Source organism: Onychomys torridus, chromosome 4, assembly GCF_903995425.1.
Source record: "Onychomys torridus chromosome 4, mOncTor1.1, whole genome shotgun sequence".
NCBI lineage: Eukaryota > Metazoa > Chordata > Mammalia > Rodentia > Cricetidae > Onychomys > Onychomys torridus.
Window position 1 is genome coordinate 142226786 of NC_050446.1, and position 70514 is coordinate 142297299.

Here is a 70514-nt window from a genome sequence, read left to right on the forward strand (position 1 = left end):
TCACTCCCTTTCTCTCAGGCCTGATTTGTATATTTTCTATCAGCCTGGCACTAATTCTTCCGTTGCACATCCAGTGCGCTCGTAAGCACTGCAGTCCTTTAGACTGTGATCTGGTTTAGAACACCTAGTTTGTGCTGTGGATATCGCTCTGTGTAAATAAAGTTCTGATTGGCCAGTGGCCAGGCAGGAAGTATAGGCGGGACAAGAGAGAAGAGAATTCTGGGAAGTAGAAGGCTGGGGGGAGACACCACCAGCCGCCGCCATGAGAAGCAACATGTAAAGACACTGGTAAGCCACAAGCCATGTGGCAAAGTATAGATAAGCAGAAATGGGTTAATTTAAGATAGAAAAGGTAGATAACAAGCAGCCTGCCATGGCCATACAGTTTGTAAGCAATATAAGTTTTTGTGTGCTTTCTTGGTTGGGTCTGAGCAACTGTGGGACTGGAGGGTAAGAGAGATTTGTCCTGACTGGGCCAGGCAGGAAACTCTAGCTACAAATGGCGTCCAACGTGTTGGCAAGAGTTTCCACCTAAAACCTGAGAAAAAAGATTCTAAGACGGAGCTAAAAACAGCTTCCTAATTGTCTCAAGTTAGTGGCAGCCTGCTGGTTTGAGCTACTATGGCGGGTTCCTGGCCTGTGTGTCTGACCTGCAGTGTGGCGGGAATGAGGAATCTATAAGCGACACTTTACTCTGCTGCGTGGTGGATTTAGCCTTTGCTAGTTAAAAAAAAAAAAAAAAAAAAAAAAGATTTCTGGGCTATACACTGCTTTGATAGAACTGCTTCTGATAGTTGATGGTACACATGGCTCCAGACACAGAGCTGGCAGTAAACTGTCCCACCGCCATGTTGGGAAGCTGAGGTGGGTGGAGCCAGCAGCCACAGCGGCGTTTCAGTCTTACAAAGATGGATATTACACAGAGAATCTGGTTTGTCTTGTCTTTGGGATTTTTAACTGCAAAAAAAAAGATTTGATCGTAAAAGCTGTTGAGTTAAATAAATATGTAAATTTTAAAGGTACCTTGACTTCAAAATTTGGATATAAGGATATGTTGCTTTGGAAAGGAGTCTCTGCTTTTGTTTTCACAGAAAGCCAGAGGCTGTGGATTTGTTCCAGATTAAGATATACCAGGTTTGATCAGCCAAGACCACCTGAAAGGTCTCCGATGACACCATGGCCCAGATGATCTGACATCCAGAATGGTTTCAAGGCAACTGGCTCAGAGGTTCACCCTAATGGACTACTCTATAATCCTAAAATTTTCTTTGTATCCCCATAAGATACAGCGCCCCCCTCCAGCAGGAAGTAGTAAGAGAAACTACGCCCACATTCCCAAAATTATCAAGCTGGCTTTGGAGATGGAATTGGCTCACTCCTTCTCTAAACCCAGACATAATGCTAAAAGAAAAGGTTAAGAGATTCTTATGTCCCAAATCAAAAGAGCCCTCTGGTGTGGGACAGAGAAAAACCAATATTTTTCTTTAAAGCAAGTTGATTATAAATGTGATCTCTTTCTAAAGAAAAGAAAGGGGATATGATATAGATATAATAGGATGAAAGGGTAGATTAATGAACTTACTTCTAAAGAGCAACAACTTGTTTAAAATGTTTTACATTGGTATAGATTTTAGTCTATTGATACAAACTTAAAGTTAATTTTGTTATACTATGTATATATTTCTACTCGTGTTTAAGGTATTATGTTTGTATAGCTCATTTAAATTGTAATGGATAATTAAAAATAGATTAATAATTAGTCATCTATGATAATCATACTCTTATCCATGTTAGTTAAGTCTTCTAGGTATACATAGAGATATTTCAGACATAGGTAATCTCCAAATACTTCAAAGACCTACAGAATATGGCATTTAAAATACTTTAAAAATTTAGACTTTCTGGACAGTGAGACATATCTGCTCCTGGCAGCACCGTTTTACTTCAGAGAGGAGGATGGGCATTGAAGACACTTCATATCTTATCTTCACCTTGGCAAAAATAGCCATTTGGGCAAGAAACTGTTCTTGCCTGGACTGCTTGATCGACTGGACATGCAGGACCCATAGAAAGGTGACCACTAAACTTTGCTTGACAAAATGGTCCTTCAGGTTCCTGCTTCACAGAGGAAACTGCCAGACATTCTACAGGACACTGAGAGAAGTGACCGAGAGACTCTAGCCCTGTGGGCTAAAGACAAATGCCCCAACATTACAAAGGAACATTAGGTGACTGTTCAGGCTGCCAGCTGTCTCTGTCTACCCTGCAAGACTCCCGAAAGTTGCTTGCATCCTTCTCCCGGTTCTCAGGTACTATTATATCCTTCTGAGGTCTTTGATGTGGTTGAAGGCTAGATAGTTATAATTTCCTCAGTTATGATAAAAGATAAGTTAGATATAAAACCTTAGACTCACAAATATAAGATAGATAGGATATCTTCTTTAATGTTGTAACTGTAATTCTTGCTTGATAATTGTTTTGTTATATGTAATTGTACTATGTAAAAGTTAAAACCTTCCTTTAAAAAAAAGAAAAGGGGAAGTGCTGTGGATATCGCTCTGTGTAAATAAAGTTCTGATTGGCCAGTGGCCAGGCAGGAAGTATAGGCGGGACAAGAGAGAAGAGAATTCTGGGAAGTAGAAGGCTGGAGAGAGACACCACCAGCCGCCGCCATGAGAAGCAACATGTAAAGACACTGGTAAGCCACAAGGCATGTGGCAAAGTATAGATAGGCAGAAATGGGTTAATTTAAGATAGAAAAGGTAGATAACAAGCAGCCTGCCATGGCCATACAGTTTGTAAGCAATATAAGTTTTTGTGTGCTTTCTTGGTTGGGTCTGAGCAACTGTGGGACTGGCGGGTAAGAGAGATTTGTCCTGACTGGGCCAGGCAGGAAACTCTAGCTACAAGTTTGTCTTTGGGGTTCCTTTTGAGGATGATGTATCAATATGTGGCAACCCCTAGTGAATCACAGCTCCCCCATTCATGTCCTGTGGCCCTTTCCCACAATGATCTTGGGTCCATCGTCGGTGGTGCTATCCCCGGACTTCCACTGTTTTCCTTGGGCCCTATAAGAAAGCAGGCTGAGCAAGCCAGTAAGCAGCACCCCTCCATGGCCTCTGCATCACTTCCTCCCTCCAGGTCTCTTCCCTGCTGAGTTCCTGTCCTGACTTCTTTGATGAGGAACTGTGATATGGAAGTATAAACAGAATACACCCTTTCCTCTCCGGCTTGCTCTTTGGTCATGGTGTTTCATCACAGCAACAGGAAGTCTAACTAAGAGAGCATTTAAAGTACTGTATAGACATATCTTCCCCTTGGGACTGGCATAGTTTCTTCTATTAGGCAGTTGAATATGCTTAGTAATATACTTCTGCAAATCAAGGCAATAGAGTATACTTATGTCTTATCCAAGGAAGGGCTCAGGATTTAAAAATAATGTTTTTTGAGGTCACAGAGGCTATTAATATCAAGATAATTAAAATAAGATCATTTGTATGAAGGCAGTGGGATTATTGAGAACTGATTAAATCAACCTTTGAAAATGATTATGCCTTAAGCCTTCTACCTAAACAATTTTAGAAACACAAATGTATGTAGGCACATTCCTGTTAGCTGCCCAACTGCTATTTCATCCTATGCCTCCTGGGTTTGAGAAAATACCACTAATTCACCCATGAGAGACAGAGATGTCACATTGTTACTATGATGGTGATTATTATAGTTTTGACTTCCCACACCTGAAAATTGCTAGTGTAGATGAGCAGGCCACACAGGGGTCAGCCAGGTGCGTTTATTGACTGAGCTCAAGAATCCAGGAGCTCAACCCAAGACAACTTTGCCAGCTGCATCCTGCAGGCTTCAGGCTTCCGGGCACTTAAAATATCCAGGGCTTTGGCTTCGGTTGGTATTTGGGCTTCACGCAGCACATCTTCCCGTTGGTGCAGTAGACGTAGACACTCTCCTTCCTGGAGCATCGGTGACGGCACTTGCCATGGAGGTTCCAGCATTTCTGAGCCTCACCTGGTACCAGGAAGAGAGAAAGGAGGTCGTGTCACCCTAAGAGGAAGGTAGCTCCAGCCGGAGGAGCCGGCACAGGTGGGAGAAGCTCTCTGCTTCCCCTTTGACCTTCCCACTTCGGTTACTTCCCCCGACCCCCTTTTTTTTCTACCTTTCTTTGACTGTGAATCTAGACTAAATGACAAATGATGGATCTTTGAAAATCTGCTTTTAAAGGACTGCTGCAGTCAGCCTGGGTTAATTGAAACTCTGTCTAAAAAACTCCAAACCAAGAAAGAAACACCACACCAAGAGAGGAGCAACAGTCCTGATGCTCCCAAGAGGATGCGGCGGCACTGAACCACTGCTCTGGAAGGAAGGGAACAGAGAGGAATTCCAACCAGAGGCTGTGCAGGGTGTCAGCGCTTCTCTATGGAGTGGCACCTCTGCTTGGTTTATGGATGCCTGTGTCCCTTAGATGAATGAAGTCTTTAAGCTCTATTTGAACCACAGGTTTCCTCTCGACAAGTCTGAATGAGTTCCAGACATGGAGAAGGGAAAGGGAAGCCTTTGGAGAGGAGACATAGCATCCCAGCTTCTACACCCTCAGCATTCGCCTTGTCCTCTCTGGGTGTTCCCACATGCCCATCTCTCACCAAGGAAAAGGAATAACAGCAAACACTTGCAAGGATGTGAGGCAGAAGGAACCCTGTGCACTGCTGGTGGGAATGCAAACCTGTGCAGCTGTCATGGAAATCACTAAGAGGCTCCTCAGCAGGCTGAAACAGGAACGACCACAGTACCCAGATGTACTGTCCCTGAATGTACTCGGGGCCTTTACAGCAGACTGTGCTATCAGAGATGCTTGCATATCTGTGTATATTGCTGCACATTCACTATAACCAAGACAGGGAGCAAGTCTAGGTGTCCACCAACAGATGAGTAAAGCCAATGAGGTCCATATGCACAGCGGATTATATTCAGTGGTAAGAAGAATGATGTCATGACGTTCAGGAAAATGGATGGAGCTGGAGATTATTATGATATATGGACTCATTGCCTCTTTCATGTATGGAATCTAGACTTAAATGTATACATACAGATATACATGCCATGAAAGTACTAAGTGTATACAAGCTATGAAGGTAAAAGGGGACTGTGAAAGGAGAAGATGTCTAGAGATGGGAACGGGGACAGGAGAGAGTCATGGAATACACAGACACAAAAGTGAAGGAAGGACTCTGGGGGGAGGAAGAGGAGCAGCTGGAGGGCAGAGGAGAAAACAGGGCATAAAGCGGGAGGAGAGACACAAATATGATACATATGCGTGAAGGTGCCACAGTGAGACCTGTTACTTTGTAGGCCAGCTAAAAAATTAATAAAAAACAATTAAAAACTAACAGCAGCTATTTTAATCAGCATTAAAAACTTCAGATGGGGCTGAGAGGATCGAGAAAAGAAGAGCGAAAACAACATGTGCCTACACTGGGCAGGTCTCCAGAGGTCTCCCCTCTTGTCTTTGAATGCTCATCTGAACACATGTACGAGGAAACTGCCAAAGTCTTGGAAAGAATCACTGAAGAGAGCTGGGCAGACCTGTCCTCACAACTGGGAATGTCTGTGTGCTCACCTGCCAGAACAGAAAGGCTTTGTAAAGCCTGTAGCGTTTTGGGGGCCAGAAGGATGGCTCAGAGGTTAAGAGCACGTCTTGCTCTGTCAGAGGACCCAGGTTCAGTTCCCAGCACCCACATGGCAGCTCACAACAAACTGTAACTTCAATTCCAGGGGATCCAACAGCCTCCTCAGGTCTTTGCAAACACCAAATATACATATGGTGCACAGACATACACGCAGGTAAAATACACATGTGGTAAAAATAAATACAGAAACTCAGCCAGTCGGTGCAGAACACAGGTATCATTCCAGCACCCAGGAGGTGGAGACTGGAAGATGAGGAGGCAAGTCTCAGCTATATAGTAAGTTCCAAGGCAGCCCTGGGCTATACAAGACTAAATAAATAAATACGTAAAATTGAAAAAGCCTTTTTAAAAAGGTAAGTGAACTTGGAGACACAAAACAGAAACTACTCAAAATGAAGTACAGAGAAAGAATAAAGCCTCGCCCACCATGGAATGATAATAGCAGACCAACATATCAGCAGTGGAAACCAAAGGGATAAGAGGGAGAGACAGAGACAAGAAGAGTGTGGGAAGAAATGGCATCCGGAGAATCTCAAGTTGACAAAATCACAAGTAGCCAGAAACCTTAGTTTCCTGATATGACTCCCAAAAGTTATCCTCTGATGCCCACACCTGCCGTGGTCCATACATCTAGCACGGAAGTGGAAGGGGGTTGTGGGGAGTAGGAAGAAGACCAGCAGAAGCAGGTGGGGACCAGAGAGGGCAGGAGGGGGGTGTGGGAGTATGAGGCTGTGTGTGTGCTGTGGCATGCTGTTCTCGGAGAATAGCAGCCATTACTATATTTTCTCCCTTAAGAAAAATAGATTTATTTCTAGTTTGACTGAACTGGGTCAACAAAGACACCTTCTTTCTCCCTTTCCTGTGTTGATGTTACAATTTCATAGAAAAGATTCAATGACCGCCTAGGTATCTCCATGCTTTCTGAGATAAGCAGTCAGAATGGCGTGGGATCTCTTCCAGGGAGGCAATCAATAAGGATGAAGAAAAGAATGGAAGGGTTTGGGTGTGGTGTCACGGAATCTCTTCTGGGGAGGCAAGCTCCAGTGGTGGCCCTAGGGCTTCTGCCCAGAGGTGACTGAGGAAGTTAGAGTCTTTGGGGTTCACTGTTCTAGTGGTGTCGTAGCTGAAGAGAGCTATGCCCTGAACCTCTCCACTCTCCTCTTACGTATTTTCCAGGAAATGTTTCTGGATCTCTTTTTCAGGTCATGGACCCATGGTCTTCAGCAAGGACCAGCATGTGACAGGCCTGGCATCATAGTATTCTATTTATCAGGCAGCATAAACAGACTGAGGTTCAGGCCTTCCCAGGAACTGACCACTGGAAAATCAGGTGTGTGTAAGTGGTTGTCACTGGAAATCTATGCCATTACCGTATATATATATAATTTATTTATTTTTATTCCTTGTGTATGAAAGTTTTGCCTGCATGTATGTATGTGAACCACATGTGTGCAGTACCCAAGGAGGCCAGAAGAGGGCACAGGATTCCCTGGAACTGGAGTAATAAAGGATTGAGAGCCACCGTGTGGGTGCTGGGACTCCAACCCAGGTCCTTTGGAAGAGCAGGAAGCGCTCTTAACCGCTGAGGTATCTCTCCAGCCCACCATGCAGTGCACCTGTTTTGGGGTCACCTATATTCCTGTATGTAACCCCTCGCTCATGCTCCTATAATGTAAGCCCAGTAAACAGCTTGGTCCCCTAAGCTAGGCTTTGGTGGAATAACTTTGGTGTCTTGCTACTGCTCTATTTGGAATGAGTAGACATTTGTTTACATCATCTCAGGAAGTGTCCACACAGTGGGTGGGTACAAGCAAAGTACAATGATACACACCTGCAAAGATGTCAGAACAAACCCATTATTTTGTAGTAATTAAAGGTAATTGGTAAGGGCTGGAGATGCCGTTCAGAGGGACAGTAGTGTTGAGTACATATGAGGCCCGGGATACAATTCCCAGTGCAGCAAAGGCAACTACCATAAGATAGTTAAAGGCACATGAAAGCAATGCATCATGGGTTGACAGCCTGTGTAAATGTAAAGTCTGGTTGAGGGAATCGGGATGCTCACTGTTTTAAGGTTCCTGTACTCTCTGTGAATTGGCCTGTGAGCATCGAAGGCAGACCAAGAAGATACAGATGTCTGTTGTCAACCTCGGAGCCTTCTCAAGATGCAGGGACTGGGCAAGAGCAGTCTACAACCTCCTGTTACACGAGTGTGAACCCACCAGACCCCTTTGTTCATGAACAAAGGGTCAAAATGCTGAGAAACCTGGTGACTGACATTTTGTATCTAAAATTCTGGCCCCAAGGATGGAACATCCTAACCCAAGGAATTAGGTTTCCCAGTACAGAAAAGCAGCTTTGATCTCCACCGGGTGAGGAGCAGACGAGAAGTTTTATACAAAGTTCCCACTCTTGATCTGCCGCTCTTCTTCCCCCACTCTCTGGTTTTTTGTGTTTTTGCCGGGGTTGCGGGTTTGCAGGGGGCCTGGGGGGGAGGGTGGTGCGGCTGCTGACCTTGAACTGCTTCTCCTCCCAAGTGCTGGGACCACAAGGTGTCACCATACCTGGCTTCCTCCCTAATACTGCAACCCTTTAATACAGTTCCTCATGTTGTGCTCATGCCCCAACCATAACATTATTTCATTACTACTTCATAGCTGTAATTTTGCTACTGCTGTGAATTGTAATGTAAATATCTGATATCCGATCTGAAAAAGTCATGGCCCACAGATTGAGAACGTTCTTCATTGGGTGAGCTGTTGCCGACCTCACAGACCCTTGGGTATGAGTGTCCTTTGCAGCAGAGTGACATGTCTAACGTGTGAGATTGTAGGGCTGTGTGGGGAGTCTTCATAAAGACAGATTGACATCACACAGGGAGACTACCACAGTTACTAGGATATTTAAACTAAAGCTCATGAATCAAGAAGCCTCCCCTCACCAAGGATGGGGCAATTTGAGTTCAATAAGAGTAGCTAGGTGTGGTGGCAGCGCTCAGGAGGCAGAGGCAGGTAGATCTCTCTGAGTTTGAGGGCTACACGTCAGAGGAATACTGTGAATTCTCCCCTGAGTGTGTAATTAGTAAATCCTCATCATCAGAGGAAACAGGTCGGTGACCAGTTATTTCAAAAGGACTTGAGAAGACAGGATGAAGGTCAGAGAGGTATTAAAAGGTGTATTTTAAAAATAGGATGTCTGTCAGCCAGGGCTACACAGTGAGATCCTGTCTCAAAAGTAAGAACAAACAAAAGGGTGTCTAGGGATGTAACCTTGGCAATGAGTGTTTCATGAAGAAATGAACTGAGGACACTTAGGGAAGGAAGTGGGAGTGTGGGGGAAGTGTTTGGGTCTCAGCTGACTGAGCTGTGTGGTACAACAAGGGCCTGTACTTGGCAACATTTGCTAAGCAGCATATTTGTTTTCTGTATGCATGAGTCTGCCTCATTTTACAACAAAGAAAAGGAAAAATCTCATTAAAAATGAGATCTCATTTTTAAAGATTTATTTTTATTTTATGTGTGTGAGTGTTATTGTCTGCATGTATGTCTGAGTACCGCATGTGCACAGTGACTACAGAGACCAGAAGAGATGTTGATTCTTGGGAACTGGAGTTGCAGAAGGCTGTGAGCTGCCATGAGATCTCAATCTTTAGTTCAAGCATGTCAAGATGAACCTGTGTGTGTGTGTGTGTGTGTGTGTGTGTGTGTGTGTGTGTGTGTGTGATGAACACAGAGCCTAGAGAAGGACATGGGGTGTTCTCCTCTATCACTCTCCACCTTGTTACATTGAGATGGGGGTCTCACTGAGTTGGAAATTCACCATTTGGCTAGTCTGGCTGGCTAGTGAGTTCCTGGATCTGTCTCCACCTCCTAACACTGGGGTTATGTGCAGCCCTGTCTGACTCTTTAGTGAGAGCTGGGGATTCAAACTCAGTCCTCTTGCTTGCACAGGAAGTGTTCCTACCCACAGAAGCATCCCTTTTAGCCCATAAGCATTTTAAAATTACATTTGTTTGTGTATTTATTGCTCACACATGCCAAGGACAACTTGCCGGAGCCAGTCTTCTCCTGTCATGAGGGTCTTGGCACTTAAACTCAGGTTGGCAGCAAGTGCCTTGACCCAAAGAGTCATCTCCTTGACTCTGTTTTAAACATTTTTAAGTGATGTACGTTTCAGCCTCCTTTCATCATGAGACCCTTTGACTGTTAAAAAACAGAACGGAGTAGAGTTTTCTGTCCTGTGGGGCCCTGATAAACAACAGTTAGGATGACAGCGTCAGCTTGAATGAGTAAGAGTTGTTTCAGGTCGTAGCCAGACCATAATTTCAAGAACAAGAATTTACCAAGGAAAGTCCAGGACTGGGTAAAGCCTGGGTTGTTTACTCAAAGCCACCTCCCTGTGAGCTACAGGAGATGAAGGCTGAGGGTGACCGAGGTATTGATGACTTCCGCTCAAGGCCTCTTACCAGCACAACTCACAACAGGAAGTGGAAGAGAAACTCTTCTAAGAACTTCCTGGTGACCTAGGAGTTTAAATTCACTTGCAGCAGCGGCGGCGGCGGTGGCGGCATCAGGCTGCCTGAGAAACCCCACTAGCCCCGTGGGCCTGATGAGGCTCATTGGCATCCCAGGGACACTGTCTACTGTTCTGCCGCCAGAGGCCTGCTGGCTAAGAGACATTTGGGAAGTGGGAGATGAGCAGAGGTATCGCGGCAGGGAGAGAGATCCGCTAGAAACACCCAAGATGATTCTGAAGCAGCCCTCATCACCTCTGGCAGTTGCTAGGTCTTTTGGGAAAAGCTTTGCTTTTGCACCTCATCAAACTCCCAGGGAGGGGGTGAGGAACAGCAGAGAGAAGTAGTTTAACATCTCCCTCTCTCTCCTGTAGCAGAACATCCTTCCAGGAAGCCCCCACACTCTCCTGTGTGGTGGGGACAGGGAAAGGTGAGGAGTAGAGAGAGCTGTAAAGAGCAAGCACGGTGCAGAAGGCAGCAGGGGCGGGGGCGAGCACCTTAGAGGTGGATAGGAGAGCCGTCAAGGGTGCCTATCCACACCACCAGGTCCCCTGAGCCATAGCAACCCACTTTCTGGGTGTCACTGCCCTAAACATTCTACACGCCACGCTTCAGATATTGTTTTAACATCTTTGGGTCCTCCAGGAGAAAGCAAGGTCCCCACCACTTCCAGAATGGAGGTTCCTGGGAAAGTTCAGATGAATTACGGACAATGAGAAGCTAACTGCCCACCCCTCCTCCTTCAGACAGGGCCTCATTTATCCCCGGCTAGCCTCAAATTTACTAAGAAGCCCTTGAATCTCTGATCCTTCGGCTTCTCTCAGGTCCTAGGATTACAGTTCTGCACCACCATATCCAGTTTATGTGGTGCTGGGAATCAAAGGCTTTCTGTGTGCTAAGCAAGCACTCCATCAACTGAGTGGCAGCCCCAAATGTTAGTGTTTTCACACCTGCTATGACTCCACACAGGACGTCGTCACAGCATTAGAGAAATGAGCGAAGGAACCTCTGAACAGTGGTGAGGGCTGAGGGCTGATCAGAGTCAGACTGTGGTGAGCCATTTGCCAACTTGGGCCTTGGCTTTTCTTTCTCCCTTAGATGAGGCTGTTTCAGGGCCACAGGAGGGAACTGAAGCCAGATTGTTTAGAAAAATAGTATGTTCTGATTCGGGAAAGTTCGGCAGTCTGGGGTGGACAGAAGTTCTGCCAGGTGAGTGGAGGGGGCTGGTAGCTGGTGTGTGGGGTAGGAAGGACGGGGTGACCTCCAGCTAAGCTCTCCCATGGCCTTCACCTGGCATCCCAGGCAACTTCAGGCTGCTTCCTCACCCGTGGCTCCCATCACTCACCCCTGTGCTTTGGACTAGGTCCCCGTAGGTGGCAAGTTCTCTCTCACCTGGGTATGCTCACTTATGCTTATCCTGCACACTCTTCTGTCTCCATCTCTTCCTTCCCCCGCCTAATTTCAAGTCACGTCTCAGGACTCCAGTCACCCCAGGCTAGCTGGGCCCTGCGCATATGTACCCAGTTTCCTGACTTCCCTTTGTCACGGCTTTGGGTATAATGCAGTTTAACTGTGTCCGAGAGCCACACCATCTGCATCCATAATCCTAGCTCCAGCACAAGTATGGTACAGAGAGAGGCGCTACAAACTTGAGATTCTCATTCCCATTAAGGTGGCCATGGCTTTTCCTAAGCTTAGAACATCTCGGGGACTATTTTGCAAGACATCTGCTGTTGCCTTCTCCTCTCTGGCTACTTGTGCCCCCACACTGGCCCCTGGCCCAGCTTGGTAGAGCTGAGCATGGAGTGGGTGATGAATAAGATACTCAGGATGTTGTTGTTGGTACCTAAGTTCCGGCACCTGGCAAGGGCGCTGGGAATGGTGACATCTCCGCAGCCCTGGGCAGCGGGTCCTCCTTGCCCCTGGGTGTTCACTGACAAGGCCAGGGTCTCCCTCTCTGGCCCCTTCTCTGAGGAGATCTACATTACCTGGAGTGAGCTGGGACAAGAGCAGCAGTGCGGCCAAGGTCAACAGCAGGAGCTTCATGGTGCTACAAGGCCCAAGGCGAAGCTTCGAGTCCGAAGCGGTACCAAAGTTAGTAGCGAGCTGGGGAGGCTGAGTCTCTAGCGGAAGTGCCTCGGATCTTCAGGAGCAGCCCACAGGAACAGCCCTGTACCCCGGGTCTACAGTGTGGAGCCACACCCACCGAGTCCACAGCATCCCTTTGTCTTTTGGATCAGGAGGGGGAGGACAGCCAAGGTTCAAGGCCACACAGGACAGCCCTTCCCCGCCAGCTTTACTCGGCCTTATCCAAGGCACCACAAGGGGGCGCCACGCACACAAATGCCACATTAGTGGCTACCAAGGACGCTAGCAGAGAAGAGGAAATGGGGTTCCAGGCAGGGCAAGGTCTGTTCAAGAGTAGACAGACACAAGAGGAACACAGCCCGCCCCCCGGGAAGGGGGCACACAATGCCACTCCGAGCACCAGCCAAGCACAGGGTTGTTCTGGACTCAGAGCTGAGTCCCTTTCTCAGGGATTCAAGAACAGAAGTTCCCAGCGCCCTGGTCTGAACACTCATTGCACTTTCTTTAGCTCCCTAAGGTGGCTGCTCCTGCAGTTAGACTCCTTTCTTCAGGGTCCTTATTTTTCAACCTCCCAGCAAAAGTAAGCAATTCCCTCCATTAACTATCTGTCTCTATTATTTACGTGAATTCCAGTTCCTGACCGGACCCTCCTGATACAGAGGTCAGGAGAATCAGGGAATGCATAATGAACTGAACCATCAGTGGTGATGGGAAATATTGAGTGGGCTGCCAAAGATTTACACAAAGGTAAATGAAAGCATGTGGTCCTAGACGCTAAGTAATTCCTTCACGAACTTTTTACAAGGAAGAGAGTAAGAGATGGCCTGGGAGGGGACCCAGTGACCAGCCCTACAACTCAACCACGGTGCCCTGCCGCCTCTTACTTCCTGTGAAGTTTCAATCAGAGGAGAGCCACTGTCTGCATCACGGAATAAGGAATCTGTGGTAAAATTAGTCTCAGTGTAGGTGTTCGAGGATCTGGAAAAGCAAAGGTTTGATGAGGTATAGAGGGTATTAGCTAACTTCCAGGGGTGATGGGCCAAGACTTGAAGCCCCCCAGGACTGCCAGGGGAAGGTGCGGGACTCTGGAGAGATTCTTGGCTCCTGGGATGCTGATGCCTGTTTGTGGCAGTCACAGAGAAGTGGTTAGAAGTGAACCTGGCTTCTGGGGTTACTTTGGTCAGCAGGGCCGGAAGTGGGCAAGGAGAACTGTTACCAAATAGGGAACAGCGAGGACCTGCTGAAACCTGGCCCTTGTCCTTCCCACCTCTCACTGATGACAATTTTCAGAGTGCTTCTAATAGCTGTTGTCACCAGAGAGCGTTAAAAATGGAAAAGTTGGCTATAAGCTCCCACTCAAGCCCACAGTGGGAAGGAAGCTGAACAGAATTTCATCCTAGACAGGGCTGGTACCTGCCAGCATGTGCTACAAAATCCCACAAAGTGGAATGTCTGAATGTGTGGGACAGGTGGTCCACGGGTTCCTTCTTAGGGGGAATGTATTTATTGGGTTCTTTTCTTTCTGAGAGTTCTTAACTGCTTACAGTACCTGTGTATGTGAAGGAGTTTTGCATTGAGGGTGAGAGTCAGAAGTATTCAGCTACTAGTACTAGCCTTCCCCTCTATAAACGTTTTCTTAATTTTGGAAAGTATTTTAAACATATCCTTCAAAAATTTCATGAACATAATGTCTCATCGTATCTACTCTCATCACCCACACGTTATTTTGCAGACATGGTCTCATGTAGCCACGGCTGGCCTTGATCTCTCTAGTGTAGCTGAAGGTGACCTTGAGCTTCTGATCCTCCTGATCCTACCTCCTGGTGCCGGGAGGAGAGGCATGCATTATCATGGCTGGCTTTAGAAAGGGCTGACTGAGGACTGAACCTGGGGCCTTGTGTGTGCTAGGGAACCACTCAAGAAACTGAGGCCATGCCCTTAGCCCTCCTACTAACAATTTTTATTTCAAAAAAGATTTTTGTTTATTTAATTTTATGAGCATTGACTTGTGTTTTGTCTGCATGTATGCTTGTGTGAGGGTGTCGGATCCCCTGGAACTGGAGTTACAGACAGTTGTGAGCGGTCATGTGGGTGCTGGGGATTGAGTCTGGGTCCTCTGGAAGAGCAGTCGATGTTTTTAACCCCTGAGCCATCTCTCCATCTCCCTATTTTGATTTTTAATTATGTGTGAGTGTATGTGTATGTGAGTGCAAGTGTACTTGGAGGCCTGAAGAGGGCATCAATTCCCCTGGAGTTGGAGTTGGGGATGGTCGTACCACCTCCATCCTCCACATGGGTACTGGGAACTGAACTCAGTTCCCTAGCAACAGCAGTATGCATTTTTAACTGCTGAGCCATCTCTCCAGTTCTTATGTGATTTTGGAATATCTGTATCTATATCTATGTATGTATGTATGTATCTATCTCTCTATCTATCTCTCTATCTATGTATGTATTTATCGGGTTATATATTGCATTGTTAAACCCAGGGCTTCATGCATTTCAGGCAAGTTATTTGCCCCCTGACACACCCCCATAAAATTTACTTTTCCTGGGTTTCAATGTATTTCATCAAGGATTTGGAGCAGATGAGTCATGGGAGTCCATCTACCCATCAATTTATATGGTTCTGTAGGTGCGGAAAAGTAATTTATAGAAAGTAAATGAGGCCGGGTGGTGGTGGTGCGCACCTGTAATCCCAGCACTCAGGAGGCAGAGGCAGGTGGATCTCTGTGAGTTCGAGGCCAGCCTGGTCTACAGAGTGAGTTCCAGGACAGCCTCCAAAGCTACAGAGAAACCCTGTCTCGAAAAACAAAAAAACAAAAAACAAAAAACAAACAAACAAAAAAAAGTAAATGAATGGGTAACACAAGGATTTCGGCATCTAGGGTAGGTGCATTTTCATCCATAGATTCTTGGGGTCAGTCACCCAGTCTCTGTAACCATTAGACCTCAACTCCCAAATACACACTCCCAAAGTTGGGTGGTGGTGGCACACACCTTTAATCCCAGCACTTGGGAGGCAGAGACAAACAGATCTCCATGAGTTCAAGGCCAGCCTGGTCTACAGAGTGACTTCCAGGACAGCCAAGGCTATGAAGAGAAACACTGTCTTGAAAAACAAAACCCCAAACAACCAAACAAACAAAAGAACCACTGGTCCCACTCCTCATAGGCCCATGTACTAATGTGACTGGTTGTGATGCCATTAAAAAGGCATCCCAGGTGGGTATAAGTACTTGGCTTCTCTCAGTTATAAGGAACAGGGGGCCCAGTGAGGGGGCTGAGGAAGATGCTGTGTGAACACCACCAGGAACACCTCAGATACCGTGGCCTGTTCATGGACAGTGAGAAAGGCCACTTTCAACCTGATCAGGAATCCAAACAAATTTAAACAAGGGGGTATCATTTTCTGCTATGAATTAGCAGGCACATTATTTTATTAGTAATCCTATAAATTTTAAGAAAGATTTTATTTTTCCAATTAAGCATACACATATGTGTGTGAGTGTGGCTTTGTGCACATGAGTGCAGTGCCAGAGGAGGCCAGAAGAGAGCTTTGGATCCCCTAGAGCTGGAGCTCCTGAAGGTTGTGATTTGCCTGACATGGATGCTGGGATCTGAACCTGGGTCGTCTGCATAATCAGTATATGCTCTTAACCCCTGAGCCACCTCCCCAGTCCCAAACCCAGAGACATTTTTTAAAAAAGAATATATAGAGAGAGCAATACTTTTTATTATAAACATCAGATTGCTGCATCCTTTTTGCAGGTGCTTGCCAATACTCAGATCATGAAATTGTGCTGGGCTAGTGTCCTTACAAGGAGAAGGCAATTTAGACAGAAATACATGAAAATGTTATGTGATAATGGAGGTGGAGATTGAAGCTGTGCTTTTGTAAACTGAGGAATGCTAAGGGTCAGCAGCAGCAAGGAGCCAGGAGAGAGGCATAGAGAGATGCATTCTCTGTCTCTGGAGGACCCAACCTTGCTGCCATTTTGATTTTGAACTTGTAGCCTCCAGAATAGTGGAGAAAAAAATTTTTTTTACAAACCATTCCATTGTAGTGTGTTGAATGGCAGTCCTAAATAACAAGTAGGGGAGAGGGTGGCAGAGAAGAGAGACATCAGCCCCGTGCCTGCCAGGACCCTCTGGCTCTTTTTCTGGAGTGTGTTGTGGCTTTCTTGATTGGGCTCCTGACTGCCCACTAGACTGCTGTGACCCATCTGAGCCCTTCTTGTTCTAGATCACAGGGATTGACAGTGCTGCTGAGGACCAGAAGGAATGCAAGAGCCAGAGACACCAATGGCGCCGTGACTCTGATCAGTCTTCTTTAGAGATAAAGGCAAAAGGAGGTGAACTCTGTAGCTTGAATTCTAATTGGCCTTAATAATAAAAACCCAGAATCAGATATCAGGGTAAATGCCATGTGGTGATATTGTGTTCCCCAATATATTGTGCACCCTAATAAACTTATCTGGGGTCAGAGAACAGAACAGCCACTAGATAGACATAGAGGCCAGAAAATGGTGACATATACACCTTTAATCCTGGCATTCTGGAGGCAGAGATCCACCCGGATCTCTCCGTGAGTTCAAAGCCGCACTGGAAACAGCCAGGTATGGTGACACTTGCCTTTAGTCCCAGGAAGTGATGGCAGGAAGCAGAAAGGTATATAAGGTGTGAAAACCAGGAACTAGAGCTGTTTAAGCTTTTAGGCTTTTGAGCAGCAGTTCAGCTGAGACCCATTTGAATGAGGACTCAGAGGCTTCCAGTTTGAGGAAATAAGATCAGCTGAGGAATTGGTGTGGTGAGGTTATCTGTGGCTGGTTCTGTCTCTCTGATCTTCCAGTATTCACCCTAATACCTGGCCCTGGGTTTGTTTTAGTTAATAAGACCATTTAAGATTCCTGTTTCAATGCCGGAAGATCAGAGAAGTAAAGGAGCATCCAAAGTCACCTCTTACCTCCCTGACTCCTCAGATCAAAAAGGAAGAGAGCTCCTGTTTCTGCCTGCCTTATATCCCTCTCTCCACCCAGCCACATCACTTCCTGTCTGTCTGTACAGACCTCCAGACCTCTACGGTTAACTAATGGCTAGCTCCACCTTCTGATCTTCAGGCAGGCTTTATCTGTTAGAGCACAAACAAAATGTCACCACAGAACTCCACTTATTAGGTGCTCCACCCCCTCCCCCAGCACCCCACAGGGTCTCTACTCTCCCCTCTTCCAGCACAAGCATTCTCCTCTCTCTCCATGGTCTCTGGCTACCTGTAAGCCTTGGTGTCATCTCTCCTGCTCCCCAGGATGCCTGCTGTCCTTTTCCCTCTGACCTGAGAACCCAAGGACTGTGGACACCTCTCTCAGGTGTCTTTCTTCTTCCTGCCAGGAGCCCTGCAGTACTGGACGTGGTTGAGCTTGATCAGGAGTGCAAACTAGATTCAGGGGAAGTCATGTGACACCCACTCTTCTATCTGTTCCCATTGCAGGTACTGTCAAGGGTGACATTTCTGATAGGGCTTTCATTTTCTTCCTCTCCCAGTGGGAGCTGGAATCATGCATCCTTTGAATGTGTCTCTTGTCAAGGCACACTTGAACCCCTCCCCCTTGATTTTGTTATGTGCCTGTTATGCTTCTGGGTGATTCCAGATGGAGGAGGTGTTCCATGCCTGATTTTGCCTTCCTGGATCTAATATCTGGGCCTTAGGACCTTTGAAGGACAGAGGACAACTTTGTGGAGTCAGTTCTCTCCTTCCACCTTTATGTAGGTTCTCAGATCTCTGGACTTGAACTTACCCACTGAGCCACCTTTCTGGCCGCAGATCTTCCTCTCCTCATGGACAATCCTGATCTCTTTTAAAGCTGTAAATTGGGTCCCAATTCCTGTGGGCAAGTCTGCTCTAATACTTACGTACTTAAGTGGGGGGTGGGGGGACTGGAGAGGTGTCTCAGTAGTCAGAACACTGGATCTTCTTCCGAAAGACACAGGTTCAAGCCTTAGCATTTACATGGTGACTCACCACTATCTATAATCCATCCCCGGGGGATCCAACACCCTCTTCAGCTCTCCCAGAGCACTGCATGCATGTGGTACACAGACATACATTCCAGGAAAACATCCATTCACATAAAAACAAACAGATTTTGAGAAGTTAAAAAAAAAACAAAAAAACAAAAAACCTAAACAACAAACCACATGCTTAACTGATTCAAAATCCAGAGGAAGTGAAATTAAGTACAACCTGGTTTTATTGTGAAATAAAGACCATTAGACAACTTAAAATTGGAAAGTGTCAGAAGGTGGCCCATTAAAGCCTAGTGTTCTCTCTCTATAAAGTTCCCTTGTTTCTTGCTGAAAGGGAAGGACTCTCTGAGGGGAGAAAGCTTATCCGTCCCTGATCCTGCTGCACAGTGCAGCAGGCAGTGGCAGCTCACTCATCTGAACATATCCACGAAGAGTGTAAGGAGGCTAAGAGCTGTGGGCTCAGCCGGCCATCCTGGAACTCAACAACAGTCTCTGATGCAGCCGCTCCACTGGACTCTTTCTCCTTCTTCCCTTGATCCTGCAGGAGAATGTAACCACTTGCTACCTCCCCCGGGGGAGTTCTTTGTTTCCCAAGCTGTAATCTCAGGATTAGTGTATAAAGATGTTTAGCTCTGTGCTTTCCTCCTGCCTTTTCTCAGGAGATAGTTGACTGTCCAAGGACATTGGAAGTTATTGTGTTGCTCAGAGCTTGCTGGAATGGAACAGCCTGTTCTCAGGCTTTTGTAGGACAAAAAGTTCTTTTGTAAAGCATTTGTCAAGTCTACCCAACAGAAGTGAGTAGGACATAGCGGAAATGAGAGCCTTATAATGTATTCCCTGAAGGAGCTCAGGGACCCAGGTCCTAGAAGGGAGAATGTTGGTTAGGCAGGGGTTAGTGTCAGAAGAGACTAAGAGTCCCCCATTCCCACTCCAGTTACTTCAGTTGGGCCAGAAAGATAGGTAGTGGTGGTCAACAAGACAGAATGTAGAGACAGGCAGTGGTGGTCTCCGGCTGGGCCAGTTCAAGGCCCCAGACAAGATGGGAAGAACAATTGATGATGGTGGACTCTGGTTCAGCTCCAGGGACTGCTTCACAGGGGGAGCATGCCCAGACTGCAGTTACCACTGCCCCCGCCCCAGTGAACTTTGCAATTTTAGAGACCGCTTAAATTCTTACACAGATTCTTTTTTTTTTGCTGTATCTTTTTTAATTTTTATTTTATAATTAACAATTTAATTTTACATAACAGCCACGGATTTCCCTGTCCTCCCTCCTCCCACCCCCAGCCTCTCCCCCCAATCCACCCCCCCCATTCCCACCTCCTCCAAGGCAAGGTCTCCCCTGGGGACTCAGCCCAGCCTGGTAGATTCAGTTGAGGCAGGTCCAGTCCTCTCCTCCCCACACCAAGAGTGAGCAAAGTGTCTCAGTATAGGCCCTAGGTTCCAAAAAGCCAGCTCATGCACCAAGGACAGGTCCCACTGCATGGGGGCCTCCCAAACAGTCAAGCTAATCAACTGTCTCACTTATCCAGAGGGTCTGGTCCAGTTCCATGGGGGATCCTCAGTTATTGGTTCATAGTTCATGTATTTCTGCTAGTTTGGCTGTTTGTCCCTGTGCTTTTTCCAATCATGGTCTTGATATCTCTTGCTCATATAATCCCTTCTCTCTCTCTCTCTCTCTCTCTCTCTCTCTCTCTCTCTCCAATTGGACTCCTGGACCTCCACCTGAGGCTTGGCTGTGGATCTCTGCAGCGGCTTCCATCAGTCACTGCATGAGAGTTCATCATGACAGTTAGGGTGTTTGGCCATCCAATCACCAGAGTCCCTCAAGACCCAGCTATACCACTCTTGGGCATATACCCAAGGAATGCGCAATCATACCACAAGGACACATGCTCAACTATGTTCATAGCAGCATTATTTGTAATATCCAGAACCTGGAAATAACCTAGACGCCCTTCAACTGAAGAATGGATAAATAAAATGTGGTACATATACACAATGGAGTACTACTCAGCAGTGAAAAACAACGACATCATGAGGTTTTTAGGCAAATGGATGGAACTAGAAAATATCCTGAGTGAGGTAACCCAGACTCAGAAAGATAAACATGGTATGTACTCACTCATAAGTGGATACTAGATGTAAAGCAAAGGATAATCGGACTGCAACTCGCAGCTCCAGGGAGGCTACCTAGTAAAGAGGACCCTAAGAAAGACACAGGTGCTGTGGGATGTTCTGTATGTCAAATGTGTTGCTCTGATTGGTTAAAATAAATAAAGTGCTGATTGGCCAGTAGCCAGGCAGGAAGGATAGGGTAGGTGGGACAAGGAAGAGGAGAAGGCTGGGAACAGGAAGGCTGGGAGGGGACACTGCCAGCCGCTGCCATGAGAAGCAACATGTAAAGACACCGGTAAGCCACAAGCCATGTGGCAAAGTATAGACTAACAGAAATGGGTTAATTTAAGATAGAAAAAGTAGATAACAAGCAGCCTGCCACGGCCATACAGTTTGTAAGCAATATAAGTTTCTGTGTGCTTTCTTGGTTGGGTCTGAGCGACTATGGGACTGGCGGGTAAGAGAGATTTGTCCTGACTGTGGGCCAGGCAGGAAATCACTAACTACACACAGGGATTACCCAACGTCAGAGAAATGGATGAGATCTACATGAGCAAATTGGGGACGGGGAGGGTAATGAGGGCAAGGGTCGGGGGAAAGAGAGCTTAGGGGAGCGGGAGGTCCCAGCTGGATCAGGAACAGAGTGGGAGAACAAGGAAAGAGATACCATGATAAATGAAGATCCCATGGGAATAGGAAGAAGCAGAGTGCTAGAGAGGCCCCCAGAAATCCACAAAGATACCTCCACTGTAGACTGCTGGCAATGGTTAAGAGAGTGTCTGAGCTGACCTACTCTTGCACAGATTCTTAAATCATTTGTTTACTTACAACAGACTGATTTTTGGGTAGAATGGGCTGCCAAAAAGACCATACTGGTTTCCTGGAAGTTTCCATCCTGGAGGAGGTACAGGGGAGAGGGTGACAGAAGAGTGACATAGCCCCATGCCTGCTGGGATCAGTGCCATTTCTGTTTGGCTCAGCTGGCTCCTTTTCTGAAGAGTGCACTGTGGCCCCCTCAGCTGAGTTAAAGAAACCCCTAGCCACCTCCCTGCTGCTGTGTCCTGTCTGAGTTCTCTTTTGGGAACATGAGAGTGAAGACAACTTCTGGGGTCTAGAGCAGAGAGAACTCCAGACCACCTGTCCTAGTTAGCTTTTATAATAGCTCGGCTCCGATAGAAAACCATGACCAAAAGCAACTTGGGAGGTTTCATTTGGCTGTCAGGTTACAGTCCATTGTTGCCAGGTATTTGTTTACACTGTGTAAAGATATGCCACTGTAATTGGTTTAATGAAAAGCTGAAAGGCCAATACTAGGCAGGATATCCAGGCATAGAGGATGCTGGGAAGAAGGGCGGAGTCACCAGGAGATGCAAGGATGCAGGTCATGTAGGAGATGAGGTGACAGTGTGTAGATTAATGGAAGTGGGTTCATTTAAGTGATAGGAGCTAACTAATGTAAAGCCTAGCTATAGGCCGAGCTTTCATAATTGATAAGAAGTCTCCATGTGGTTATTTGGGAGCTGGTGAGTGGGCCAGAGAAAGGCTCCATATTCTATCATTGAGGGAAGTTGAGGAAGGAATTCAAGGCAGGGACTTGGAGGCAGGAACTGAATCAGAGACCATGGAGAATACTACTTAATGGCTTCCTCTCTTTCTCTTTTTTTTTTCTCTCTCTCCTTAGCTAGCTTACTTACACAGCCTAGGGATGGTATTGCCCATAGTGGGCTGGGTCTTCCTATGTCAATTAGCATTCAAGAAAATCACCTGCAGACAGTCTGATGGAGGCAATTCCTTAACTAAGGTTTTCTCTTCCCAAGTGTGTCAAGATGACAACCAAGGTTAGCCACACACAGAGGAATTCTTGTAAGAGGAAGTTCGAAGGCTGAGTGGGGACAGCACTAAGATTCTGTGAAGCCAACTCCAAATGAAGGACAGCCTGTAATTTGTCCAGAAAGATACCCAGGCTGGGGTGCCTTTCTTGGAACCTTTACCTGGGTCTCCATGGCAACCCCACTGAGGCAGCTGAGATAAGAAGATTGTAAAGAGATAGAAGATTGATAATCACGGCCCTGGGACTCTGTAGGTGTAAGCTCAGTTAGTTCGGCTATATTGGTGGCAAAGCCTTAGATTTCTATAGCCTTATGTTTTCTATGTGTATTTTGAGTGTCCAGGGAGTTGGGTTGAGTTTTACAGCCCCTGACTCTAATCTGCTCACTGATGAGACTGAATCCCAGAGAGAGAATGTAATTTGTCCTAAGGTCACACAACTACGTGGTACAGCTGGGACAGTGAACTGGATAATTTCAACTCTGTCTTTCTTGGCTTCAATGCCAAAGTTCTTCTGAAAACTGGCTGTTTTACGCAGTGGGAGCTCTTCTCTTTGATAGAGAATATCTTGCCACATGGTGGTGGAGCACACCTTTAATCCCAGCACTCAGGAAGCAGAGGCAGGTGGATCTCTGTGAGTTTGAAGCCAGCCTTGTCTACAGACTGTGTTCTAGGACAGCCAAAACTGTTGCACAAAGAAACCCTGTCTCAAGAAAAAAAAAAAAAAGAATATCTTGATAGACACATTGCTGAAAGTATGAAAGCTTTTCCTTAGCTCTTGAAGTGAGAAAGTACATTTGAAGAAAGTAATTTCCCTGGGGCTGGAGACAGCTCAGTGGTTAAGAGTGTGCACTGCTCTTCCAGAGGACTTGAGTTCAGTGCCCAGCACCTGTGTGGTACCTCACAACTGCCTGTAGCTCAGGCTCCAGGGGATATAATGCTTGCTAGGGCAACTGCATTCATGTGCACATATCCACACACAGGAACACATATGCATATATTTAAAAATAAACAATTTTTTTGTTTGTTATTTTGAGACAAGGCCTCTCTGTGTAACCATGGCTGTCCTGGAACTTGTTCTGTAGACCAGGCTGGCCTCCAACTCAGAGACTGACCTGCCTCTGCCTCTCAAGTCTGGGAATTAAAGGCGTGTGCCACCATGACCAGCGAACATGTCTTTTAAAAAGTAGCTCATCTAAGCTGTGTTAGACTCATGATAGCTACATTAGGAGTTAAAAGTGTGTGTGTGTGTGTGTGTGTGTGTGTGTGTGTGTGTGTGTGTGTGTTTGGATTGGTGTGAGTGTGTGTGGAGGCCAGTGGTCAAGGCTGGTTGTCATTTCTCAAGAGCCGTCCACCTTGTGTTTTGAGACAGAGTCTCTCTCTGACTGACCAGTGAGCATCAGGGCTCCAGAGTGCCTCCATTTTCCCAGAACAGAGGTTATATGTTTGTATCACCATGCCTTCCTTTAATCTTTTTTTTTTTTTTTTTTGAAACAGCTGTATCACTATGATACCTTTGCTATCCTAGAACTCCTTATGTATGATACAGGCCGCAGGAAAATATTGTAAGAACTCAGCTAGTTATGGCAAAGCCGTTACCTGAGGGGATCAAGGAATTCCTCCAGAGGAAGCCAAATTCCAAGGAGCTTTTGGTGTTATTTGGCTTGTTATATATCAGCTGTCTTCTGTTATGAAAATCATGTGTGCCTTCATAGTTTTCCCAATTTATTTTTCCCTAACAGTGTGGATTGATCACTCTTGGACATACACATTCCAGGTATTTGGAGGACAGCACCAGGAAAGGCTTCCTTCCCCCCAGCCCCTCCATTTCTCCCCTTTCAGCACTGGAATCATCTATCTCCCTTAGCCACATTCAAGGACTAACCACCACATGCTAGTCTCCCGATTTAAGGTAAATTCCACAAGGAGACACCGCCTAGGTCAAGTGGACCTTACATAATAGCTTTACACAATTTAGCTTGGACCCTCCTTTCTTACAGCCTTACTAACTTTATAGACCCCTAACTTCTTACCTAACCACGTCTCAGAATGTAGACTGAGCACATAGACCCCCTTTTGATATACTAGCCGGTCATTAGCTCTCAGTTGACCTTCTCTTTTACCACTCCCATTTTGGATTGTAGAAGAAAACCTGGTGGACACTGTCTGAGGAAAATTCTTACCTGCCTTTATGACCCTGTAGAATTCAAGCCTGGTGACCTTGCTTGAACAGGGGATTGCTATTGCTTGGGTTTATAACTGGACTCCTGAGAGACTTGGGGAGGACAGAGAGATGGAGAAAGGAGAGGGATAAGGAGGATTTTGAGGAGAGAGTACATGTGGACGAGAGGACGTTGAGGAAGAGTCAGATGGGGAAGTACTAGTTGGGTAAGAACAAGATGAAAAGGACCTAGATGAGGCAGAATTAAGACAGAACTTAGAGGGAGCAATAGATAAATGTAGAGAGAAATCAGGCAAGAAAGGAGGTAGGCACGAGAGCAGAATAGAAGCTTGTAGAGAGAGAACTGACTCAGAATAATAAAGTGTGTGGACTAAGGAGTTTCCTGCACATAGATTCACTTCTTTTCATCAAAGATTAATTATCAGCTGGTTGTAGATTCTTCCCGGACCCTGGGAGGGGATTATTGAGGGGCTGGACCCCCATAGTCCCTAATATATGTAGACCAGGTTGGCCTCAAACTCTCAGAGATCCACCTGCTTCTGCCTCCCAAGTGTCGAGATTAAAATCGTACACCACCACACTCCAATTCTGCCTATTTTATATAGATTCTGGTGATCATACCTGGGACCTCATGCTTGTGTGGCAAGCTTTACTGGAGAGCTATCAATGGAGAATGTTGTAGAGCGTGGGAAGAATTGTGGAGTGCCAAGGAGTTTTAAATGCATTAACATTTTAACTATAATATTTTAATTATTTGAACATTTTATACATGCATATGATGTATTTGATCACATCCATCCCTCTCCTTCCCCCAATTTTTCTCAGATCCAACTCCCATCTCCCTACCTTCCTCTCGACTTCATGTCCTTTTTTATTTAAAAAATACATTTTATTATTCTGTGTCTGTATACCATGTGCATGCAGTGCCCACAGAAGCCAAAAGAAGGTGTGGGATGCTCTGGAACTGGAGTTGCTGATGGTTGTGAGCTGTCATGTGGATTCTGGGAACCCATGTGGGTTCCTTTGGAAGAGCGGGCTCTTAACCACTGAGCCATCTCTCCAGCCCCACCCTTTAAAAATTAATCCAACTAGTCCAATTTGTGCTGCCGATAGACTCCTGGATGTGTGACCATTCACCGCAGCATAGTCAATCTACCAGGGGCCAGACTCTGAAAGACAACGGACCTGCTCCCTCAGCAGCCGTCATGTGTGAACAGCTTCTCAGCAAGGAGTCGGGGTTCTCAAGTTCCTTTTCCTCCAGAGTGGAGGATTCTGGGCAGAACTGACAGAGACTGACATATACTTACAGTGATATACTCTGACCATTGTAGGATTGATTTAGTCTTGCTGGTCTTTGAGAGGATAAAAGGAGTGTTAGCGTGGGAGTGTGTGGTCAGTACTGTGAGTGTGGAGGCCTAGGGATGAGGAAGGCAGCTGGCTCAGGGCAGGCTGTATGCGTGGGCCTCTGAGGATGTGTGTCCCAGCTGATTACAAGGAGCAGGGATCCAGAACCTTCTCCCACTGGCCTGTACTTTGACAGACACAGCCAACACCTCAGGATTCCTGAAGCCATGAAGACTGTGGTGTTCGCTATGGCTCTGCTGCTGCTGCTGCTGCTATCACAGGTCATTCCAGGTAACCTAGACCCCTTCAGAGGGTCAGAGTTGGACAGTGGGTCTGGCCAGGGCACTTAGGGCCTGGGTGGAATGCCGGATGGGTATGAGACATTGTCTGGGGCAGTGGGAAGAGCCTCAGATTAGAGGGTTAGAACTTGCTAGCCAACTTACTCCTCTGCATTTCAACTTCCTAATTTCTGATTTTGATTGACAGGTCAATACTGGGCACATGAAATTCTGGTGTGCCATGAAGGCAGCTTCTTCGTTTTCCGTAGTTCATCCGAGAGTTCCCAGGAACTAGCAGAAGTTGGGAGTTAGAGGTGCAGGGATTACAGATGAACTGGAAGCCAATTGCACAAGTCTCTTAGGATTTGTGATACAGTTCTGCCTTGAGAAATGGTTAGGTCTCCAGGCCTCTCCAATTCCCCTTTCTTCTCCCACAATAACAGCTGGCTTCAGGAGACAGGGGATACATCATTGCTCAGTTAAATATGATTTATTTTAGACTAATGGTTTTTTTTTTTTTTTTTTTTTTTTTTACTTTGTTTGTTTTTGATTTTTAAGACAAGGTTTCCTGTGTAACAGCCTTGGATATCCCAAGATTCACTTTGTAGATCAGGCTGACCTTGAACTCACAGAGATTAGACTAATGGTTCTAAGCCACGCGTTCAATCTGTTGCTGCCAACCTTTCTATTGCTGTACAAGCTCCTCTCCTCGGGCAGTGGGAGAGTCTTTGATCTGAGGTGTCCATCTTTCTGATAGAGCCCTACTTGTCTCCAGGAGCTTCCACAGTCTTGTGTGATAGGATGCTTCAGGCTTGCCTTCTAATTTCTGGACCAAAAAATTAGTTTCCAGGCAGGTTCCAAGAGTTGGATACTAATTTCTTTTTTCTTTCTTTCTTTCTTTCTTTCTTTCTTTCTTTCTTTCTTTCTTTCTTTCTTTCTTTCTTTCTTTTGTTTTCTCTTTCTTTCTTTTTGGTTTTTCGAGACAGGGTTTCTCTGTGTAGCTTTGCGACTTTCCGGGATCTCACTGTGTAGTCCAGGCTGGCCTCGAACTCACAAAGATCCGCCTGCCTCTGCCTCCCCAGTGCTGGGATTAAAGGCGTTCACCACCACTGCCCGGCTTGGATACTAATTTCTACTGGCTGCTCAATGTCTCTAAGTTTTTCAATGACCAGAAATGGGGAAAAAAATCTATTAAAAACAAACGCCCAGGAATTCTTACTGGTACTTCTGATTCAAATTCACAACCTACCTTTATTTCTCTTTCTTTTTGCAGTGGTGTTGATGGAACCCAGGATCTTGTGGATGAGAGGGGGGCACACTGCCACCGAGTCACAAACCTGGCCTGCTAGCAATGATAGGCTATACCTCACTTCCTTATTTCAGTGTCTCTTACCACAAACACCTCTATAGTAACATGTTCTCAGGCCACCGACAGTTTCTGCACGTGTTCTTAGTATACTCCCATCTTTGTATTGTGTTCATTCATCAGGACACATCAGTAGCCACTGAGTCTTTTTTGTTGTTGTTGTTGTTGTTGTTTTTTGCTTTTGTTTTCCGAGACAGGGTTTCTCTGTGTATCTTTGCACCTGTCCTGGAACTCGCTTTGTAGACCAGGCTGGCCTCGAACTCACAGAGATCCGCCTGCATCTGCCTCCCGAGTGCTGGGATTAAAGGTGTGCGCCACCACCGCCCAGCTGCCACTGAGTCTTTTATGTACTCATTTTATTTTTGTGTTTTTGTGGTTCATGCTAGGCAGGCACTCTGTCACTGAGCTCTGCTGGCCTGATTTTAACTTGTCATTTAGTTTGAGTTTCTGTAAGGCACCGGTCTGAAACTCTTTTCCCATTAGAGCCCATAGGAAAGCATATGGCAGCAGTGTTTGTCCAGCTTCAGATGTGAACAGTTCCTTGCTGTCCTTTGTCCTTGGAAGACATGAGTATCTTAAATACATGACACCAATCTTTACTCTGGCATAAAGCAGGATTATCAATAAGTTTCAGTCTAACCCTGCCCTGTGTGTGTGTGTGTGTGTGTGTGTGTGTGTGTGTGTGTGTGTAGCCTGACTGCCCAAAACATTTTTGTTTCCTTTCTGTGTAATGCCCAGTAATGTTGCTACAATCATCCCATTTGGTTCAGCCCTGTCAGGTGCACACTATGCCCTTTTGGTATGCATTTCAAGTATTTCTCTATTGGAGGAAATGTTATTGACCATAGTTTGATGTATTTGCTCTGTTTCCTTCTTTATTTTTCCCTAGTGCCTCCTAGTTGGGGTGTGTTGTATTTCTTATCAGCGGCTGGCACTACTATTGATTCTCCTTATTTTATGCTTTCTTTCCAGTGTCTCTGGTGGTCTAGTGGTTAGGATTCACTCTTCCTTTCCTTCTGTATTAAAATATTTTATAGTTTTTGAGAATTTCATGCACAAGTACTTTATATAATATCCACCTCTTTTCTCTGAGTTCCAACTCCACTGTGTCCCCGACACTCCATCTTGAATTTATGACCTCTTCATATATACGTATATATTCTACTGAATTCATTCATTCATACAGTGCTGCTCATATGTGTGTCTGTTTAGGGCTGACCATTTGAGGTACCTTATCAGGGAGCTCATCCCTGGAGAAAACCGATTCTCCCCCTCTGAGTAGCCATTGACTGCCTGTGGTTCTTCATCTAGGGGGTGGGGTCTGGTGAGATTCCCATCCACACTGTCACATCTACTGGTGTGGTCATACGGGTCTTGCTTATGCAGCCATATTGTTAGGTTTCGTGGGCGTAGCATCCCAGTCATGTCTAGAAGACAGTAGCAGCTGGTGTCCTGGCCCTCTGTCTCCACTGTCTTTCCACTTCTCTTCTGTACTACCCCCCTTCGGCAACAACCCAAGGTAGGTTGTATTGTAGATATAGTAATTGGGTCAGACTCCCCATGGCTGTTAATTCTCTGCATTTTGACCAGTTGTGGGTCTTTTCTCCTTCATTTAAATATCCTTTCCACTTTGCCTTTCTCTTAAGCCATTAGCTTTCACTATTGGCTAATGTGTCCCTTCAAACTCAGGTTTTTTTTCCTTGTAAAGTAACTCAAACTGCTCAATCTTTGCTGAAGTCCTGTCATTTCATAGCTGGATTTATTTGATACTGGTGGTAATTTTTATACAAATTAATTAATAATTAGTTTTATTTTGCATTTTACTTTTATTTCTTTTGAAGCAGGGTCTCATGTAGCTGAAGCTGGTCTCGAACTCACTGTGTGTTGCTGAAGATACCCTTGCCCTCCTGATTCCTTCTGCCCCTAACTTTTGAGCGCTGAGATTACAGCTGTGGCCATCATGCGCAGTCTATGCTATGCTAGGGATGGAACCCAGGGCTTCAAACATGCTAGGCAAGGACCAACTGAGCTACACGCACCCTCTACACTACCAATAACCACAACTCTCTGAGACATCTACATCTCCTTGTAGAAAAGAGGGAACAGATTCTTAAGAAGGAAGTCACCAGCTCAGGGACTACCAGGTGGCTTGGGACACAGATTTCAAACCCAGGGGTATAGATTCCAATGTTCATTTTGTTAGCCTCATAACTCACTGTGCCATTAACCCTTGTAACCTACTGCATTTCCAAGAGGGAACATTTATGAAGGCTGAGATTTGATGAAGTGTCCACAGAGGAGGTGAGGTGATATGACCTCCCTAAACCTCTAGAGGTGACCGTTCCTTCCATGGCACCTCTTTTATTGACCGGCCTTCTGGTCTCTACCTGGAACCTCGTGACTGACACAGGCATCCTTGTTTTTGCTCTGATTAGGGAACCCTGAAAAGTGCTGGAAATCTCAGGGTATCTGCCGCGACCAATGCATCAAGAACGAAAAGTTCTACATCTTTTGCTGGAAGGGCAAAATGTGCTGTGTGAAGCCCAAGAATGTACCACAGCTGTCACAGCACTCTGAAGACTGAGGAGACAAAATGAAGGTGGACCCACCCAGATTCTGACCTTGGCTGTCCCCTGAGCTTCATTAAAGCAACATGGGCTGACTTTTGGGTTCTCCTCTTTGTATACGTAGCCAAATGTCAGCAGAAGGCATGTGGTCAAAAGGTGCATTTGTGCATTTAGTTCACCTTCCTTAGGAGTTCCACATCTGTGAGGCTAACTAATTGCATGGCAAAAATATTCAGAACAAATTTCATTGTTTACTGGTGCAGGCTGCCTTTTCTAGTTGTTTCTAAACAATATATTCAAGAACTATACACATGGCATTTACACTGTGTTAGTAATTATAAGTAATCTAGGCATGATGTAAGTATAGTTATTCCTGTGGTCTGTGATTCTGCAATCCCTGGAAATGCCAAAATATGTGTACCCCCAAGTCTCTCATATACACTCTTACACTGTTTGTGTGTAACCTGTGCATACCCCCTCAGGTGCTTTATTTCTAACATATATTATTAGGGTACATTGATTGTGCAAGATAGTAGCTTTATTGTGACATTTTCATCTGGCATACAATATGTTTTGACCGTGTTCACCCCCATTACTTTCTCACACTTTCCCCACGAAAGAATTCTGTCTGCCTTTCACCCTCTCCAGGATTTTATTTTTCTTCAATGATTGCTATTTTCTCTTTTTTGGGAGGGTGGGATGGGGTGATGGGGAGTGGCTTGAGACAGGATTTCTCTGTGTAACAGTCCTAGCTGTCCTGGGACTCACTTTGTAGACTGGGCTGGCCTTGAACTCACAGAGATCCACCTGCCTTCGCCTCCTGAGTGCTGAGAGCAAAGGCGTGCGCCGCCACTACTCAGCTGATTGCCATTTTTAATATAGAATGGGAAGGTGTCTGCAAGCTATTTATCTGACAGAGGATTAGTATCCAGGACATATAAAGAACTCAAAAAGAACAAAAATGACCAATAATTACATGAAAAAAATGACCAGCGTCTTTAGGCATCAGGGAAGTGTGAACCCAAAGCCCTCATGTACTAGGTCATTTCTATCCTCCTTGTCATGCCTGATGGGATGGAAACATACACAAATAGTGTATTAACAACTGTACACACAGCCGGGGCAGCTGGGTCTACCACATATTAGGGGCAGTGCGAGCTTTTCATCTCACCTACTCTTTAACATGTCCTAATGGTCAAGAAAAGCATGTGAACTTAGGCTGTGCAGTGTGATGACAGACATCCGTGTTGCAAAAGGGTTAGTTAACACACCCATCCAACACAGTGCTGGAACTTTTCCTTGTTGCTGTGACCAAGTGCTTGACAAGAAGCAACTTAAGGGAGGAAGGGCTTAAGGGAGGAAGACATGGTGACTGGGGAGTGAAGCAGCTGGTCAAAAGCATCTGTAGTCCGCAAGCAGTGTGAGGTGAGTTCTGATAGTCACTGCTGCTCCCCACACCAGCGGCTTCATTTTTAGTCTGGAACCCCAACCCACGAACTGATGCCACTCACACAGGGTGGGCCTTTCTTCCTCAGTGAAGACTCCCTGGAAACTCCCTTAGAGACGCATCCTTATTTCTCCTTAATGCCTATGTTTTCTTAATCCAGTGAAGTTGGCAGTCAAAGTTAACCATTGCAAGTGTACTCCTTATCAACTGGACATCCAAACACTCAGCTTTTAGCCATTATTCCATCTCTGGTCATCAAAGACTCAAGGCCATGTCATAAAGCAAAACGTATTTAGTTTATCCACAAGAGTCATTAAAATCTGAATCCAAGTGTGCTTGCCAAGCCTGACAACCTGAGTTTGGTCCCCAGGACCCACACAGTAGGAAGTGAGAAGCAACTTCCCATGGTTGACCTCTGATTTCCATGATCGAATTTAGCACAGGTGTGCACGTAAACAACCAACCAACCAACCAACCAACCAACAAATAAATAAATGTCGATTGACTTTGGGGCAAACTTTCCATCCTGTCCTGCTCCATATCCCCTTACCATTCAGCTGGGGGTGCTTCTCCACACTGTCTTACTGTGAAATCCTGACCACTTTTGCTGTTTTTTGCTGATCTCTCCACTGGCAGTTAGCTGGTCTGACCTTAGTGATAACATAGCTCACTAGCAACAACAGTGTCATGGCCACATCCAGCCACAAGAGGACCAAAGTGCAATCCTGCACCAGGCTTAGGAACCCAGAATTACCACAACAAAACCCCTGAGAATGGCTGAAAGCCCAGCTCTTATGCCTGTACTCAGGAGAGAACTTTGGAGGCAATTGACCTCTAGTTGGTATTTATTTAACAATCATTCCTTGAGTATTTTTCCAAGGTTATGGAGCTTGTTTTGCTGCAGGTAATGGTGTGTACTCAGCACTTGGGAGGTAGAGGTGGGGGAGAATCAGGAATCTGAGGCCAACTGGGCCTCAAAAACAACCAGACAAACTAAACAACTAGTTTTAGGACAGGAAACCTTAAGTTTTAGCTTCTCCTCCCCAACATCTTTGTCCTTGGCCCATAGGCAATGGGATATGAGTTGGTTGTCACTCCTCTATTTTTCCTATTGAGTTTCCAGTGGCCTGGGCAGTTTTTATGGGGAGAAGTCAGAAAAGTCCACCCCTGGAGCAGGGAAAGCATTGTCTGCCTCAGGAGAGCAGTGGCTGATTCTGGGAGGTGAAGACAAAGGAAGTACTGAGGGTCGGAGAAGCCTCTGGAAAGGCGGAGGCTGGAGTGGAGATGAGAAGCGGAGGACAGATGCCAGAGGAGCAAGGAGCTCCAGGAAGTGATAAACTCCAGAACAGGCTCAGATAAAACGCCAGCATCCTTCTCTCCCATCTTCCACTGGGCCTCAACAGTTACTCTGTGTCTCCTCCAGAAACAAAAGAGGGGGATGGCCTTGAACTCAATTCTGGGTAAAGCAACTGAGCCTTAGACTTTCAAAGCTTTGAAATGTCCAAACTTAACTTGAAGATGTGCAGTTAGGAGTCGGTGTCTCTGACACTGGGTCTTAACTATGCTGGTAAGAACTAAGCCAGCGGTACACTAGGGAAGGAGAGGGTCCAACAGCAGATATATGGTGAGCTCTGACTGTTAATGGCAGTGGCAGTTAGCCTTCAGGGCACTGGCTGTCCTGGAATTTGCTATGTAGACCAGGTTGGTCTTGAACTCACAAAGACCCACCTGCCTCCGCCTCCTGAGTGCTGAGATTATAGAGTCTTTAGCACCTTCTATAGTGGGAGATGATTGTCCTTCCCACAAACACACAAAGGACAGAGTGACTCCCAGACAGAAAGGGCCTCAGCAGCTGAGTTTGAAGAGGAGCCCATGGCTGCTGAGCGAACAGTGCTACCAACTTTGCCTGCGTCTGGAGTTTCCCTTTGCCAGAGCCAGGTGGGAAGGAGATGCCTTGGATTGGACATACCAACAGGCACTGACTCTTGGGGTACTGTTACTCTTGGGGTACTTTCAGGCTAATGCTTTCTAAAATGTCATATCTTGGCCACATGTCTCATTGTGTCATCTAGTCCTAGCCAAAGGTGACTTTTTTCCTTTTTTTTTTTGCCACGCTGGGTATGAAACTCAGGACCCTTGGCATACCAGGCACTGTGCACTTCAGCCCCAGATGACAGCTTTTCTCACCAATGACAAGGTGCTCTTGTCTTTAGACCAAAATTGGTGTCTTTTTAAACTTTTTTTTTATTTGTTCTTTGTGTCTTCCATATCATGCATCTCAACCCCCTTCATTTCCCCACACCTTCTCATCTGCCCTCTGCCTTTGCAACCGCCCACACCAAAGTAAAATAAAATTTAAGAGAAAAAGAGAAAAAAGACAATTAAAAAAAGGAAAAATCTCATCATGGAAGCTGTGGTGTATCACAGTGAGTTACGCAGTAAACTCTTTTGTACATATATCTTCACTTGCAAGTGTTCACTGCAGAGTCATTGGTCTGGTTTGAGGCCCCTGGTTTCTGTTCCCTCAGTGGGACAACTCTTGGATATCCTGTTGTTGCCCTGTGTTGTGAAGATCCTGAAGCTTTGGGTCTGCAGGACCGGCTCCTTCACGTGGGGATCTTCTAGCAGATAACCGATGGGGTGGATATTGAGGGGGGCCAACTCATAACCCCGGTTCTGGTCCTGGGTAGTTGCAGGGTCGATCAGCCCGCTAGCTCTCCCCTGTCCTCACCACCAGGGTGAGCTCTCCAGCATTGCCCCAGCTAGTTCACCCCTTGCCACAATGAGCAAGGGGAGGAGCAAGTTCTCCTGCTTTCACACACTCAGGGTCAGCTCTCCCACATCCGGGTCACCAGGGCCAGCTCTACTGTGTTGCCCAGGCAAGGGGCAGGGGCCACTCTCCTGAGTGTTGCAGCCGATGAGGGGCAGAGACAGCTCTCCTGCTCTTAAGACCTCAAGGCCAGCTCTCCAACCTCTATAGGCAGTGAGGGACGGGGTTGGGGGACAGGGACGGGGGTATCTTTCCCCTGCCACACCACCATACGGCAGATGAGAGGTGAGGACAGATCTGCAATGCTCACATTCTCAGAGCTGGTTCACCAGGATCCCTGTCAATAGGGTGAGGTCTGCTGTGCTGCCCAGGCGAGATGCTGCAGCTGGTAAGGGGGGAGGGTCAGCTCCCTAGACCACCACAGATGGTAGGGGCAAGGGCATCTTTCCCTTGCCCTCTCCATCAAGTGGCAGATGAGGGGGGTGTGGCCAGGTATCCTACTCTCTTTTTTTTTTTTTGGAGCTGAGGACCGAACCCAGAGCCTGGAGCCTTGTGCTTGCTAGGCAAGTGCTCTGCCACTGAGCCAAATGCCCAACCCTCAGGGTCAGCTCACCCGTGCCTCTGCCGACAGGGTCAGCTCCACTGTGCAATGGGCGAGGGGAGGAGGGCATCTCCCCCTCACCCATGCCACCACATGGCATACGAGAGGGGTACGGCCTGCTCTCAAGATTGGTGTGTATTAGTAAGACTATTAACATGTGTTTACTGTGTTTAAAGAAATAGTGTGTGGAAGTGACATGCTAAGAGTTTAACATAGGGGCTGAAGATGCTGCGGGGTATTAGGGGCACTGGCTGCGCTTGCAGACATCCTGGATTCCAATCCCAGCACTCACAATGCAGCTCACAACCCTCTGTAACTCCAGTTCCAGGGGATCAGATGCCCTCTTCTGACCTCTTCTGGAGCCAGACAAGCACACAGTGCCCTTATATACATATAAGCAAAACACTTACACACATAAAGTAAACATAAGTAGATCTTCACAAGACTTTACCGTAGTACTTAACCTGTTCTTAAGTACTGCTCCTTGTCTTGCGTGCCCACTGTCTTCATTAGGGAGATCTAGGCACAAGGAAGCCATTTCAGGTGGCTGTCCTCTCAGGCATGTCCACCTGATTAGGATCCTCAAGGAGGAATTGCCTGCTTCAGGTTGGCCTGTGGACTGTGGATGCGTCCGTGGGGGATGCTCTTGATTGATGTGGATGGCATGGTCTGGTAATGACCCAGACCAACAAGAGGAAGGGAGAAGGATGACTGTTTGCTGTTTGCTTTGTGGGCCTTTCCTCTCTCCACCAAGTTCATTTTCCCATCGCTGCTACCGATTCCTTTGCTGACATTGGAACCAGCTTCTTCAGGCCTCCAGCATGGACTGAGGACTAGTGACTCTCCAGGAACCTTTGGTACCAGTGGTCACCCAACCTCTTGGACCTAGCAACCCCTGGCTTCTCACCCTCTCTGTGGCAGGACAAGTGCTGTTGAAGTCTTTCCACCGTATTTTGTAACCCAGTAGAATAAATCCACATCTAAAAGACAAACTTATTTGTCTTTCTTTTGGGTTTCTGGAGGACCCCAGTTAATACATGGAGGCTGGGCCTGACTGGGATGAGAGAGGAGATGGGTTTGGCATGTGGACAGCAGTGTGCTTTGGTGAGACTTCCCAGGGAACAGCAATCCTGAACCCTCTTACAACCATCCAGTGAGCAGCCAGAGGGCCTTAGCCACACCCCGATCCTGAGAAGCAGAGAGGCAAAGACCAAAGTTGCTGCATCCTAACAGGCTTGGGTTTGGAAACCGACTAGTGCCAGCAAGGGAGTGGAGAAAGGACAGACACACAGACAAGTACAGAAACACTAGGGGCAGGCGGGCCTTGTGCACTTGGATGGAGTGGCATCGGCTACCTCACCAACCTGGAATCTCAACAGGTTTATTACATGTAGCACAGGGGGAAAGGTTGGCTAGTCTTGCTGGGAGGTCTTTGTGGGTGGGCAGTCTCCGAATGTAGACTTCCAGGAGGAAGCTGCAGTTACCAGACTTTACACACACTGGCCAATTTTGAAAACACTTCTGCTTGGACCAGAGAAAGGCTTGGCCTCTCTAAGTTTCTGCAGGCCCGAGGTCTTGGTCCTTAATGTGGCCATGCCCATGTCAAACAGTGAATGTGTGTTCACTCAGGACTTCATTCCATCTTTACATATTCACCCAAGGCATTCTTGACTCCATACACAAGGTTGGGACCCTCATTCCTAGACACAGGAGGTCTTGGAAGGATCAATTTGAGAGCAGAATGACATGAATCCAGTAATAATGGACAATGAACATCTCACCAGGTTAAAGTAAATAAAATCCTAATTTATTTTTAAAATCATAAAAAATAAATTCCTGAGATCTGAGGTGATGTGGTACCCTTATTATTTTGAAGACTTACAGAAAAAAGGCCCTGGGTTCGATCCTCAGCTTAAAAAAAAAGAAAAGAAAAGAAAAGAAAAAAGGACTAGAAATGTAGCTTTGTTGGTAGAACACGTGTGTAGCATGTACCAGCCCCTGGCTTCAACCCTCAACACCACACACACACAAATCTGCAGATGAAATACTTCACTCTGGCATTTGTGTCTCTTATGGAGATGTGCTGATGTGGAGCGTTGGCTCGGATCCCGCCCTCTCCATGATACTCTGGCCATGCTTTCTGAAACCTTGGCCATCCATGTTGCCTCCCTCTGGACCACAGGCCCCACAGGACCTTGGTCAGATGGAGTGTGAATGCACAGAGGAGAAGGGTCTTCATCAAAGACTTGGGTGGTATGTGTGGGTTCCCATTTCTTTGACCTTGTTGTTGGCTGAACTGCTTTAGTGAGAGGAGCCCATGAGATCAGGTTGAAGGCCTATGCAGGCCCATTTGTGGGACCTTGATAACCAGTGTCTCCTCTTCTCCTCCATGTGGGATTCATAGTTGCCCAGATTGGAAGGGTGGAGGCTGGGGAGGCCTGCAGAGCTGGCCAGGCCAGGCTGTTCCTGTGTGGGAGACTTTTAAAGCTGGACACTACAGTTTGTCCTCATCCTCTCTCCCACAGACACCACACAGCAACCGCTATCAAGTTGGCCCTCTGGCCAAAGCTCACCTCCCCCGTCATCACCCCAGGTCCTGCCTCCACTGGCAGCCCCAGCTCTCCACATCTCCTTCAGCCACTCCCCCTAGCTTTGTCCCACATCTCCAGCTCAGTAGGAGAATTCCCAAGCCACTGTCACGTTCCAGAGTCACGGGGTGTAGGGGGGACTGAGAGAGTGGACACCATGTTTGAAGGTCTGAGAACAGTGGGTGTTTGCAAACTCCTACTCAGGCACCCACCACACTGGCAGCATGAACGCACACACCCACATCCAATACATATGTAACACATGGGCTACAGGTACAATTTGAGCACACACACTTATGTGCACACACAGAAGACATAATTTAAAAATAAAAAGAACACAGCAAACCAGGAGGCAGACCTCCCTATCTCCAAATCTAGTGAACTGCTTGGTCCTCGGAAGGGCTCGGTCTGCCTTCCCACATGACCACTCTCATAGCATCACCCAATGCAAGATATTGATTTTCTATAGTCATTTACTCAGTGGAGTAATAGTTATTATTTATTGAGCCTGCAAATGTTTATTAAATATTATTCTGTATATAAAGCTAGGTTCTAAATATCTCTAGTTCTCCTCAGTGTCGGTTCCTTTAATGAGTCGGACCTTGACTTTGAACAAGCTTTCATTGCACAGAATAAAGGAAAATATTCCCAGCATATCCTGGAGCTGGCTTTGGTGGGAATGGGTTCTGGCCAGTGGACTAAAAATAGCGTGTGCCACTTCTTTCAGAGAAATAGTATCACACTTCATCCCACTCCCAGCCACACCCACGAGGTAGGAACCGGAGCTGCTCCTGGGTCAGCAGGTGAAAGTGTCTGAGAAGATGTAGAGGGACCCAAGCTCCCTGCTGACTGGGAAACTGCTGCCGTTAACTAGACACAGAAATGGACAAAGAACACAATCAATGTCTGTGTTTGGGAATCATTGTTTGGGAGCAACGCCTATTAAAACAGCTGAATGAATATCTTACTATGAAGATGAAGTCCTGTGCTAGGGTTATAAACCATAATAGTCTGTTTTCTAGTCTCTAGTACAGAATATCAAAGGCTGGAAAACGAATTTGGGGAAATTCCTTCATTAGGCAGGCTCATCTGAACCACCTCACATAGGGCCTCGTGGTGGGTGCATCCCAGTGGTGGAGATCACATGGCAAAGCAGGAATCCAGAGATGACCAGAGCTCAATCTCATTCTTATTACAACAATCCACTTTCTTGGGATCTAGGCTGATCCCTCATATCTTCTAGCTGTAAAATCCTGTGGCCTTGCACTAAGTCCTGCCGTAGTGCACGTGTGTGTGTGTGTGTGTGTGTGTGTGTGTGTGTGTGTGTGTGTGTGTGTGAGAGAGAGGTTAGTGTTAGCTGTCTTTCCCAATTGCTCTCTACCTTATTTTTTGAGTCTCCTAACGCATCTGGAGTGCACTGACTTGCCCAGACTGGCTGACCAGCAAGCCCTACGGTCATTGTATTTTGGCCTCCCCAGTCCAGGATTACAGATGTTTGCTACTGAGCCTGGCTTTTTCATGAGTGTTAGAGATCTGACTTCAAGTCTTCATGTTTACACACAAATACTTTACCCACTTAGCCATCTGCCCATCTCTAAGTGGCTCCCCCTGTTAAAGGCTCTACCATCTCCCCACACTGAGAATTTTCTAGTCCACCATCTTCTGAAGGGCACAGCTTGAGCCAAGCTCCTGGCATCTCAGTGACAGAAATGAAGATGAAGCATGTACAATAGATATGAAAATCCCACTCGAATCGATGAAGGCCACAGGAGAGCTTACTGTGCTTCAGAGCACCTGTGAGAGATGCCTACAATGACAGGCAGAGGCAACAGCCATCTGAGGAAGCTTGGAGGCCTGCAGAGGGAGATGCAGGCTGAGGCCTTGATGTGGAACATACGGGAAGGTCAAAGATTTCATGAGACATACATCTGTGTGTGAAGAAAAAAGAGAGAGAGAGAAGAAAGCTAAGACTAACTAACCGAAAAACTTGAATATTTCTTAACGTGTGTTCACGTGTGAATTAGTCAACTAATCATGGGCCTCAAAAGTCCAAACAAATTGACTTCACTCTTGTCCTTCCTAGGAGGGAAGTCCTTCACGCCTGGCTCAGGTGCCAGCAGCTTTCTCTCCCTCCCATTGTATGCTGAGACATCCGTCTGCTGCACACTGTCCTTCAGTCCGGCTGACCTTGTACAGATGCCTCCTGTTCTCCATCACTACCCGCAGCCCTGTTGATAAAAGGAGGTTCACCCCCGCCTCAGGGCACGCTGCACGCATCCTGCAGCTCCTGCCACCTTCCCCTGGGTACTGCCACCATGAAGCTGTTTCTCCTGCTTCTCGCCATGTCTGTGGCGACGGAACTGGTGATGTCAGGTAACTCGGGTTCTTTTAGGATTCTGGGGTCCGTCTCTGGCTTTTTCCTTTCACTTTCACAGGGGCAAGACCCAAGTCATTTTACACAGCTTCAAAGGGTACCCCAAGATCGTCCTGTCATACATGCTGCGCACTCTCTCTCTCTCTCTCTCTCAAAATCTGTTTTGCTAAGTGGCTGCATGAAGGATGTTTTTGGGGGTCTGGTACCTTGGGGGCAAGAATAGAATTCTGGTGGGAACTTAGAAGATGGATGAGGGGTAAAGGGTTGGGTTCAGGCTGGGGACTTGATTAGGGGTGATTCCTGATGTGGGAGCACCCAGGGGCTAGGGTGACAGTGTCAACATGAACTAGAGGTGAGGACCTGTATTTCCTGGTGGCCTGGTACAAGATGGAGAGGGGAGGATTTGGCTTAAGTAGAGCTGTTGCTGGCATTAATCTGGACTTGGGCTGAGGGTGGGGTAAGCGCCTGGTATGCAGGGCGCTTGGATTCTGCTTGGTGGCAGGCAGCTGGGCTTTGGGCTAATGACTTGATTGGATTTGGGTTTGGCTTGGAGTGAGGCAGGAGGCTGACTGGGTCTTGAGTTTTAACTAGATGAGTATGAGGTCAGGGGGCTGTGGCTGGGGCTGAGGCTCGCTGGCTTCTGTCACCTGTTATTAAGGAGCTGGCTCTGTTGTAATGTGACTGAGTCTCCTCAGCTCACTCATGCAAAGATGGACATTGTCCCTTTCCCATCATTCCCAGGCTCCACAGGTAGAACCCTCCTTCACACACTGATTCTGGAGGAAGGTGGGGGGCAGGATGATAGATGGGGAGAAACTTGGGAAAAAATTTTCCTTGGCTGGATGTGGTGGCGCAGGCCTGTAATCCCAGCACTGGAGGCAGAGGCGTGGGGGATCTCTGTGAGTTTGAGGCCAGCCTGGGCTACAGAGCGAGTTTCAGGGCAGGAGCTGAGACTCTGTCTCAAAAATATAAAAGAACTTTCCTGAAAGCTTTCCATGAGCAGTCACCTCTGCGCCCTCCCTCTCGCGGCCTGCTCGCCTTTCCTGGGACCCAGGGTGGCACTGCTCACGCAACTGTTTGATTGTTTCTCCCCTGCTCCCCTCTCTTCCGCTGGTTCTTGCCCGTCACTTGGGCAACACTAACACATGCCTAACAATTGTTCCTGTGCCCCAAAGATGCATGTTGGAAGGACAGACACTGCGGGTGATGTGCAAAGATGATGAAGAAAGTGTCATGTGCTCCGAAGTCACAAACACCGCTGTGTCCCCAAACGTTGCTTAACCTCCTTACTATGGCCATTGATGGAATCCTTGACCAGACCACTTCTACGATGTCCACAGAAATCCTTACAAAGAAGAAAAGTTCCTACTACTGATAGAAAGGACGTTGCTTCTTGTCCCTTAGTCTCTACACCGTATTAAAATTCCCAAGTTGTTTTCTGTGTCTGTCAGTCAGAATGGGTTGGGGTGGGGAGATGGAAGGATGGAATTCAGAGGCAGTAGAGAGGGGTCTTCAGGGCTGGACCTTGGTAGTGGAGTGAGGAGCACAGTGTTGGAGATGGTGTCATCCGCCAGCCCCAGGAGTGGCTGTTGAGACATATGTAAATGGAGGGGAGCCTGGGGTGGGCAGAACCATAGACTTAAAGGAACCCTGGATGCCTAGAGTGTTGGTTCATCTTGGTCAAGGGTGGACAGGGGCTGAGTGGAAGCTAAATCGTTGGATTTCAGCTGAAATACCTTGTAATGCTCCAGAACTCATAGCTCCATGGGCCAGAAGGTTTCCAAATATGAAAGGTACCGGTTTATTCAGACATAGATGAACTTGTTCATGCTCCTTTTTTTGCATTCTCTCATGCATTTGTTTGCTCATCCCGGCTCTGCCTCTCACCACTAAGGGATCCTGTTTATAACCCTGTCAGAGCTCCAGCATCCTGCTTTTGGGAAAGCCGCACAACAACATTATGTAGCTTAGGGTTACAATAAGAATTGAGTGGGCGGGGCTGGAGAGACGGCTCAGAGGTGAAGAGCACCGACTGCTCTTCCAGAGGTCCCTGGTTCAATTCCCAGCACCCATATGGTAGCTCACAACTGTTTGTTAACTCTAGTTCCAGGGGACCCAACACCCTCACACAGACATACACACAGGCAAAACACCAATGCTCATAAAATAAAAATAAACAAATTATAAAAAAAAATAATTAGGCCGGGCTGTGATGGCGCAGGAATTTAATCCCAGCACTTGGGAGGCAGAGGCAGGTGGATCTCTGTGAGTTCGAGGCCAGCCTGGTCTCCAAAGAGAGTTCCAGGAAAGGTGCAAAGCTACATAGAGAAACCCTGTCTCGAAAAACCAAAAAAAAAAAAAAATAATAATAATAATAATTAAATGGTCACAGAGCACAGAATCCAAGGGCCGTCTTGTCAGTTTCCATAGGCCTTTGAAGAGTAAGCACTGTCAGGGGGTGGCAAGGGACAGAAGTCTACATCATTTGGATGGATAATTTAACATGGGTGGGACCTAGAAATGGAGAATTTAAGGATCCTGATGGGGAATCTATGGAACTGGGTATCTTGGAGCCTCATTTATACAGCGTAGTTGTTTTCCCCTGTTGGTGAGGTCAAGGACCTGGCAGGGGGTGGGGGTGAAGGGTGGGGGTGGGAGGGTGGGGGGATGGGGGGTGCTTTATGAAGCGTGACACATGCCTTTGAGATAGATGGGGTTCCCTATGATACAGGAAGAGAGTAGGAAAAGAGATACCCCCTCCCCTCCTGACCCTGCCTTTCCTCTAGGCTTCCTTTAAGCTCCTCCCAACTGGGTGAGGAGATATGGGGCCAGTGATGCCCACCTTGCCTCCAGGCTACTGCTTTGATCCGTGGGGCCTGGTGCTGTGTGTCCAAAGAATCCTTGAGGTTACTTCCTGAAGCTAAGTGGGCTGTTCCCTAGCTTCACCCACAGAACCTTCTGGGATGTACCACTAGGCAGGGGGAGAGCTGTCACATTCTGTTTTCAGGGGCCGTGGCCGGGCTTGGACCACATGTTCTAATGAGTGAGCAACTCCTTAGTGTATGCAGATCTGAAGATGTGAGGGGGGAGTGCTGGGTTGAGGGTAGGCAGCTGCCCAAAGGCTGCCATGTTTCTACAGGAACGCTGAGGAGTCCGAGAATTCTGAATCCTAACTAGGTCATCCCAGAGGGCTGTTTCACAAAAGAACATAGAATATATTTTACTTACATATTTCTCTTGCTGGCTTGATTAATCACTTTTAAGTATCCAGACATATGGTGTAAGGGCCTATATTTGTATTTTTTTTTCCCAAGAGTTTGATCTGATCTTTGTAGGTTAATTGCCTTTCTCCAAACTAAGATCTGATTAGTTTTTTACAAACTGCCATTCCTTGTGCGTGTGTGTGCATATGGTGAATTCATATGTGTGCATTTATGTGAGTGTGCATTTGTATGTGTGTGCACATGATGAATGCATATGTGTGCATGTGCGTGAATGTGCATTCGTGTGCACATGGTGAATGTATATGTGTGAGCTTGCCCAGAGATTGACATGTCAGGTGTCTTCCTCTATCAAGTCTCCACATTTTTTTGTTAAATTATTTGTAAATTTTTAATTTTTATTTTATGTATCTGTGCACCACATGCATGCCAGTTATCCTCAGAAGCCAGAAGACAGCATCAGATCCCCTGGAAGTAGAGTTATAGATGGTTGTGACTCAGCATGTGGCCTAGGAATTGAACCTGGGTCCCCTGCAAGAGCAACATGTGCTCTAAACCACTGAGCCATCTCTCCAGCTCCTCCACATTATTTTTTGAGACAGATTCTTTGACTCTGGAGCTCATTTTTTAAATTTTCATTTTTTGTGTTTGAGTGTTTTGCCTGTGTGTGTTGTGGTGTGTGTGTGTGTGTGTGTGTGTGTGTGTGTGTGTGTGTGTGTGTGTGTACCATGTGCATGCCTGGTGCCTACCGAGTTCAGAAAACGGATTTGGATCCCCTAGAATTAGAGTTGTGAGCCACCATGTGAGTGCTAGAAACTGAACCCGGGTCCTCTGCAAGAACAGCAAGTGCTCATAACCACTGAGCCATCCCTCCACACAGCTGGGAACAACAAAAATGTTCCTAAATATAGGAATGGTTAAAGAGACTACGCTATGTGCATCTGTGGGGGGTACAGTTCAGAAGGAACAGGAATGAACCATTGGTGTTCTGAACACAGGTTTGGTTGATTGTCTTTTTAAAATTTGGCTTGTGATTATCCTGGTTCTGATGAGTGATTTTTGATCAAGGCCTGGGCATTTTGTGTAGTATAAGATTCTGGGCTCTGCCCTGACGTGGAGGCAGGAGGGGGGAGTGGCTTCTCCTCACTACAGTGTGCTTGGAGGCTCCAGCTCCAAAGTTGGTGTCCTTTGATGCCACCCTATCTGGGAGGGGCATTCTCTCCTCTGTATGTCCTTCAGTGGCACTATGTGGCCTGGGGGCCCTGGAAGTGCTGCATGAGCCTTTGGTATGCCAGGTATATACCCGAGTCACATGATAGCTCTGTTTTCAGCTGGTCAAGAAGCCTCCAGGCTGATTTTCACAGGGGCTGCACCAGTTAATTCTACCGGCAGTGGATATCGGATACTTTCACAAAGACTTACTGGCAGCCGGGTGGTGGTGGCACATGCCTTTAATCCCAGCAGTGGGAGACAGAGGCAGGTGGATCTGTGAGTTCTAGGCCAGCCTGGTCTACAGAGTGAGTTCCAGGAAAGGCGCAAATCTACCCAGAGAAACCCTGTCTAAAAACAAACAAACAAACAAACAAACAAAGACTTACTGACCATTTGTGTTTCTTCTCTTAATAACTGTCAGTTATCAAAAGCTCATTGGCCTATTTACTGATTGGCAGTTTTGCTTTTTTGGTGTCTGAGGTTTTAAATAAAGATTATTGATTTTATTTTATGTTTATGGGTATTTGGCCTGCATGTTTGCCTCTGCACCACATGCAAGCCTAGTGCTTGTGGGGGCCAGAAGAGGGTGTTGGATTCCATGGAACTGGAGTTACAGACTGTTGTGAACCATCATGTGGGTGCTGGAAATCAAGCCTGGGTCTTCTGGAAGAGTAACCAGTGCTCATGGCCACTGAGCCATCTCTCTAGCTCATGGAGTTGGTTTTGGCCACTCTTTATATATTCTTGCCTTGAGGTTTAGCTGACAGAGACTGCTCTCTCATTGTTGTCCGCTCTGCTGATAGTTTATTTTGCTATGCAGAAGCCTTTTCATTTAATTTAACCCCATCTGTTAATTCCTGGGGTTACTTCCTGTGCGCTTCGCATCCTACTGAGGAAATTCCTGTGCCTATGCCCTCACGTGTTGCTTTCAATGCGTCTAGTTGCAAACCGAGGCCCCTGATCTGTCTGGAAAGGACTTGTGTGCAGAGTGAGAGACACAGATGTAGCTTCTGTTCGGCAGCTTCACACTAGCAGCCAGCAGCACCAGTTGCTGAAGAAGCCTTCTCCCAGCGAATGTTTGTGACCGCTTTGCCAAGTTGTCTCTAGCTGTGTGGGTTTGCTGCCGGGTCCTCTGCTCTGTTCCATCCTTCCCTCTGTTTGTTTTTGTGCTGATGTCAAGCTGTCTTTCTCACTCTAACGTCCAGAGCCTTCAGCTGAGTGAGGCAGGACAAATAAGGGAAGGAAATCGACTCTGTCCCTCTTGACGGTGGAGCTCGCTGTCACTCTGAGGTCTTTTCCGTGCTCCTGACTCCCTGATCTATGTCACTGGTGAGCAGAAATTAATTGTCATCATTTTTCCTCCCCTTTTTTTGGCCAGGCAAAAATCCTGTCCTTCAATGCATGGGTAACAGAGGTTTCTGTAGGTCTTCCTGCAAAAAGGATGAGCAGCCCTACTTCTACTGCAGAACTTATCAGACGTGCTGCCTCCAGCCCTACGTGAGGATCAGCCTTACCAGTGACGATGACAACACCGCCTGGTCTCATGAGAAACAATGGCCCAAAATACCGTGAATGCTGGCGAACACCATGCCGGAGCTTCCAGGGAAGCTCTCCCTGCTCTCTGCCTCCTTATTAAAGTCAATGCATTGACATTGCTTGTGTGTCTTTCCTCCACTGGAGAGAGATTGGGTTTTGCGTGGTGAGATGTCTGTCCCACTTGGATGCAACCCCGTGGGAGAAAGGTCCAGGTCCCCGAATGACTTTCAGAGAGGAGCCTGAGCAGCCACTGAAGGTGGGAGAGTGCCGTGAAGAGCTGGGAGGAAAAGATTTGGGAGGAGTTATGACAATCTGTGCCATGTCGGACTCACAAGAGGGACAGGGTAGGTGTAGTCTTGCAGACACAGTTGGTTAAGCCAGGAAGAGCTGTTGGATTTGGAGTAAGCTGTCTGGTCATGGCTCCAAGTTGTGAGGCTGGGATCAGCTTGGTGGTTACTGCAGAAGGAATTTGAACAATACATGCCCTTCTCCATGATTGTTAAGGTCTTTTAATTCCTAAAATTCTAGAGAGCTTTGTTGTGGGAATTTGTTCTATTTAGCCAATGGCTTTGGGGTACAAGCCCTAGGGCGTGGCTTTGGCTGCTTACGTGACTCCTTAAGAGCTGAGAGAGAGGAGTGTGTGCTCTCTTGGGTGGCCAGGACAGGGTCAAGTGTGGAGCAGCTTGCGTTTGGTCCCTATCCCTTCCCCGTTCCGCACCAGCAGGATAAGCAGCAATGTCTTCCTTGTTCTGTATCAGCGAGTCTACATCTCCATTGTCAGCCTTAATAAATTAATAATAGACCTCTGTGGGTTGTCACATTAGGGCTTTAAAAAAACTGTGTTTCTAAATAATTTGTTCTTATTGTGTGTGTATAAGATGTGTGTCCTTGTAAGAGAGTCCTGTCATGCTTATGTAGAGAGTGGAGGACAACTCTGTATCATTTCCTTCCAGCTTTATGCTCCAGGAGTTGAACTCAGGTCATCAGGCTTGCAGGGAAAGTCCCTTTACCCGTCAAGTCACCTCACTAGCCATAATATTTACTTTTTATGTCTTACTTCCCACTAATACCTTGTTTCTCTTTCTCGAATTCTAATTACTGTCAAGAGGAGAGAAGCTACCCAAGGCCGTGTCTTTCTCGGCTTCTCTGACTGTGCCCAGTGCCGTACAGTCAGCTTTGGTACAGCTTGTTCTCGGGAGCTGGCTATGGTCCAACCTCTATTAGACTGCCTCTTTGGAAGTTTCAGAAGTGTGCCTCCAGGTAGGCCTTCCGCCATTGCTGCCTTCCGTGGAATGCTTAGCTTGCCCACTCTCTGTGATGTCCCTTTACCTTTGTTTTCCTCCTGAGTTTAGAGCTGGTTTTGTTGTTGTTGTCCCCCCCCCCCCCCCCCCCCCCCCCCCCCCCCGTTATCCAGGGAGTTTCATTTTCCGTTAGCTGACCCTTGTAGTCCTCCAGGGTTACTTCTCTCTTCGGAGAATTAAAACCTCTCTGCTTTCCTCAGAAAAGGCTAAGACTTCTACAGCCATGAAGACAAGTAAATACCCTGGAACATTTTCAAGTTTCTCTTTGCTCAGTGGGACGTTTCTTGAGTGAACTCACCTCTGAAAGCAAGTAGTCCCTGGTGGCATTATGCTTTGCAATATGGGCTCTGAGTTCACCAGTTCACACACACACACACACACACACACACACACACACACACACACACACACACACAATCATCAAACCCACATCTGTAACCAACACAATTCCTCCGAGCTACATAAGTGCAACACTTTGCTCTGGTTGCTGGCCCTGTGTCTGCTCCGTGTGGCACACCGGTATTTAGGGAAAGTCCCTTGCATGATAGCTCTAGCCTCTGAGTTTTTCCTCTTCCCTTCCATGCTACCCCTTGTCCCCTCATACGACAGAGCCGATGATCTGGAGAAAGTGTCTGCTCCAGATTTATGTCTGGAGTCAGGAAGACTAGATAGGTCTGATCTTCTCAGTGAATATAGTCTTGGGAAAGGCCTTAGTTAGGGGCTGGAGGGATTAAGAGCACTTGAGTTTCATCTCTCCAACCCCTGAAGCAGGCGTTGACATCCTAGCAGCTAATGTCATAAGTGCAAAGATTTAGGATTTTGATTTTGTTGATGATGTTGCTTTCATCTGAAGGGAAACTAACACCCAAGAGCTATTCCACAAACTCTTGTCAGGAAGACAGAAGACAGAAGGAAATCCCAGTGTGGAAATTAATTCTTCCTCAAGTGCCTCAGCTTGCAGAGAGATCACCAGCAAATAAGAAACACGGGAAATTCAGTCATCCAGAACTGTCCCTGGACATTTCAGGAGCGTCAAAGACTTCACCACTGGAAACATTTGGATGCTTTACACAGTGGTTCTTTATCTAGAATTATACAATCATGGGAAGTGAGTGGGGCTCATGGGTGTTTCAGTGCCTTATATACACAGCATAGTCTGTCACTCAGGACATGAGCGAGTGACATCTGGAGTCTGAGAGCTAATGACTTCTCAGATGTCACTTGCTCTCCAGCCACCTCTCAGGGCTGTTCTCTCATCTCTTACATCTTTGTATTCTGGATCCACCACTGTGCTAAGTACATTTGTGAATTCTGAGTTTAGATCGTACTCCATTTTCATGGTTTCCTCCGTGGTCCAACTGACCCTGACCGAGGCCATTCGCGTGTCGCCCCTGCTGACGGGAACGCAGCAGACTCGGTGATTTTTACATGTGTCCCGCATCATTTCTCCATCTTTGCAGTTTTTCCTGCAGTTCCCCGATCTGTTCAAGCATATTTTCTCACCACTGTAGGCTAAATAACCAAAGGAGAGACCAGTGATTTTAAGTTATTGCTGCTTCGTGGCTATATAGATCTGGCATTCCACAAATAGCACTGGGCCGGAGGACTGCAGCAGCCAGGCTCCTCGCCGGAGCTTGGTAGTGTCGGGTTGCTTATCTCAGAGTGTGATCGATCACTCATCAATGAAAGGAAACTTACTTATAAGGCATTGGGAACAGCAGTGCTCCCCACTACAAAGCTCCCCAGACCTGTGTCAAGCTACCCATATCAAGAAACTCACCTGGGGCTGGTGAGATGACGCCCAGCACTTGCCTCTAAGCTTGATGGACCTGTTTGGCCCTCAGCCCTATCAATGGAGGGAGAGGACTGACCGACTCCCACAGGTTTTTTTTTTTTTTCCTTTGACCTCCATGAACACACCGCGGCACACACACAAGTGCTCCCCCCCATAAAAATAAGTAAATAAATACATATAAACTATTATATAAAAATTCACCTCATGACTGCAATTGAGTTATTTGCATTAGCCTAATTTCTTCAAACACATTTTACTTTAAAGCCACATTCATGCACACATATCAAACACATTTGTGTTTTTAGAGACTAATAATGGAGTGAATCATTGTGCATCTACACCCTGACTGACAAACTGAACGTTCGTTGGAAGCTGGGACTAGTGCAGGGCTTCAGGTGAGGAGACTGCTAACTGGGGCCCCGGGCTCTAGAACTCCAAAGCGCTCCTGCGGAGCCCACAGAATTGCTGCTGAAATGTGGGTTCTGGCCCAGCAGGTGTGGCAGAGCACACAGCTCTTTTTCTAACAAAAATCTAGAGGGTGTCAACATTTCTAATTGTAGACCACACCTATCTTAGGACATTGCAAACAAACATGGAAAAGTTCCATGGATGCAGCACCCCAGTTAGGATTTCTGGCCAAATGCAATAAAATTAAGGTTAAAAATCCTCGCAGAAAACTTAAATGCTATTTTGTGTAAAATGCTCCAGAAACTAGAAAACAAACCCACAAATAAAAAGAAAGCTACATGGTTTATTTTATGAGGCTTGTGATGTCTTTGTTCTAAAATGAGGAAGTTGTAGATCTATTTTCTTTATCAATACAGATTTAAAATTTTTTAAATGTATATCAACAATACATTTATATAGCACCATCAAGTAGGATTCAACCTGGATGCAAATAGAGTTTATATTAGAAAATCTACTAAAGAAACTACTTTTGTAGAATTAAGGTCACATAATTATCTGAATACAGAATGAGAAGGTAGATTTTTCTTAAATTTTTATCTTTTGTAGACTTAAGGAGGTAGGTCATACAATTATCTGGATACAGAATGACAGGATAGATTTTTATCATAAATTTTTATTCTTTTGAGATAGGTTCTCACTATGTAGCTTTGGCTGGCCTAGAACTTGCTAAGCAGACCAGGCTGGCCTGGAACTCACAGAGATGCCACTTGCCTCTGCCTCTCGAGTGCTGGGATTAAAGGAGTGCACCACAACCAGCTGGATTTTCCTTCATTTAGTGAAATCTGTATATTAAATCCTAGAGCTAATATTATCTGATGGAGAAACTTTAATTTCTGTTGAATATAGGAAAACAAAGCATACTCTATTATCACTATTGTCCAAATAATAGTAGTGAAATGTGTTACTATTAAGAGGAAAGGGGAAAAAAGTGTAAGAATTGGAAGTAGAGATAAAATCATTACACATGATTGTAATATTTAAAAAACAAATAAACAATTGTAATTAATAACAATTAAATCAGACAAAACTATTTAGAAGAATTAACAGTATTGCTCCGCATAAACAGTAGCAGCAAATGCTCTTCACAGCTATGAGGAATCATTTTTTATCTTTATTTATTTATTTACTTTTTGGTGGTGGTTGTGGAAGACATGGTTTCAATATTTAGCCTTGGCTGGCTTGGAACTCATTGTGTAGACCAGGCTGGCTTCAAACTCACAGAGATCCTCCTGCCTCTGCCTCCTGAGTGCTGGGATTAAAGGTGTGCGCCACCAAGCCCTGGCTCTAAGGCATTTTCTTTTTAATTAAGACTGCACACACTTCTCTGTATGTTAAAAGTCTAACCATAAAGATGTGTTCTCTCTCCCTAGGGATGACATAATTGTTATAAGGACTCATTATTCCCCAATGTATTCACACATTTAGTGTAATTCTGTTCAAATTCCAGTGAGAATTTTGGGAAGCTCAAGTATTTCACCTCAAACTTATAATAAGAAACAATGACCAGTGGTGGCCAAAATTATATTTTTTTTCTTTAAAGTAAAACAAAAATTTGCTCCTCTTGACCGAAACTCCCTGTAAAGCCACGGTATTTTGAAATACGGTATTGTCAAAAGAGTATCAGCCCAAGCCCATGGAGTAGCACACTCAGATGCACGCAGTAAGGAGTCCCAGATGAAGGGAGGAAGTGTAAACTGTTTCACGTGCCGTGCTGGGAGAGCTAGCTTAGTCTTTAAGGAAAATAAAATAGATTGACCATCACATCTGGTAGCTTAAAGGTCGAAGTGTGGAAAAAAATTAAAATGTTAGAAAATAATGTCATCGAATCCTTTTGGATGTAAGAATCAGGAGCTGCCTTTAGCAAAATACCAGGCACTGTGCATGAGACATGGCATGATTGAACTTGTAAGACCAGAATTAAGTATTTTTCTCTCTTGTAGAGGACTTACCCTGTACAAAGTTAATATACTGGGAGGTGACAGGTTGCAGACCGTACATCCAGTGGCTAGAGCCGACTAGGGTATAATAATCACAAATACGTAAAAAAACCAGCCTGCTAATAGAGGGAGAAATTGCTTTTATTGACTTTCTGCATCTATTGAAACACTGAACAATTGTTTGCTGAGTGCCGACTATGTACCAGGCACTGTTCAAGACGCAAAAGATGGCAACTATTAAAAACAAAACAGATTAAACTTGCCCTTCTCATGGGTAGTTCAGATTTTTGGACCTTAAATATGATAATAGGAGAAGAATGTTAAAAATACTTGGTGTCTAATAATTAGCTGTAGACACACATTGTGGAGAGAAGGCAAGCCAATTGTAGGGGTAGGATGTATGTCAGGCAGAAGAAAGGCAAACACAAAGGGCCAGAGGCAGGCTGACCTTGAAGTTTTCCAAAAGCCAGCAAGGTCACTATGGTGACGGTAAAATCGGTTAGGTGGAGAGTAAGAGGCTGAGGTCACAAGGGGAGCTGAAGGTCCTGAGGGGAAGTCATTTGCTTGTGTTGATCACTGGGGAATACATGTGGGTTGAAATAACAGCGTGAGACACTTTTATCCACCAGAGGGGTAGAAAGGACACCAAGTGTGGTAGGGATTGTGGTGATGGCGAACCCTCGCACCCTGCCCTTGAAAGGCTGTGAAGGTCATCCTGTCACTAGGATGAGGGTGTCCAGGACAATGAACACTTTATACCTCCTTCCTTGTCCCAACTCTCACCTTCAAGAGCCTGGCAGAGGCACTCCAAGGTGTGTCAAACAAAGTTCCTTCTCTTACTGCGTGCCCTGAGTTTCTGGGGCCTGTGAACTGCTTTCTCAGAATCTTTCACGCCTCTCTTTTCTAGCCACATTATCCCTATCAGAATGCAGAGCAGACACAACTGGTTCTCCTAAAGAGCCCGAAGAATTGTCTCTGATTCTGTCTGCCACTCAACTGAGAGCCACTCAAGGCTCTGAAAGCCAGTGACTCCTGCTGGTGGTATCCTGACAGGTGTATAAAGGAGGAATTAGTGAAGTGAAGAAAAAAAAAAGTCAACTTACCTTTAACACGACCATTTCCCTTTCAGGACCTATCCTAGGTAAATCTTTGCCCATATAGGTAAGTTTATTCATACACCCCTGTTCATTGGTGGTTAGGGGATGTTCTAAATGCCTTTGTATAAATTCATAGTTTTTTGGTTTGGGGTTTTTTTTTTATTTGTTTGCTTTGATTTTGTTTCGTTGTTTTGTTTTTTTTGTTTTAGATATAGGTTTCATTATGTAGCTTTGGTTATACTGGAACTAATTATGCTATAGACCAGGCTGATCTGGAACTCACAGCAATCACCTGCCTCTGCCTCTGCCTACCAAGTGCTGGGCCACTATGCCTCACCGTAGTTTTTATTATAATAGAATTTTTTAAATTTGTAAAGAATGAGGCAGAGCTCTAGGTGGCCACAAAATATTAAATGAAACAAGAATATTGTGTAATCACGGGGATAGTGTATTTAGTTTTTCATGTGGGTCATTTTCATGAGTTAACTCTGTTCTGAAATGTGCCTTGAGAGATCTGTGCAAGAATAGAGGATGTGGGTTTTCTGGAGCAATAGGATTTGGGTTCCGGCCGTGCCTTTGGGTAATCTTTTAAAAGCAGTAGTGATCATGCTCTGGACTTTCAGGGCACAGGGGAGAAGAAAGCCAGATCTGTCATCCATGTGACAACTCAGCAGACATTTTGTTCAAATTCCAGAACAGGAGAAGACAAAGGATCTCCTCAAAAGTGATAGCAAGACTTTTAAAAGACTAAGATACCAACCTGGAAAGACTGAAAGATTATGTTTTATATCTGAAATTTTACAAATAAAGATGGCTATTATAATGGAAAAAAATACCAAGATACCATAGGGCTGTGGACTTTGGGAGGCGTTTTCTAGAGTTACACAGGCCAGAAAGAGAAGGACATGGATGAAGGTCTAACCTTCTTCCTTAGATGGAAACATGCTCTAAGGGAACTGGCTGTGTAGGCTGTCCTGAGGATTGCCTGACCTAACTTCATCCCACCCTTGCCAGAGATAGTGTCCATGAGGAAAATGTGGTGCTAGCTGTGTTAGGAGAACAGTCATACACTGGACCCCACAGGTCAGGGACCATTAGATTTTCACTTTGGTAGCTTCCCTGGGTTCTGTTACCTGGGATCACTTGGGGTAGAAGAGCAAGGGCAGGAAGAGCCAGGAGCAGAAGTCTCATGCTTCTTGGGAAGTAGTAGGTGGTAGATCCAGGCATCCAAAACACTGGGTACAGCGTGAATCTGATCAAGAGCTTTATTGGGTTTTCTGTAGTGGGGGCAGAGGGATGTTCATTGAGCCAGAGAGAGATGTGAAAGTGTATCCAAGCAAAACATCAGCCCCTTGGTTGGTGTGGGGCTTGAGCTTCTGGAACAGGTCCTGAGAGCTCATGGGAAGCCTGTGAGTCACAGGCCTTGAGGACATGTCTGGAGAAGAACACACACTAGGACTCTATCCTCAGCATCTCCAGCTCTCTTGCTCACAGTACCCCTCACACTAGTCTAAGTCTGCTTTCAAGATCTCTCCTCCAGCTAGATATGGTGGCACACATCTTTAGTCCTAGCACTTGGGAGGCCCAGGCAGGCAGATCTCTGAGTTCAAGGCCAGCCTGGTCTACAGAGAAAGTTCTAGGATGGCCAGGGCTATACAGAAACCCTGTCTTGAACAATTTTACCCCCCCCCCCCAAAAGATCTCTCCTTATCAGTGTCTCTCTCCCTAGACTGTGAGGTTGCTATGGACAGGGACAGAGAGCCTGAGGCACAAAGCGTGTGCTCAGTGGAGGTTTATGGAAACAAAAAGTAATGAACATGTATTCACATAGAAACTGAAGTGCTCACTTACATTCCAACAGGGGAAGTGACTGGATAATAGAGTTGACTTGCAATAGAGTGTGGGGAATTCAATGTATAGTGTGACTCAACAGATGACCGTACAAAGTTACCCATTGTTGCTAAGAATGCTCCCTCTCAAAGGCACTCACCATGGCTTTGGATGTTACTGTTGACAAGGGTACCATGAGGGTACTGGACATTATCTGCCAAGACCCCAGGATCTAGATATGCCTTTGGAATACAGAAAACTGATCTAATCTTCTAGGTAGCCTAGTCCCACAGGCCTTTAGTCACTTCCACTATGACTCTGTGTTTACCTACAAAGCTGTGGAGGTGGAGACCGGGTTTGTGTTGCTCTTGTTTTTGAAGATGGTGTTGAACTTCCTGCCAATGGAAGAGTGGGAAGTGGGTAGTTCATTGACATTATAATTAATTCAACTGTGACCTTGGTGGCTTGAGATTGAATTACAGAGGCAAATGCTTTGAGTCCAAACTGAGTCTGGCCACCTCAATGGTTTCGGTAGAAAAGATGGCCACAGAGACTGAGGTAAGACACTGTTTAAATTAAATGCAGCCCCCAGAAAACCCTGGCACACTCAGGGCTGGGATCTCCCAGCAGGAGTAGGGATCATAGGATCATGAGGACCACAATTGTTAAAAATCAGACTCCAGATTTAATAAAAAGATTTTTATTTTTACTTATTACCTGGATTTGTGAGTGTCTAGGTTAGTGCACAAGGGTGCAGTGCCTGAGGAAGCCAGAAGAGGGCATCAGCTCTGGAGCTGGAGTTACAGGTAAGGGTGACTGCAGGTCACAGGGTCTGAGAACTGTGGTCTCTTTGAAGAGCAGCAAGTGCTCCTAACTGCCTAGCCATTTCTTCAACCCCCAGACTTTAGAATTAATTGTGCAGCTTGGTGGGACTTGGGGCTAGCTCAGTCCACAAACCATGAGACCTTAATTCTGTGGTTTGTGAAACTCCTGCATAAGCGTACCACACCAACTGTTTCATCATGTGAAAACGAAAGCTTTGATGAAGGATGAGACCCTGATATGCAGCAGGTATGTGGAGTCAAATGAACTGGAGAATTTGGAATCTTTTTTGTCTAGAAGCCAGTTAGTTTGCCTGAGAGCTTTCCTCATGGCTGCCTGACCTAAGATCAGCCTTGTAAATTGATGATTATTCTCTTAGACCCATTCCAACAGTCCATAGGGCTGGTGGGCCACATTGGGGTCAGAGCATCAGAGCTGAGCATGCTTACCGGTGAGGGTGGCAGAGTCTGGCCTTGGAAGACAGACTTCTGTGTCAGAAGAGCTACAAGACTGCTCATTTCTTTAAGCATGACCTGCAGAATATGTATGGGGACAGATTCTAGAGTCTGCTGGTGTTTTCTTTTTGGAATAGTTTTAAACATTTGTTAATTCACTGTACTATTATTATTATTGTATGTACGCATCTGTGTATGAGACAGAGAGAGGGGGAGTGGGTGGGTGGGGTGTGCATGTGTCTTGGCGCACATGTGAAGGTCCGAGGCCACTTTGTGGAGTCAGTTCTCTCTTTCTCTCTTGCCATCTTTGTTTGGGACCCGGGGGTCAAACTCAAGTCTTTATCCTTGCCAGCAAGCACATTTACCCATTGAGTCGTCCCACCAGCCTGAGTCTGCTGACTACCACCTTATCCCAATGTAAACAACAACAGCAACCGCACGGGCTTTGGAATCAAGACCCATGAGAGTGAAGCCCGGAGCAAAAGGGAGGCTTTTTTCTTTGTTCTGGTCCAGTTTTCAATGGCTCCATTCAGGTGTCTGGCGTGGTGTGTGGGTGGACATGTACCTTCTGGAAATCCTTGGATTCTGTTCTGCCACACCTCAGTGGTTGCTTAGGGAATTGGTCAGCAGGGTCGATGGTGCTTCGACAGAGACCATGTTAGCATTAGGTGGGACTGGAGTTGACAATTGTTGAGTTGTTTCCTCTCTGAAAGCCCTCTAGCCATTATGATGAGGCCTCCAAGCCGCTCCACGGCACCATCTTGAACATTGCCCCACCTCACCTCCTTTTTACACCTACAGATTTTAACAGGGTAACTCTAGCCTTCTCCATTTCTTTTCTGCTTGTCTTACTAAAATTTGACCTGAATGCTCAGCCTATTGCTATATGGCTACGGTCACCTTCAAATCCTTCATGACTATGTGTTTTTTGTTTTGTTGTGGTGGTGTTTTTTTTTTGTTTTTTGTTTTTTGTTTGTTTTTGTTTGTTTTTTTACCGGCGTCCTCTTTTGCCCTTTGAGGGTGGCATGGCAGCTGACTTCATCCCATTGTTCATCCTTAAACCCTCCCTACAACTTTCTCTCAACTCTACCGCTGCTCTCTCCTGACTTGTTGCCAGCTTTGGGATGCTCCTTTTCAGGCATCTTCTGGGGAGATGTCGCTTGGTATTCAGCTGCATTTCTTTCCCACCATAAGTGCCCACCTTGTGTTATTGCAGGGACCGTTGTGGGATGCGGATGTCAAATTTGCTTTTTGCAGTTTTCTGAAAGCCAGCCTCTCAGTGGAGAGGACAGATTCTAAGTCGGTGGATAAATTCAGTAATTTGATTTTTTGTCTCAGTTATTTTTTTTCCCTCCCCACAACTTGTACATGCCTGTTTTCTGTAAGGGCCATCCTAATGCAGATTCCCAGCTGCAGTATGAGGGATTTGCCCACCCACCCCTTCCTTTCAAGTGGATGTCTGTCTTATTTTTGACATTAGCCATGTTAACAGGTGCCAGTGTGGTTTAAGTTGCATATCTCTGATGATTTGGGGGCGTTTGTCTGTTGAGACCCCTTTCCAGCTAAAAACCCACTCTTTTCTTTCTGTAGAGTTCAGTCTTTTGTAGTCTAATGCAAACACCTCCTGCCGGCCTGGAGCTTGTTACCTCAGGCTTCCGGTGGTTGCCTTGACCGTTCAGAAGCACTTGTGTTTCTTGTAATCCCCTCTGTCTATTTTTGCTTCTGTTTCCTGATATTTTGAGCAAAATTTAAAGCGTTGCAGCTTAGACTAGGGACTGTGTTTTTTTTACCATGTTTTCTTGTAGTCATTTTGTAGTTTCAGACTGATGCTTGATCTGTGTGGAGCTGGTCTTTGTGAGTGAGGCAAAGGTCAAATCTTATTCTTAGGCATTGACCCATATCATCTGTATCTTATGGCTATATTTATTTGTATCTATCTCCAGTTTTCCTGCATCATTTATTAAAGAGACTCTCTGTCTCTGTCTCTGTCTGTCTCTCTCTCTCTCTCTCTCTCTCTCTCTCTCTCTCTCTCTCACACACACACACACACACACACACACACACACAGAGGACTGAACAGAAAGTCTCACACAAGCCACAAGCCAGGTAAGATTCTGTCACGGAGACATTCTCCAGCTCATTTTTCTGAAGCAAAGTGAAGCAAAGCAGAAGGACTCCTCGGCCCCATTTCACTTGGGCAGGACCTCAGTCAGAAGTTCAAGATGAAAAGCAAACTAGTGATATATGGGATGGACTAATTACAGGTATGTTATGAATAGAACTCTTGTGTCCTGGTAGACGTGGGCAACAACAAACAAACAAACAAACAAACAAACACCAAGGAGCTTCTCACACTGAACTAGAAGACAAGTATAACCCAAGAGTGTCCTTGGAGGCTTCCGCATCACACCTTTGAAGGCAGACACTCGGCTGGGAAGCATGGAGCCACGACCTAGGGCACGAGCAAGGAGGTCTAGAAGAAATGGTTTGGCTTGGGTGTTGGAATGCTTGTGCTTTGGCACCTCGAGGTCTACCGCCAGCCCTGTGGGCGCAGAGATGAAAGACAGCAGAGAAGAGGTCACAGATTTAATGGGCCCGTGGGAGAGACTTGAGCTAGCCAGCCCTGCTCTGCCGAGGACCAAAGTATTTTCAGCTTAACCCTAATTCATTATTGTCCGTAAGGACTATTACTGGCCTGGCTTTGGAAGGTTCTGTGGAATTAGGACTGAACGGTTTAATCGTGCCTGTGGCAAAGTGTCCAGCTTGCTTACAGTACAGCAGTAGTCCCCATTGCTACACGGCTTTTTCAACTGCTCCCCAGATTTGCAGTATTTCCTGCAGTGTCCTCTGATGACCCAGCAAGCTTTGCGGCACCTGCAGACTGACAAGAATAAAGAAAGGCTGTTAATTCAAGAATCGGGGGCTCATCCGAAGGGTCCAGTGCATCCCTGCCTTAGTCATCTCCACAACGGCCCTGGACTCATCAAAGGAAATTATGCAAGCAAAGCAAAGCGAAGTTGGGTTATGCCGTATTCTCAAAGACCTTACCACCAACACCAAAGGAACTCACTAGATGGTGGGAGTTGGGATTACTTAGCTGTGTGGTTATGCAAATTATGTGCACAATAGGCTTCTCTTTGTGCCAGCTGAGTTATTATTCCACAGATACAGAATTCTAACTCCAACAGGCTCTACAATTTTTTTTTTTTTTTTTGTTCAAGACATGGTTTCTTTGTGTAGCCTTGGCCGTCCTGGAACTAGCTGTGTAGACCAGGCTGGCTTCAAACTCAGAATACCCACCTGCCTCTGCCTCCTGAGCGCTGGGATTAAAGACATGTACCACCGTTGGGCTAGGCTGTACAGTTGTCAGAAACCTATTGCTAACCATTGTCCCAGGGAGAAGGAAGCTTTTGGAGGTGATGAGGGGGCTTATGGTGCTGTGGTGGCTTGAAGGAAAATGGTCCCCCATAGGCTCATAGGTTAGAATGTTTGGTTCCCGGTCAGTGCGACTGTTTGGGATGGATCAGGAGGTGTGGCCTTGGTGGAGGAGGGTTTTTGTCATTGGGGATGGGTTTTGAGTTTAAAAAGACCACACCATTCTTAGTTAGGCATCTCCCTTCATAGTTGTTGTCTCAACATAAGAACTCTCCACTCTAGCTCCAGCTCTGTATCTGCCTGCCTGCTGCCATGCTCTCCCCCTGATGGTCATGGACTAGCCCTCTGAAACTGTAAGCCCCCAATAAACTCTTTTTTCTATCTTTTGCTTAGGTCATGGTATCTCTTCTCAGCAATAGATAAGTAACCAAGACACGTATAGTCTGCAATAATGATCTTATATTCACCTCCAAATCCACCCACTAGCACATATTAAATACATATTGTTCCTATAAATCAATCAGAGCTTGATAAAGTGGCTTCAAAAATGAGATGGCAATATAATTAAATCAGCATGGGATACCCCAGAAATACAGCTGTAGAAAATCCCCACTTTAAGATTTGCTAAATTGTTGGGGCCCACCCCTAGAGAGCTTTGGGTTCAGCCAATCAGAAATGGACTTGCAAGTTAGTACTTCCATGATTCCACAGATAATGTAGGTGTGGGGGGCTGGGAGAATCTCTGTGTTGTAAACAAAGCCTTTGGCATCTTTGGAAGGCTATCTACACAATAGTAAATTCTCGGTTGATGGTACCCTTCTTAAAGAGCGGAAGGTCGAAACCGCCACAGATAGAAACAGGTCTGTGAAAAGCTGTGGTAACCTCACAGGAAACACCTGGGTCGTCCAGCGCTCATGGAAGCTGTTATCAGCAGCCCATCTGTTAAAATCCGTCTGTTGTTGCGCTGGAGAAACGGTTGAACTGTTAAAATGATTAGTTCCCAGCACCCACGTGGGTGACTCACAGCTGTCCGTACCTCTAGTTCTGGGAGAGCTGATGCCCTCTTCTTGGCTTCACATACCTGCATTCAGGCAAAACAACCATATACATAAAATAAAATGAATCGAAATTTTTTTTTGAAGTCTGGCTGTTGATTGTTAAGTGGACATAAATGGACTTTCTAATGAAACACATTTTTTATTAAGAAAAAGGAAATAAGTAAATCAGAAAACACATTCAACATCATCATTCATTTGCTGCACTTCTAGAGTCACAGAGGATTTTCATCGATGTCTATCCGCTGTACACAGTGCCGGTTCACACCAGCGAAGTCCTTCACTTTAATCCCAGCCTTTAGGAGGCAGACGCAGATAGCCCTCTGTGAGGCCAGCCTGGATACATAGAGAAACCCTGTCTCGGGGGCCGGCAGGGAGAAAGAAAGAAAAGAAAAAAAAGAGAAATCAAACAAACAACAAAAATCCAAAACAAAGCAAAAAGAAATAAAATATGTAATGAGCTTTGGAAGCTAATTGAAAAAGTAGTTTATTGAGTACACTTTGGAATGCAGCCATCAGAATACCAACAAAAGCCAAAACTGACTTGTAATGGAAGCCCAACAGATTTCCAGAATTGTGTATGAATGCCTTTTCAGATCTTCTAAACCCCTCGGAAGGGAATGAGTTCTTCTAGATATGTATGGCTCAAAGGAAACTCGAAAAAAGTACTCAGAAAAACTTAAATCATGAAGTTATTCTTGACCTAGCAAGTTGACTTCTAGAAAACTATTTAGAAAATTTCATCCAAGTTTGCAAAACTCAATGGTAGTTTTTGTTTGTTTTATGAAAGATCTGGAAATACTTAATTTCCCCCAATAGAGAATAGATGGATATACTTTCAGTTATCTGTATGGTAGAATAGCATACAACTTCAAGAATCATCAAGGCAGATATCCATGTGCCAACCAAATGTTGAGTATATACTGCCGAGATAAATATTTTAAAAGCAATGCAATTACATTTTTACCAAAAGGAACTACATTCATGTACATATTTATATGGATTTATATATGCACAGAGAAAGGGCTTTCATGTTTCAGAAGAGGGACGTTGAAGCTGGTATAAAGAGTAATTCAACTCTGACCATTTCTTTATGAAATTATATTGTAAATCATTAACCAGACAACAGACTTTCACGGCTGGAAAGAAGCAGGGAGGGCTACGTTCTCTTCCACATGACCACTCTGTGGACAGGAAAACAGGGATTTCATAGGAAGCAATAATAGGACTCGGCATCTAAGGAAGGCTTCCGGGCTCACCACTGGTGGAGACTGGGGAATCACTGAAGTAAGACAGCCCTCACCTGGATCAGTGGGGCACTGATTGGAGCCAAGTAGCAGGGGAAAGAGCTGGACATGAAAAGGACTTCTCAAAAGACCTTCTGCTCAATCCCATAGCTCCAGGGGCACTGGCCAGATACACTCCTCAGGTCAAGTAGGCCAGCAGATTTCAGCCACCCCAAAGAACCATGCCCACAATAGATAGAAGGCTAACAAACTTCCCACCAGGAATTCACCAAGCCTAACTCTCTCAATATTTTCCGTGGTTCTGTTTACCTGGAAACAGCTGGAACAGGATAAAAAATACCATAAGAGTCAGGAGTGAGTATTTCATGATCATTGAGAAGGATGTGGCACATCCAAGAGTCCAGAACATTCTGTGGTGGGGCTCTGGACTCAGGTTTTATTTGTTTCCATGGGGTGGAGTCCAGAGAGTGAGCATTGAGTAATGAGTGATACAGAGAGAAGAATAAAGAGCGTTGGTTCTTGGCAAACAGCAGAAAGTGATTGTTCACCACTCCAAACAGTTTTCTAGGTACTTGGAGGGAAGGCAGAAGGCTGGGAGAGAAGTTTCAAAACATCATGGAAGTATACACAGAGAGGACACGAATACCAGGAAGTCTTCCTTTCATGCATGGGAGTGTCATTGTACAGCAACATGTGTGACATTGCATGGAGGCCCACTGAAGATTTGCTGTGGGCAGAAATTGTACCTTTACTCGTTTATGAAGATAGAGATGCCAACGTAGGTGCCTCATTAAAGAATGTTTTAATGACATGAATGGATGTATTTTTATACAGTGTTGGGTAAAAGAACCTCAGAATGCACTCTTCCTGTAACTGTAGCTGAATTCCCTGTGGCCAACCTTTCTCCAGCCCCTCCTGCCCCACTGCTCTCCATAACTTCTGGAGACCATTCTACTCTCCATTCCATAAGGTCAGCTTTTTATACTCTGCGTGTAATTTTCCATCACAGTTGGCTGGAGACCAATTTCTCCTCAATGTGTGTTCTAAGGGCTTGTTGAGCATATATGGTCATGCTGTTGAGAGGGGTCTTATTGCTCTACTCTGTGTTCTATCCCTTGGTTCCATGGGTCTATTTTCATACCAGTACTAAGCTGTTTTGGTTACAACAGCTTTGAAGCATATTTTGCAGTCAGATAGTAATATGTTTTGAAGCTTCATGCTTTGTTTTTTGTTTTGTTTTGCCTTGATGAGAGAGAGAGAGAGAGAGAGAGAGAGAGAGAGAGAGAGAGAGAGAGAGAGAGAGTGCTTCCACGTAATTTTTGGCTTTTTCTTCTTGTCAGCAATGTTGCTGGAATTTTGATGGGTGTTAATTGACTCTTCAGGCCACTTTGGATAGTGAATTAGTTACTTTTCTCTTGCATCACTGTGTCCTGTGCACCTTAGAGCATGAATGGTTTATTTGGGCTTACGGTTATCATTGTCATGGCAGGGAGGCACAGCAGCATTCAGACACGGCTGCTGGCACAGGATGCTGAGAGCTTTCATCCTTTACCATAAACATCGCCTTTACCATCACCATAAGCACAAAGCAGAGAGAGCTAGCTACAGGTAGGATGAGACCATAAGCTCTCAAAGCTGTCCCCTAGTGCCATACTTCCTCCAGGAAGGCCATACCGACTAAACTTCCCCAAACAGTGCCACCAACTGGGGACCAAGTGGTCAAGAACATGAACCTGTGGCAGATATCCTCATTCACTCTGATACTTTTAACAATAAATAGTAAGCCATCCACACCATGGGCATGTAGTGTCTTCCCACTTTTTATGTCTTCAACACTCCTTTTCATCAGTGTTCTACAGTGTTCATTGTGTACAATCATGGTGGTTTGAATAAGACGTCCCGCGTAGTCCCAGGTGTTTGAATACTTGGTGCTAGTTGGTGGAGCTGTTTGGGCAGGCCTAGGAGATGTGGTCTTGCTAGAGGAAGTACGTCACTGGGAAAGGGCGTTGAGGTTTTCAAACTCACACCATGCCATTCCCAGTTCACTCTCTGCTCTGTGTTTGCGGATCAAGGGCCTGCTGCTCCACTGCCATGCAAGTGATGGGCTCTAACCTTCTGGAACCATAAGCCCCAAACAAACCCTTCCTTCCATAAACTGCTATGGTTATGGTATTTCATCACAACAGGAAAGTGACTAAGACCACACCTTCTCCCTCTTTGGTTTAAATGAGTGGAAGGTCCTGAGATTATATCTTATTGGGTGGAGACTTTAAAAAAAGTTGAGGGAGAGGATCTGGAGAGATGGCTTAGTGGTTAAGAGCACTGACTGCTCTTTCAGAGGACCTGGGTTCAATTCCCAGCACCCATGTGGCAGTTCACAACTGTCTGTGATTCCAAGATCTGACAACCTCACACAGACGTACATGCAGGGAAAACACCAATGCACATAAAATAAAAATAAATAAATTATTTAAAAAAGAATTTGTGCCGTATTTGTGCTTTTTCTTTTAAATGAGTATACCTGGGATTTGGTGAACCCTTTCAATCTAAATATTTACAATCTTCTTCTTACACTAGGGAGTGTAAGAAGCCTTCCCCTGGAGACAATAGCTTGCACACCTTATAATTCGTTAGCCATTCTGAGCCCTCTCTCCCATTTGCTTTGTACATCACCAGTTTGGTTATTGTTAACACCCCTTGTTCCTCCCCTCACTCTGACTTTGAACTGATTTTGATTTCTAGAAGATTTCCTCTGCTCCACCTGTACTTCCTGGAAAGTCCTTGTCATGCCCACAAACTTTCATCTCATTATCCTATTAGTTTTGCTTCATTCAGGATACAGTAGGAGTGAAGAAATGGGCTTTGTCTGCACTCCTTGACCTTTGGGGGAGTTGGTAATCACTGGCCAACAGCTTCTTAAAATACCAGGGAGGCACAGGTGCTCTGATGGCTGAGTTGATTCTGGAATTTGCATCCCGAGCTGGAAAAGCAGAGACTAGTGATCGCGTGCCCTCATCCTAGAGGGCCAGGGAGACAGAGCTCCAGTCTCCTCATCTCCAGTCCCATTCTTTGTCTCTTATGAGAATCACCCAAATACAAACCAGGGTGCACCGGGGGCATTGAAAACAGATGACTGTCACTACTTCTCCTGGGCTAAGGGCTAGAATTCAGACCCACACCATCTGTCATCAGAGGTTTATGTCACTGACATACACTTTTTTAAGAGAGAATGCCAGCCCCCTCCCGAGGCAGCATCTGCCCACAGCCTCTCCCAGCAGCATTGGGTCTTTGTTTCATGAATCATCTTTTCCTCTCTGATTTCAAATTTCTCTCCACTGCTTCTCCCCCTTTCTCAGAGAGGATTCCTTCTCTGCTCTTCGTCCTCCTCTGACATCTGGGGAGCCCAGAGTTCTTGTGCCCTTACGCATTTTGTGACATTTCAATGATTTCCCTGATCAGTTACTCAAATGATGATTTTATTTTGATGTTTAGTATGTGGCCCAGGATCCTGCTCTTTGTCTAGTGGACCACTGTGGCGAGTTGACGCGAAGAGTTGTGCAGAACACGGGAGTGCACCTCCACCTTGTGTGGAGACACTAGAGATTGCTCCTCAGCCAAATTCCCCTCTCAGTTACGGGAGTGAATAGCCCGGCCATGCCTTCACCTGTATGATGCCTTACCAAACTGAGGCTTCTGATACCTGGGGTATGACAAACGTATTGAGTATTTACTACTGCTTTGTTAAACTTTATTAATCATTTAATTTATTTCTTTATCATATGTGTACGTGTTTGTTTGTGTGTGTGTGTGGGGGGCGGCCAGAGGCCAACCTCTGGTGTCATTTCTCAGGAATACTATCCACCTTGCTTTTTGAGACAGTGTCTCTCATTTACCTGGGGTTCACCAATTTGGCTAGCTAAGCTGGCCAGTGAGCTCCGGGGCCTCTCCAGCACTGAGATTAGAAATACATGCCATGACATCTGGCCTTTTTCTAATGTGTGTTCTGGGGATTGAACCCGGGTCCCCACAAACATCTTACCAACTGAGCCATCTTCTTGTCCTCTCTACTATTTATTGTCTTACGACCAACATCAATATCTTAGTGACTTAGGTGACAGTATCTACGGTTCAGGGTGAGGCGTGTTTGGGCTGGGTGATTCGGCTCTGACCACTCAAGGAGGTTGCAGTTATATAGCCACAGAGGCAATAGTGATCTTAAGCCTCAGGAGGAACTGGAAATTGTTCTTTTATGTGGGTGATAAGTGTGTGTTGGCTGCTGGTGGATGGCCTCTCCTTCTCTCTACCTGAAAATCAGGTAACAGATTTCCAGGGAGTGAAGACCTTTACAGACTTTGGAATGGGTGGCAGGGACAGGAGTATGGCTCAGTACAGGAGATGGATAATCTTACCAGCATAAATGGATTTAGCATCACCTAGGAGATTTGTAAGGCTCAGCTCTATGAGGACATTTTCAGAGAGGATTAATTAGGCAGAAAGACCCAACCTGAATGTAGCCAGCACTGTCCCATGGGCTTGGGACCTGGCTGTAATAAAGAGAATATAGAAGAATCCAGTGATATGCCAGAGCTCCCCCTTTCTCTCTGCTTCCTGTCCAGCATATGAGAGCTTCTCTCCACATGCTCTCAATACCATGAGGGTCTTCCCAAGTACTTAGGGCCAAGCAACTATGGACTGAGCCCTCTGAAGTTATGAGTCAAATTAAATCTTTCTTCCTTTAAGGGTTTATATCAGGTATTTTGGTCAGAGTTTTTGAAAAGCTAACTGGTACATTCTTTACCCATGTCCATCTCCTTTCTTAGTGAGTGGATTTCCATTGGCTCCAGGGAGATGGCCTCTGTCCCACCCCAGCCACCTCCCCCATTCTTAGCTCAGAACTTTGCCACACCTCACTCATGAACTGGCTGGTTTTGTGTGTCAATTTGACACCAGCTAGAGTCATCTGAGAGAAAGGAGCCTCAGTTGAGGAAATGCTTCCAGGAGATCCAGGTGTAAGGCATTTTCTCAATTAGTGATCAATGGGGGAGGGCCCAGCCCATGGTGGGTGGTGCCATCCCTGGGTTGGTGGTCCTGGGTTCTATAAGAAAGCAGCTAAGCAAGTCAAAAAAAGAAAAAAAAATAAGCATGGCTCCCCTCCATGGCTTCTGCATCAGCTCCTGCCTCCAGGTTTCTGCCCTGTTTGAGTTCCTGTCCTGACTTCCTTCAGTGGAAGTGTGAGCCAAATAAACCCTTTCCTCCCCAACTTGCTTTTTGTCCATGGTGTTTTGTTGAAGCAATAGAAACCCTAACAAAGACAAATTGGTACTTGGGGTTGGGTATTGCTGTGACCTACCTGACCACGTTTTGGGAGGATTATGGAAGGACTTTGGAACTTGGGGCAGAAAAACCACTGAGTTAAGAGCACAGTGGATTATTCTGTGGGGGTGTGGAAGCTAAGAACGTTGAGAACAGTGCAGATGATGGAGGCCTGGCTTGGGAAGTTTCAGAGGGACGTTTAAAGACTATCAGGACCACTCTTTTGAATTAAGAGTCTGTGGTTCTGGTTAGTTGAGGCTGAAGGGTCAGCTGTGATTAACAAGATACCAGAACTACTAAAGCAAAATTTTGCTTTTCTGGAATGCTTGATGGCTTGGCAGCTGGAGCTAAGAAATTAATGGTGGTTAAGAAGAGACCAGCATTGCTGAGGTGAAATCTTCTGGGAAGTGTTTCCTAAGAGCACAGAGAAGCTGTGTTCCAGAGGCAGCCAAGGTTATACCTCGTACTGGCAGCCAGACTTGGTAATGTGTAAGAGTCACCAGGTGGTACTGGTTTTCAGGGCATGAAGGGGTCATGGACTGCAGCTGAGGCTTGGCACTGTGGGAGGCAGAAGAGGCCATTGGTGAAGGGTGAAAGTGCAGCCCAGTTGCAGAGAAGATGCCAATACCATGGGATGAGCACCAAGAAGAGCAGCCGCATTGGGGTGGGTCCCGCTGGAGACTAGAAGACAACTGTGCTTGCTGCAGAGGGCGGAGCCGGAAGCAACTCCAGCCCTTTGGAGGAGCCCAGACAATAGTGACTAAATCCCAGATAACTGTAGATTGGGTTATATTTATATCATTAGGAGATAGGTTTTGCTTGGTTCGGACTGTAACAGTGTCCAGGTTCTTTCCTCTTGAAGAAGGTGTTTAATATAATTTTGGTTTTTACAAGAGCCCACGGCTGAAAGACTTTGAACTTTTCAAAGAGATTTGGGATTTTTAGAGAGAGTGAATATTTTAAAAAGACTGGAATTTTAATGTGTTTGAGTTTGTAAAGACGATTTTGATTTTAAAGTTTATTTGTGTTTTTAAGGTGAGATTAGACGAGATCCCCACCCCTCACTCTGCACAAAAACCAACTTAGCAAATCCAACACCTTAACTGATACCTCAGACTTTAAAACTGCAGAAGGAGAGCTTGGGCAAACTGCTCCAAGACGGAGGCAGAGGCTGGGGCTCTCTGAAGAGAACTCCAGTGGCTCAGGGAACAAGCTGAATACGTAGCAGAAGGCGTTATATGGAGTCTAGAAGGTTCTACATGGCCAAGGAAACAATCACCAGAGTGAAGAGATGACCTATAGATCAAGGGCAAGCCTTTTCCCAAACACAACAGATAGGGGCTTTTGTTGTTGTTGTTTTTTTTTTTTTTTTTTTTAAGACAGGGTTTCCCTGTGTAGCTTTGCACCTTTCCTGGAACTCACTTGGTAGCCCAGGCTAGCCTCGAACTCACAGAGATCACCTGGCTCTGCCTCCCGAGTGCTGGGATTAAAGGCGTGTGCCACCATCACCCGGCTTCAGATAGGGGCTTGTGGCTTGTCATTATCTTCCCAGTTAAAGGCTAAGGGACCACACAGTTCTCAAAAGAAGAGACACAATGGCCAACAAATTTAAAAAGAATCCACCAGGTAAATGCAAATTAAGCCTGCTTTGAGAGTCCGTCTCGCCCTAGTCAGAATGGCTAGCATCAGGAAATCGAATGATACCCAGGCATGGTGGCACATTGTGAGTTCCAGGCCACCCAGAGCTATATAGTGGGACCCTGTCTCGAACAACCAAACAAAGCAGAGATAAAATGAAGATTGGATGATAGGGAAACACTTACCCACCCTCAGTGAGAACATGGATATTTGAAGCCACTGTGGGATCCGGATGAAAGCAACTTAAGAAAGATGGGGACTTTCCACTCAGGGTTTGAGGGACTAAACTCCATCATGAAGGGGAAGGTGTGGTGGCAGGGGCTTGGAGCAGCTGTAGTCAGGGAGTGGAGAGGTTGGGGTTTATTTTATGTGCCTGCATGCTTTGCCTTCATGAATGCATCACTGCTTGCGTACCTGGAACCTCTGTAAATGGGTTATGGGCAGTTGTGAGCCATGATATTGGTGCTGCATGTGGAACCTGGGTTCTCTGCAAAAGCCGCAAGAGCCCCAGTCCCTCAGCTTCCTTTCTTGTTTTCCTTTATTCAGTCTGAGACCCATTGGATGACACAGCCTCCAGGCAGGCTTCCTCCTCAGTTACACCTTTCTGGAAACATCTGCACTGGCATGCCCAGTGGTTTGACTTTAAATCCAACCTAACAATGAAGAGTAATTATCACACACATTCTTCAAAAAAAAATAATAATGAAAATGAGATGTAGAAACATCATGTGATTCCAAGGAAGTTTAAGAAAGTGCAAATCTCGGTTTATTGCTGTACCAGTCACAATGACTAGGAAATGGTGCCAGCCTAGATGCCCATCGATAGGAAATGGAGAAAGAAAATGTGATACATGTACATAATGGAATTACTCTGCCGTAGGGAAAAGTTAAATCATAGCATACACAGGAAACATAAAACAGGGCAAGAAAAACAGGTGGTACTGGAAATCATGATGTTAAATGAAACAAGCCAGCCTCAGGCATATTCCACAGGAGGAAACATAGTTCTCTCTCTCTCTCTCTCTCTCTCTCTCTCTCTCTCTCTCTCTCTCTGTGTGTGTGTGTGTGTGTGTGTGTGTGTGTGTGTGTGTGTGTGAGAGAGAGAGAGAGAGAGAGAGAGAGAGAGAGAGAGAGAGAGAGGTGAAACTAGAAAAGGAATCATGAGAGATGGGGGGAAAGAAACCTTAAGGGCTGGGAAAGAGGGTAAATGTGAGTGACAGAAAAGTAGAGAGGACAATGCTGGGTGGCGGTGACACACGCCTTTAATCCCAGCACTCGGGAGGCAGAGGCAGGCGGATCTCTGTGAGTTCGAGGCCAGCCTGATCTACAGAGTGAGATCCAGGAAAGGTGCAAAGCTACACAGAGAAACCCTGTCTCAAAAAACAAAAACAACAACAACAAAAAAAAGTAGAGAGGACACCATTGGGGTAGAAAGGGAGCCAGCTGGAGGGACAGGCAGCACAAGGGAGGGTAGTGGGAGAGACAATCTCATTAGAACAAAGGAGATAAACACAGAAAGAACCAATCAGTTTGTATGCCAACTTCAAACATTAATACACAAGGGCACAGAGACGGCTCAGTGGTTAAAAACACTGGCTGCTCTTCCACAGGACCTGGGTTGGATTCCCAGAACCCACATGAGTTGGCAGATGGGATTATAGGGAGTTTAGAAGGTGCACACATGTATATGAGTGGTACATATTATATACACGTGTGCACATGCTTTTGGAGGCCAGAGCTCAATGGGTGGGATTCTCTCTCTCTCTCTCTCTCTCTCTCTCTCTCTCTCTCTCTCTCTCTCTCTCCCTCGCATCTTTTGAGGCAGGATCTCCCCTCGAGCCTGGAGCACACGGATTCAGCTTCTGGCTGTCAGTGAGCCTCAAGGAAGCCTCCTGTCTCAGTCAGTCCAGCATGGGGATTGGAAGTGTGTGCCGCCACACCAGGCTTCTTCTGTGGGTGCTAGGGGTCTGAACTCGGGTCTTCTGGCTTGCACTGGAAGTATTTACCAGCAGAACCATGTCCCAGCCTCTCACCGGTTGTTTTAACTCTTTACATTCCACGCACATTTGCTTCTTGTCTAGGGCTGAGAATTTTAATCAGGGCAGGCTAGGCCACATGATGGATACCTGAAGCAACAAAGTTCTTTTTTGATGCTCAACTTGTTTGATGCTCAGACTGCTTGGGACAGCCGTTCCTTTCAAGCTGGTCCTTGCATCCATTTACCCCGACTCACATATATTCTAGAAGCTTCCATCTAAAATGACAACGATGCTTCATCAATATCATGAGTAGTGTGAGTTGTCTTTATCCCATACAAAGGTGGTTATTGACTGGCACTTTCTAACTTTCCTCATGAATGCGGAGAACACAACCCCCACCCCTTTTTTTCCCAACAAAGTTTTGAGAGCTTTTAACCACCTAACAAA

The 70514-nt window shown here is 45.9% G+C and overlaps 4 protein-coding genes across 5 annotated transcripts; 2 read left to right on the top strand and 2 right to left on the bottom strand.

Moving 5' to 3' along the window:
- Positions 1 to 3877: 3877 nt before the first annotated feature.
- On the bottom strand, positions 3878 to 12258 carry Defb123 (defensin beta 123). Of its 2 annotated transcripts, none has more exons than XM_036183363.1 (2): positions 12201 to 12258; positions 3878 to 4023 (listed from the first exon to the last, which is right to left on the bottom strand). In XM_036183363.1, the coding sequence occupies exons 1-2, from the start codon at positions 12256 to 12258 to the stop codon at positions 3878 to 3880; spliced, it is 204 nt and encodes a 67-aa protein (XP_036039256.1). The 2 variants fall into 2 exon arrangements, with proteins under 2 accessions (XP_036039256.1, XP_036039257.1); XM_036183364.1 differs by having other exon boundaries at positions 3878 to 4018; positions 12196 to 12258.
- Positions 12259 to 26022: 13764 nt separating this feature from the next.
- Positions 26023 to 30023, top strand: LOC118581963 (beta-defensin 122-like). Its single transcript, XM_036184353.1, has 2 exons — positions 26023 to 26086; positions 29875 to 30023. The coding sequence occupies exons 1-2, from the start codon at positions 26023 to 26025 to the stop codon at positions 30021 to 30023; spliced, it is 213 nt and encodes a 70-aa protein (XP_036040246.1).
- A 9704-nt stretch (positions 30024 to 39727) lies between these two features.
- LOC118581436 (beta-defensin 19-like) lies at positions 39728 to 45791 on the top strand. Its single transcript, XM_036183541.1, has 2 exons — positions 39728 to 39785; positions 45598 to 45791. Exons 1-2 carry the CDS (start codon positions 39728 to 39730, stop codon positions 45789 to 45791), a joined length of 252 nt encoding a protein of 83 aa, XP_036039434.1.
- A 2475-nt stretch (positions 45792 to 48266) lies between these two features.
- Defb118 (defensin beta 118) lies at positions 48267 to 53556 on the bottom strand. Its single transcript, XM_036184354.1, has 2 exons — positions 53487 to 53556; positions 48267 to 48568 (listed from the first exon to the last, which is right to left on the bottom strand). Exons 1-2 carry the CDS (start codon positions 53542 to 53544, stop codon positions 48267 to 48269), a joined length of 360 nt encoding a protein of 119 aa, XP_036040247.1. The 5' UTR covers positions 53545 to 53556.
- Positions 53557 to 70514: the final 16958 nt, after the last annotated feature.

Coding starts and splice junctions, on each gene's coding strand:
- Defb123 (XM_036183363.1), bottom strand. CDS start 12,258: ATGAAGCTCCTGCTGTTGACCTTGGCCGCACTGCTGCTCTTGTCCCAG. Junction 4,024..12,200: donor CTTGTCCCAGCTCACTCCAG/GTAATGTAGATC, acceptor TCCTGGTACCAG/GTGAGGCTCAGAAATGCTGG.
- LOC118581963 (XM_036184353.1), top strand. CDS start 26,023: ATGAAGACTGTGGTGTTCGCTATGGCTCTGCTGCTGCTGCTGCTGCTA. Junction 26,087..29,874: donor GCTATCACAGGTCATTCCAG/GTAACCTAGACC, acceptor TGCTCTGATTAG/GGAACCCTGAAAAGTGCTGG.
- LOC118581436 (XM_036183541.1), top strand. CDS start 39,728: ATGAAGCTGTTTCTCCTGCTTCTCGCCATGTCTGTGGCGACGGAACTG. Junction 39,786..45,597: donor GACGGAACTGGTGATGTCAG/GTAACTCGGGTT, acceptor TTTTTTGGCCAG/GCAAAAATCCTGTCCTTCAA.
- Defb118 (XM_036184354.1), bottom strand. CDS start 53,544: ATGAGACTTCTGCTCCTGGCTCTTCCTGCCCTTGCTCTTCTACCCCAA. Junction 48,569..53,486: donor TCTACCCCAAGTGATCCCAG/GTAACAGAACCC, acceptor TTGGTTATTTAG/CCTACAGTGGTGAGAAAATA.